Below are 72,089 nucleotides of genomic sequence, written 5' to 3' on the forward strand. Positions count from 1 at the left end.
TGCATGAAGCTGGAAAGGGTTATAAAAGTGTCTCCAAAAGCCTTGCTGTTCATCAGTCCACGGTAAGACAAATTGTCTATAAATGGAGAAAGTTCAGCACTTCTGCTACTCTCCCTAGGTGTGGCCGTCCTGTAAAGATACTGCAAGAGCACAGCGCAGACTGCTCAATGAGGTGAAGAAGAATCCTAGAGTGTCAGCTAAAGACTTACAAAAGTCTCTGGCATATGCTAACATCCCTGTTAGCGAATCTACGATACATAAAACACTAAACAAGAATGGATTTTATGGGAGGATACCACAGAGGAAGCCACTGCTGTCCAAAAAAAACATTGCTGCATATTTGCAGTTTGCACAAGAGCACCTGGATGTTCCACAGCAGTACTGGCAAAATATTCTGTGAACAGATGAAACCAAAGTTGAGTTGTTTGGAAGAAACACACAACACTATGTGCGGAGAAAAAGAGGCACAGCACACCAACATCAAAACCTCATCCCAACTGTGAAGTATGGTGGGGGCATCATGGTTTAGGGCTGCTTTGCTGCGTCAGGGCCTGGACGGATTGCTATCATCGAAGGAAAAATGAATTCCCAAGTTTATCAAGACATTTTGCAGGAGAATTTAAGGCCATCTGTCCACCAGCTGAAGCTCAACAGAAGGTGGGTGTTGCAACAGGACAACGACCCAAAGCATAGAAGTAAATCGACAACAGAATGGCTTAAACAGAAGAAAATACGCCTTCTGGAGTGGCCCAGTCAGAGTCCTGACCTCAACCCGATTGAGATGCTGTGGCATGACCTCAAGAAAGCGATTCACACCAGACATCCCAAGAATATTGCTGAACTGAAACAGTTCTGTAAAGAGGAATGGTCAAGAATTACTCCTGACCGTTGTGCACGTTTGATCTGCAACTACAGAAAACGTTTGGTTGAAGTTATTGCTGCCAAAGGAGGTTCAACCAGTTATTAAATCCAAGGGTTCACATACTTTTTCCACTTGCACTGTGAATGTTTACATGGTGTGTTCAATAAAAACATGGTAACATTTAATTCTTTGTGTGTTATTAGCTTAAGCAGACTGTGATTGTCTATTGTTGTGACTTAGATGAAGATCAGATCACATTTTATGACCAATTTGTGCAGAAATCCATATCATTCCAAAGGGTTCACATACTTTTTCTTGCAACTGTATATACTGTACACTGAAGAAATATATACTGTATGTACATTAAGTATATACAATAGACTTGTGTAAGGGTAAGTACAATGTAACAGAAAAGTTCTTTACAGCCTCCTTCAAATATTTACAGTATCACCTTCTCTGTAAAACTACAAAATATCTTTACTAAAGTGCTTTCTGCATTTCATTGCTTTATGACCCTTTCTCTCTGCTCAGCCTTCATATTCAACCAGGAGACCAATACAGCTGTCACCCAGAGCACAGGGCAGGGGCTGTGAAGGAGCTCAATGCAGATAGTTCTTCTCAGTGAACGCCTCCAGAGCATTTGTAGGAGCAGAGCTTGGCAGAATAAAACTTCATATTCTCACTACTCTTGATAATAAAAGCTCTGCAAAAATCATATTTGTCCTGCTTTCTCTGGCCAATACGTAGTGCTGTCAACCATCTTGCATGGTCAAAATTTCTTTCAGACTTTATTTTATGGTTGGACAGGTTTGTAGTCCACTACAATTATGATCCATATCAGAATGGCAGAATGTCAAAGTCATGCAACAAATGTAGTTTATGAGAGAGAAAGATTTTCACTCATATAAAGCTGAAAGGCTCTACTACAATAGGAATAGTGTTATGCCCAATGGTGCTATTTTGGACCCCATAGAAGATTCCAAATGCTAAGACGCTGCCAATGCTTACAATAGCATACAATAAAAGGTACATCTTGACTGGCTCACTCTGGTATAATTTTCCAGATTTGATTCTTTTGTCTATAATTACATGGTTTTATGAACAGAAGTGTGCTTCCAGTCTGTGTATTCCCTGGCTCCATGCATTTGCCAGTAGGAAGGTGTATCATCAATCCATCCTGTAAAAGAAAATATCATCATATCATGTACAGTATATAAAATGTAACTTATAAAGGCGTGTCATTCAAAACAACTTTATTAATGGACTTTTTGTTACTTATACCAATATTGTGTTTGTATTAGGCTACTTTCACACTAGCGTTCGGAGCGGATCCGTCTGATGTTTCATCAGACGGATCCGCTCTGATAATGCAGACGTTCGCATCCGTTCAGAACAGATGCGTCTGCATTAAAACTTAGAAAATTTTCTAAGTGTGAAAGTTGTCTGAGCGGATCCGTTCAGACTTTACATTGAAAGTCAATGGGGAACGGATCCGCTTGAAGATTGAGCCATATTGTGTCATCTTCAAGCGGATCCGTCCCCATTGACTTCCATTATAAGTCTGGACGGATCCGCCAGCAGCGTTCAGGTGTCCGCTAACTGAGCGGAGCGGAGGCTGAACGCTGGCAGGCGGATGCATTCTCAGTGGATCCGCCTCCACTGAGAATGCATTGGGGCCAGACGGATGCGTTCGGGGCCGCTCGTGAGCCCCTTCAAACGGTGCGCACGAGCGGACACCCGAACGCTAGTGTGAAAGTAGCCTAAGATAGTCAATGATATATAGCATAAAGAAAACATTTGTGATAATAATAAAGTGCTAAACAGAAAATATGGCCAAAAACTTATGGTTACCAACATAATCCAATAAAAAGGAAGTTGATGCTTCATGTAATGACCAGACAGTAGAGTAAAATGTTTGAAATGTTGGGTATGCTCATTTAGTGAAGATGGGAAGGAAAAAGTAGAAAAGGAAAACAGATGGAGAACAATGGCAGGGCAGCCTGGTCATAAAATAAGGGGAAGAAGATTGTCATGGCTTAAAAAACTACTTCTAGAGGCTTTTAAAAAATGTGATCTGCCCTTCTACATTGGATACCCTGATTTTATAAGCAGGTCAACAAGTGGTCGGAATGCTACCTCATCCACCTGGTGAGATCGGGGAGAAACTGAAGCAAGTTACCAGGAGTTTTCCCAGTATAAATAGCTGTGCTGGGAGGATAGCCATGCCAACAGTCAAGCCCCTGCTGCGACCTATCAGTGAGGCTGGAAGCCAAGCCAGTTAGGTCCCTGGATCAGTCTCCCATCCTAGAGCTAGGGTATTCACCATTGCATTGCTGGTTATTGTGTATGGATCCTACTGTAGCTCTGTGCTTTACCTTAGCTCTAGATCTGATAGTTTATTCTCTGTGTACTGACTGTGACTAGTTTCTGGATTAACCTCTCATCTGCTGAATTGGCTTCTCCTGGTCCTCCTGGTATATTAACCATGGATAGTTTCTGGATTAACCTCTTGTTTGCTGAATAGGCTTCTTCTTATCCTCCTGGTTTTCTAACTATGGCCAGTTGCTTGATTCTCATTGACTCTGTTTGACAATTACTCTTTTTGTCCCCAGTCATCCTGGTTGGTGTGTTTCTGGTAAATTTGCACCAGGTTTCTGCTATCTTAGTCCGCAGACGTATCCTGGGTCCCTAGCAGCCATGTCCATCTGTCCTCATGGCAATCTCTGGTGAAGAACCTAGGGGTAACCATAGCTTCCTACCACCCAGAGTTCATGAGGCGAGACCCCAGATGCAGTATTGTAGACTGCAGGGTTTTAAAGTTTTTTTTTCTGGTACTTAAATATTATATGGTAAATATTGAGTGCCTTCTCTCAGGATAGGCCATCAATATCCATATAGTGGGGGTCTGACACCCCACACTCCCGCCAATCAGCTGTTCTGCAGTAGCTTCAAAAGCTTCAGAGGTAAAAGTTGGTGCCAGAATACACAGCTCCATCTATTTTGGTAGTGGACCGAGCTGGTTATTGCATTGCTGCTCCCAATGAAGTGAATACTGCTGTAAAGCTGATCAGCGATGATGTGGGTGCTGAGGATAGCAACAAAGGTCATCAATATTAAAGAACTTGAAAACCCCTTTTAACCACTTCAGCCCCCAGTGCTTAAACACCCTGAAAGACCAGGCCACTTTTTACACTTCTGACCTACACTACTTTCACCATTTATTGCTCGGTCATGCAACTTACCACCCAAATGAATTTTACCTCCTTTTCTTCTCACTAATAGAGCTTTCATTTGGTGGTATTTCTTTGCTGCTGACATTTTTACTTTTTTTGTTATTAATCGAAATTTAACGATTTATTTGCAAAAAAATGACATTTTTCACTTTCAGTTGTCAAATTTTGCAAAAAAAACTACATCCATATATAAATTTTGCTCTAAATTTATTGTTCTACATGTCTTTGATAAAAAAAAATGTTTGGGTAAAAAAAAAATGGTTTGGGTAAAAGTTATAGCGTTTACAAACTATGGTACAAAAATGTGAATTTCCGCTTTTTGAAGCAGCTCTGACTTTCTGAGCACCTGTCATGTTTCCTGAGGTTCTACAATGGCCAGACAGTACAAACACCCCACAAATGACCCCATTTCGGAAAGTACACACCCTAAGGTATTCGCTGATGGGCATAGTGAGTTCATAGAACTTTTTATTTTTTGTCACAAGTTAGCGGAAAATTATGATTTTTTTTTTTTCTTACAAAGTCTCATATTCCACTAACTTGTGACAAAAAATAAAAACTTCCATGAACTCACTATGCCCATCAGCGAATACCTTGGGGTCTCTTCTTTCCAAAATGGGGTCACTTGTGGGGTAGTTATACTGCCCTGGCATTCTAGGGGCCCAAATGTGTGGTAAGGAGTTTGAAATCAAATTCAGTAAAAAATGACCTGTGAAATCCGAAAGGTGCTCTTTGGAATGTGGGCCCCTTTGCCCACCTAGGCTGCAAAAAAGTGTCACACATCTGGTATCCCCGTACTCAGGAGAAGTTGAGGAATGTGTTTTGGGGTGTCTTTTTACATATACCCATGCTGGGTGAGATAAATATCTTGGTCAAATGCCAACTTTGTATAAAAAAATGGGAAAAGTTGTCTTTTGCCAAGATATTTCTCTCACCCAGTATGGGTATATATAAAATGACACCCCAAAACACATTCCCCACCTTCTCCTGAGTACGGAGATACCAGATGTGTGGCACTTTTTTGCAGCCTAGGTGGGCAAAGGGGCCCATATTCCAAAGAGCACCTTTCGGATTTCACAGGTCATTTTTTACAGAATTTGATTTCAAACTCCTTACCACACATTTGGGCCCCTAGAATGCCAGGGCAGTATAACTACCCCACAAGTGACCCCATTTTGGAAAGAAGAGACCCCAAGGTATTCGCTGATGGGCATAGTGAGTTCATGGAAATTTTTATTTTTTGTCAGAAGTTAGTGGAATATGAGACTTTGTATGAAAAAAAAAAAAAAAAAATCATCATTTTCCACTAACTTGTGACAAAAAATAAAAAATTCGAGGAACTCGCCATGCCCCTCACGGAATACCTTGGGGTGTCTTCTTTCCAAAATGGGGTCACTTGTGGGGTAGTTATACTGCCCTGGCATTTTCCAGGGGCCCTAATGTCTGGTAAGTAGGTAAATGACCTGTGAAATCTGAAAGGTGCTCTTTGGAATGTGGGCTCCTTTGCCCACCTAGGCTGCAAAAAAGTGTCACACATCTGGTATCTCCGTACTCAGGAGAAGGTGGGGAATGTGTTTTGGGGTGTCATTTTACATATACCCATGCTGGGTGAGAGAAATATCTTGGCAAAAGACAACTTTTCCCATTTTTTTTATACTAAGTTGGCATTTGACCAAGATATTTATCTCACCCAGCATGGGTATATGTAAAATGACACCCCAAAACATATTCCCCAACTTCTGCTGAATACGGAGATACCACATGTGTGACACTTTTTTGCAGCCTAGGTGGGCAAAGGTGCCCAAATTCCTTTTAGGAGGGCATTTTTAGACATTTGGATACCAGACTTCTTCTCACGCTTTGGGGCCTCTAAAATGCCAGGGCAGTATAAATACCCCACATGTGACCCCATTTTGGAAAGAAGACACCCCAAGGTATTCAATGAGGGGCATGGCGAGTTCATTGAAAAAAAAAATTTTTGGCACAAGTTAGCGGAAATTGATTTTTTTGATTTTTTTCTCACAAAGTCTCCCTTTCCGCTAACTTGGGACAAAAATTTCAATCTTTCATGGACTCAATAAGCCCCTCAGCGAATACCTTGGGGTGTCTTCTTTCCAAAATGGTGTTATTTGTGGGGTGTTTGTACTGCCCTGGCATTTGAGGGTCTCCGCAATCATTACATGTATGCCCAGCATTAGGAGTTTCTGCTATTCTCCTTATATTGAGCATACGGGTAATGAGATTTTTTTTTTCCGTTCAGCCTCTGGGCTGAAAGAAAAAAATGAACGGCACAGATTTCTTCATTCGCATCGATCAATGTGGATGAAAAAATCTCTGCCAAAAAAAGAAAAAGGAGGGGAAAGGCGTCTGCCAGGACATAGGAGCTCCGCCCAACATCCATACCCACTTCAGCTCGTATGCCCTGGCAAACCAGATTTCTCCATTCACATCAATCGATGTGGATGAATAAATCATTGCCGGGATTTTTTTTTTTATATATACAAAGTGTTTGCCAAAGTATATGAACACCGCCACCTCCTCAGCTCATATGCCTCGGCAAACGTATCTTTTACTGCAGAGGAGAAATCTCGTCTTGCAGCGCCGCATACACCGACTTGCGTGTAATCTGACAGCAGCGCAATGCTTCTGTCCGAATGCACATCAGTGCTGCAGCTGGTCGATCGGTTGGTCCACCTGAAAGGTAAAAAAAACAAAACAAAAAAGAAAAAACCAGGCCGCAAAGCAATAACTTTATTAACTGTTGAACAGAACATAGAAACTTTTTTTTAAACTTTTTTAACTGAACGTTTAACTTTTTTACTTACCGGCATTTTTTTTTTTGTTTAGTTTTTTTTACCTTTATAGAACAAACCTCTCCTTCCCCATGGGACAATGTGCAAAGCGCAAATCGCCCAAAGATGTGGCGAAGTACGTTATGCACTTTATCCCAGGTGAAAGGAGAGGTTTGCAGCAGCTGTGAGTGAATGGGCCCTAATAGCCCTGTGTGCCTGTCCTGGTGAGATGTGATCCCTATGCTAGGTGTACCTGTGTGTGGTACTTCCGGAAACACTCTCCATAGCATAGGGCAGGGTGGTCAGCACAGTCAGGACAGAAATAGCGGGTGTCACGCCTTATTCCACTCCTGCTACAGACACGACATCTTTTTCGGGGTGACGGTTGGGTTGAGGTACCAGGAACGACACTGGGGAAATGTCGCTCGTGTAGACGGCTAACTACACTGGTGGATGGGGCCACGGAACCTCCTGGAGCGCCAATTGAATTAAATATACAGACACCTTCTTATACCAGCGTCTGGTTCTGCGGGAAACTAAATACGGAGACAACATCTGGTCATTGAAGTCCACCCCTCCCATGAGCGCATTATAGTCGTGGACACAGAGGGGCTTTTCAATGACACGGGTTGCTCGCTCAATTTGGATTGTCGTGTCTGCGTGAATGGAGGAGAGCATGTAAACGTCACGCTTGTCTCTCCATTTCACCGCGAGCAGTTCTTCGTTACACAAGGCAGCCCTCTGCCCCCTTGCAAGACGGGTGGTTACAAGCCGTTGGGGGAAGCCCACGCGACTAGTTCGCGCGGTGCCACAGGCGCAAATCCGTTCTAGAAACAAATGCCTAAAGAGGGCCACACTTGTGTAGAAATTGTCCACATAAAGATGGTACCCCTTGCCGAATAAGGGTGACACCAAGTCCCAGACTGTCTTCCCACTGCTCCCCAGGTAGTCAGGGCAACCGACCGGCTCCAGGGTCTGATCTTTTCCCTCATAGATCCGAAATTTGTGGGTATAGCCTGTGGCCCTTTCACAGAGCTTATACAATTTGACCCCATACCGGGCACGCTTGCTTGGGATGTATTGTTTGAAGCCAAGGCGCCCGGTAAAATGTATTAGGGACTCGTCTACGCAGATGTTTTGCTCAGGGGTATACAAATCTGCAAATTTCAGGTTGAAATGGTCTATGAGGGGCCGAATTTTGTGGAGCCGGTCAAAAGCAGGGTGGCCTCTGGGACGGGAGGTGGTGTTGTCGCTAAAGTGCAGGAAACGCAGGATGGTCTCAAATCGTGTCCTGGACATAGCAGCAGAGAACATGGGCATGTGATGAATTGGGTGCGTTGACCAATATGACCGCAATTCATGCTTTTTTGTCAGGCCCATGTTGAGGAGAAGGCCCAAAAAAAATTTAAGTTCGGAAACTTGGACTGGTTTCCACCGGAAAGGCTGGGCATAATAGCTTCCCGGGTTAGCGGTTATAAATTGTGTGGCATACTGGTTGGTCTCTGCCACGACTAAGTCCAAGAGCTCCGCAGTCAAGAACAGCTCAAAAAATCCCAGGGCCGAACCGATTTGAGCCGTCTCAACCCGAACTCCAGACTGGGCGGTGAAAGGGGGAACTACTGGTGCGGCTGAAGTTGGTGACTGCCAATCAGGATTTGCCAGCACCTCAGGGACTCTAGGGGCTCTACGGGCCTGTCTGTGCGGTGGCTGCGACGGGGTAACTATTGCACGTGCCACCGTACCAGCTTCAACTGCCCTTCTGGTGCTCGCTACTTCACCAGGTTGTACGGCAGTGCTGGTACTAGGTCCAGGAAGGGCTGCGCTGCTGGTGTATGCCTCACCACGTGATCCGGCAGCGACAGCCCCACTCTGCTGCTCTTGAAGCGGATCCTGCGTAACCTGTGGTCTAGCGACATGGGGCCGGGTACGCCTGGTGCTGCCAGGGACCTCCACCTCCTCGTCCGAACTTTGGGTCAGAGAGCCACTGCTTTCCACAGGTTCATATTCTGACCCGCTAGATTCGTCAGATGAGGGTTCCCACTCCTCATCCGACTGGGTCAGAATCCTGTAGGCCTCTTCAGAAGAATACCCCCTGTTTGACATTTTGGACTACTAAATTTAGGGGTATTCCCTGAGACTACCCAAGAAAAAAAGCAAACCTGTCTTACAAAGGGGAGGCTAGCGAAGTACCGGAGGCCGCTGCGGTTGATAAAAAATATCAAAACTGATTTTTTTATCGCCGCAGTGCGTGTAAAATGAATGTGCAGTGATCAAAAAATATATATTTTTTGTCACTGCGGTGGGGCGGGCGTGGGTGAACGCACGTGTGGGCGACCGATCAGGCCTGATCGGGCAAACACTGCGTTTTGGGTGGAGGGCGAACTAAAGTGACACTAATACTATTATAGATCTGACCGTGATCAGTTTTGATCACTTACAGATACTATAAAAGTACAAATGCTGATTAGCGATACGCTAAACAGCGAATAAAAGTGACTGCGGTGCGGTGGGGTGGGCGCTAACTGACGCTAACTACCTAACCAAGGGGCCTAAACTATCCCTAAAACCTAACAGCCAATACCAGTGAAAAAAAAAAAGTGACAGTTTACACTGATCACTTTTTTTCCTTTCACTAGTGATTGACAGGGGCGATCAAAGGGGTGATCAAAGGGTTAATTGGGGTGCAGGTGGGTGATCTGGGGCTAAGGTGTAGTGTTGGTGCTACTCACAGTTCAGTCTGCTCCTGTGCTGGATCCAACCGACGAAAAGGACCAGCAGAGGAGCAGACAAGTGTCATGGTCTTACCTGCTTGCTGCTCTCCTTCGTTTGACATGTGCTGGCGGCCATCTTGGGTCCTGGGTTTCTTGTAGCCTTCCACCCTGCGGCTCCTCCTTCCCCTGGGAGGAGCTGGATGCCTAGCTCATATATATAGGAGGTCTGTGGCTTCAGTTCCTTGCTTGGTCCTCTTGTGTTCACATGCTTCTAAGACTGCTGCTGCTTCTGGTTCCTGATCCTGGCTTCGTCTGACTACCCTGCTGGTTCCTGATCCTGGCTTCGTCTGACTACCCTGCTGGTTCCTGATCCTGGCTTCGTCTGACTACCCTGCTGGTTCCTGATCCTGGCTTCGTCTGACTACCCTTCTGGTTCCTGACCTCTGGCTTCGCAAAGACTCTGCTCGGTTTCACCATCCGTTTGGACTTTTGCTTTACAGCTTTATTTTCAATAAAGCCTTCTATTTTCACTTATCTCTTGTTGTACGTCTGGTTCATGGTTCCGTGACATTAGGACCAAGCCATGAATTCTGACGGTACAGGGCCATCCTCGCTACCCACGCTGGTTGCCAGACTTGATCAGCAGGATCACCTGTTGGGTCAGTTCGCTGTGGCGTTGCAAACCCTGCTTGAACGCACGGCTCATTTCGCTCCCGTTGCCGATGGGTCGGTTGTCGCTCCTGGGCTCGCTCCTACTGCCGCTCCGGTTGTTGCGCCAGAGTCTACCCCGACACCTGTTGTTGCGCCTGCGGTGTTTCGGGGTATGACCGGTTCTGCCCCTCTTCCACAGCGCTTTGGGGGAGAGCCAACTCAGTGCCGAGGTTTCCTTAACCAGGTGGGCATTTATTTCGAGTTGCTGCCACATGCCTTTCCTACTGAGAGATCAAAGGTGGGCTTCTTGATCTCGCTGCTCTCGGACAAGGCCTTGGCCTGGGCCAGCCCTTTATGGGAGAACAACAATCCGGTGGTTGCCGAGTTTTCCGGTTTTGTTGCTTCTCTTCGGAAGGTATTCGATGTGCCGGCTCGTGCTGCCTCTGCTGCGAAGCTCCTTATGTCCATCAGACAGGGTTCACGATCCGTAGCTGAATACGCCATTGAGTTTCGTACCCTGGCAGCAGAGGTGGGCTGGAATAATGAGGCTCTGGTCGCTGCTTTCTCTCATGGTCTCTCGGATGCCTTGAAGGATGAGGTTGCAGCTAAGGACCTACCAGTTGAGCTCGAGTCTCTTATTTCTTTCCTGATTTTGATTGACACCAGACTCAGGGAGAGACCTTCCTTTAAGGAGAACCTGCGGAGGTCTTCTAACAGATTGGTGCCTACGTTTGCTGTCCCACCCGTGCCTCCCTCTCCTCCCACGCCTCCTGGGGATGACTTGTCCGGGGGTGAACCCATGCAGCTGGGGTTTGCTCGCCTGTCCGAGGGGGAGAGGGCACTCCGGAGACGCGAGGGCCGATGCATGTACTGTGGTCTCGGTGGGCATTTTCGGTTGGCATGTCCGAACCGTCCGGGAAACGCTCGTACCCTGAGATCCTGTCGGGGGCAGATCTTGGGTGGAGTCTCCTCGTCCCCGGTTTCCCGTGTTGACAAACCACTGATCACTGTTGTCCTCTCCTGGGTCGGGGGCTCGGTGACGACCCAGGCGTTGGTGGACTCTGGTGCTGGTGGTTTGTTCATTGATAGTGTGTTCGCTGCCGCCAATTCCATTCCTCTGCAGGCTCGAGGTTCCCCACTGGCTCTTGAGGCGATAGACGGCAGACCCCTTCTGCCGCCACACGTGACTCATGAGACCCTTCCAGTGGGGATAGCCATTGGTGCCGTTCACAGAGAGTCGGTCTGCCTCCAGGTTATTTCGTCTCCACACTACTCGGTGGTCTTGGGGTACCCCTGGCTCCAGAAGCATAATCCGACTTTCGATTGGAGATCGGTCGAGATCCTCTCGTGGTCACCGCAGTGTGGGGCTAGTTGCATCCATGGGTCTGTCAAGTTGCTGTGTACTTCCTCGGACTCTCTGTTGCCTCCTGAATACGAGGAGTACCGGGATGTATTCGATAAGGTGCGCGCGGTTGCCCTACCTCCGCACCGCCCATACGATTGTGCCATAGAGTTACAATCTGGTGCCGTTCCTCCTCGTGGCAAAGTCTATCCACTGTCGGTAGCGGAGAATGAGGCCATGGAGGAGTACGTGAGGGAGGCGCTTTCACGCGGACACATTCGCAAATCTTCGTCCCCGGCAGGGGCTGGATTTTTCTTTGTGAAAAAGAAGGGCGGTGAGTTGAGGCCTTGCATCGATTACAGGGGTCTCAATCGCATCACGATCAAGAACGCTTACCCGATACCCTTGATTTCCGAGCTGTTCGATCGCCTTAAAGGGGCCACGGTCTTTACCAAACTCGACCTGAGGGCGGCATATAACCTGGTAAGGATCAAGGCGGGCGATGAGTGGAAGACCGCGTTTAACACCAGGACCGGTCATTACGAATCCTTGGTTATGCCCTTTGGGTTGTGCAATGCGCCCGCAGTCTTTCAGGAATTCATCAACGATGTTTTCCGTGACCTGTTGCAGCAGTGTGTGGTAGTCTATTTGGATGACATCTTGGTATATTCTGAATCCATGGAGGCCCACATTCTGGATGTCAGACGAGTGTTGCAACGGTTACGAGAGAACAAGCTGTTCGGTAAGCTTGAGAAATGCGAATTTCACCGATCCCAGGTAACCTTCTTAGGTTACATCATTTCCGCTGAGGGGTTCTCCATGGATCCTGAGAAGGTTTCGGCTGTCTTACAGTGGCCCCAGCCCAGTGGTCTTCGTTCCCTGCAGCGCTTTTTGGGCTTCGCCAATTATTATCGGAAGTTCATCAGGGACTTTTCCATGCTGGCCAAGCCTCTCACGGATCTGACCAGGAAGGGCAGTAATTCCCAGGTCTGGCCGCTCGAGGCCATCCGAGCTTTTGAGGCCCTAAAGTCCGCCTTTGTGTCGGCTCCGATTCTGTCGCATCCCAACCCTGGGTTGCCCTTTGTCCTCGAGGTGGACGCGTCTGAGACGGGAGTAGGCGCCCTTCTGTCTCAGCGTAGAACACCAGAGGGTCCTCTGCTTCCTTGTGGGTTTTACTCCCGGAAACTGTCTTCCGCGGAGTGCAACTATCAGATTGGTGACAGGGAGTTATTGGCCATCGTGCAGGCCCTTAAAGAATGGAGGCACTTGCTCGAGGGTTCGGTGGTTCCGGTTCTCATCCTGACGGACCACAAGAATCTGACCTACCTTTCTGAGGCCAAGAGATTGACACCACGTCAGGCCAGATGGGCTCTGTTCTTGTCACGTTTTAATTACGTGGTCTCCTACCTACCCGGTTCCAAGAACATCAGGGCGGATGCCTTATCACGGCAGTACTCCGAGCTGTCCAGGGAGGAGTCGATTCCGACTTCGGTCATACCTCCGAATCAGATCCTGGCCGCCATTCGCACCAGCCTGACCTCTCCCCTGGGTGAGCAGATTTTGGCGGCTCAATCTGGTGCTCCCTCTGGGAGACCCAACGGCAGATGTTTTGTGCCTGAGGAGTTGCGCACTCGGTTGTTGCGAACCTACCATAACTCCAAGACCGCGGGGCATCCTGGAAGGAATCAGCTGTCCTGGGCTGTTTCACGTCTGTTCTGGTGGCCTTCCCTACGTTCCGACATCGCCGCATATGTAGCGGCATGCTCCGTTTGTGCCCAGAGTAAGTCCCCTCGGCACCTTCCGTTGGGCCTTCTGCAACCCATAGCCACCGGGGAGCGCCCATGGTCACACCTGGGGATGGATTTCATTGTGGACCTCCCTGCATCCCGAGGCCATACGGTCATTCTCATGATTGTGGATCGGTTTTCCAAAATGTGCCACTGTGTTCCTCTCAAGAAGTTACCCTCTGCACAAGAGTTGGCCACGATTTTTGCCAGGGAGGTCTTCCGGTTGCACGGTTTGCCTAAGGAGATTGTGTCGGATCGGGGGAGTCAGTTTGTGTCCAGGTTCTGGCGCGCCTTTTGCTCCCAGTTGGGGATTCATCTCTCCTTCTCCTCGGCCTACCACCCTCAGTCCAATGGGGCCGCAGAACGATCCAATCAGGCTTTGGAGCAATTCCTTCGTTGCTATGTCTCCGATCACCAAGACAATTGGGTTGACCTCCTGCCTTGGGCTGAGTTTGCCAGGAACACGGCGGTGAACTCTTCCTCTGGGACGTCTCCCTTCATGGCCAATTATGGGTTCCAACCTGCCGTGTTACCGGAGGTATTCTCTCCCCAGGATATTCCGGCTGTGGAGGATCACCTTTCCGTCCTACGTGCTTCTTGGGTACAGATCCAGAAGTCCCTTGAGGTCTCTGCGCAGCGCCAGAGATTCCAGGCTGATCGCAGACGAGCGCCTGCTCCTTCCTACCAGGTCGGAGACCGTGTATGGTTGTCCACCCGCAACCTCAACCTTCGAGTGCCCACTCCCAAGCTGGCGCCTCGCTTTGTTGGTCCCTTCCGAGTGCTTCGCAGGGTAAACCCGGTAGCCTATGCCCTTGCGCTTCCTCCTGTCATGCGGATCTCCAACGTGTTTCATGTCTCCCTGTTGAAGCCACTGGTGTGTAATCGTTTCACTTCCTCGGTTCCTCGGCCTCGTCCGGTCCAAGTGGGCAATCGTGAGGAATATGAGGTGAGCAATATCCTGGACTCACGCCTGGTCCGCGGTCGGTTGCAGTTTTTGGTCCATTGGCGTGGTTATGGTCCAGAGGAGCGTTCCTGGGTTCCCTCCGCAGATGTCCATGCTCCTGCCTTGCTCCGAGCCTTCCACGCACGCTTCCCTCAGAAACCGTTTTGTGCTCCGCGGAGGAGGGGCCCTTGAGGGGGAGGTACTGTCATGGTCTTACCTGCTTGCTGCTCTCCTTCGTTTGACATGTGCTGGCGGCCATCTTGGGTCCTGGGTTTCTTGTAGCCTTCCACCCTGCGGCTCCTCCTTCCCCTGGGAGGAGCTGGATGCCTAGCTCATATATATAGGAGGTCTGTGGCTTCAGTTCCTTGCTTGGTCCTCTTGTGTTCACATGCTTCTAAGACTGCTGCTGCTTCTGGTTCCTGATCCTGGCTTCGTCTGACTACCCTGCTGGTTCCTGATCCTGGCTTCGTCTGACTACCCTGCTGGTTCCTGATCCTGGCTTCGTCTGACTACCCTGCTGGTTCCTGATCCTGGCTTCGTCTGACTACCCTTCTGGTTCCTGACCTCTGGCTTCGCAAAGACTCTGCTCGGTTTCACCATCCGTTTGGACTTTTGCTTTACAGCTTTATTTTCAATAAAGCCTTCTATTTTCACTTATCTCTTGTTGTACGTCTGGTTCATGGTTCCGTGACAACAAGCCATATAACAGATCATATTTACTAATATGATCTGTTATATGACTTTGGATTGGATTTTTTGAAAATCGCCAGCCTGCCAGCCAATGATCGTTGCTGGCAGGCTGGTGACGAAATACTTCTTTTAATTTTGCCGGCCCGCGATGCGCATGCGCGGGCCGGCTTTGAGCGAAATCTCGCGTCTCCGGAACGCAATCCTGCGTTAGGCGGTCCGGAGGTGGTTAAAGAGGACCTTTTACCGCTTCTGACATGTCTGTTTTAATAGCTTCATGCATTCCCCATGTAATAACAATTCTGGAGCATCTATTCTTATGTCTCTATGTTGTACTATTCCTTTATTATTTCTACTAGAAGTTATGAATGAATTGCTAGCAGTCTGCAGTAAGGGTACAGAGGGGAGGTAACCAGTTGGGGGTGTGTACCTGCACAGTCTCAATCTCTCCAGTCATTGCTGCCATTGTCAGTCTGTGCAGGTAACCCCCCCCCCCCCCCCAACTGGTTATCACCTCTCTGTACCCTTACTGAAGGCTAATAGCAATTCATCCAAATAATAAAGGAATAGCACAACATACAGACATAAGAATAGATGTTCCAGAATTGTTATTACATGGGGATTGCATGAAGTTATTACAACAGACATGTCAGGAGCGGTGAAAGGTCCTCTTTAATCTCGGTGCCATCTATGCTTATTCCTGTCTGAGAATCATCCTGTTAGTTATGCCCTAAGATTTTAAATCTGCGTAATAAATATACCGGTACCCATAACTGGAAACTGAAAAAAGGTAGGAAACAACTTCTGTTTCCGCCTAGACATACCGTATGTTCTGTCCGAATATTTTTTTTTTATATCTCCCATAACAAATCTTGTGGTACGCATACAGTGTGTTTAAATGTTTCAGTTTATTAATATTGTCTTCCCTATTCTGTGAATGCATTATGTGAATTAGACCAGTCTTCCAGGTCATAATTTTTCTTTTGGTTGCAAGACAGTTGGAAATAAAATGACAATGTATATATCTCTGTGAAATAGCTGTGTAAGTTATCATTTTGTGTACACTTTGTGAGTAATGCATTTAGTAATAGGCTCCATAATGTAGAACACTTGTCTGAGATCATAATCTATAACATTTAAAGTGCACAGATTTGGAAAGCAGTTTTATTACGTTTTATAAGGGTTTACAAGTCTATAAACCTCTCAACATTATATTTACGTTCAGATACTTTAATGTGAAATTCTGGAAAAAAAATTAAGAATTATATATTGAGAGTATATTTCTTTTACTGAAATGTAAACAATTTAAACATCTAATGCAGCTTCAAATACATAAGATATTCACCCAAAGTATGTGTAGTGCTGATAATAGATAAAATGTAACATTTTACCTTGGGTATAATCTCTTTTAATCTACAGATCTCTTTTACATGGACTGAGAGTCTGAACAGCCATAACCAGTAATTGCCCTGTGTAACTGTCCCGCCAATGAGCAAGCAAACGCATATTTTTTGCCTGCGCACATTGTCCTGTTTAAATATGGATGTGCTGCCTGCAAACAGTCAGTCTGTATGAGATCAAACGACCGCAGTAGTAGGAGCAGATTGGCCATAGACCTTATAAAGAAATTTCCTGGTGGGCCAATGCCCAGGGGGCCGCCTGGGCCTTTCTCACGGTCATCTACAATACACAATGGAAAAATATGAAGAACATCTTTTCCAGATTTTGGCCCATTTTACGCTCTGACCCCGATCTAAAACGGGTGCTTACCCCTACTCCAGCATTTGTGGCAAATTGAAGTAAGAATTTGAATGATATTTTGGGACGTAGCCATTATGCTTCTTCAAAATCATTCTAAAGGCCCAAAACGGGGTTCTTAGCCATGTGGACAATGCTCAGTTTGCAAGGTTATGGTCAAATCTGACGTATTTACAAGTTCCTCGGGAGATGGGATGTGCAATATTGTACATGTTATCAATTGCAGTACTTCTGGAGTTATTTATTATGCCACATGTCCTTGTGGCCTTATTTACATTGGAATGACCACATGTGAACTACGAGTACAGATTCAAGAGCACCAAAAAGACATCCGGGCAGCAGCACGAATTGATGCTTTAGATAGAGAAAACATCATCAAGTTAAAACCTATACCTCGACATTTTCATGACAAACATCAGAACATGTGGCAGGATTTGAAGTTTTGTGGCATTGACAAGATCTAGTTGGGATCCAGAGGTGGAGATCTATTTAGAATATTGGAACGTATCGAATGCAAATGGATAGTCAAGTTGAGAACACAGGTACCAAGAGGCCTTAACGATAAGATCCCTTTTGCATCATATTTAACATAGTGTCTTTGTTTTTTTTATCCTTTTTTTATTTTTATTTTCTGTTTGATTGGTGGCTAATGGTAGTGGATTTGAAATATGGGCTTATAACTATTATTGTAAGTATTAATGCATTTTCTTCTTTTCTTTTTTAGATTTCTTTACAACTAATATGTGAAAGGATTTAAAAGCCAGTACTCTGTGGATTGCTTCATGTTTTTATAAAAACAAACATTTTTTTTGTTTCAGTTCACACTTCACTTCATCACTTTTTTCTTTTCACACTTTGCTTTTTTCACATTATTGTGTTATTTATTCATACATTTTCCATTTTGGCACTATTCACATCTAATTCAAAACAAAAATATAAAAATATTTTATATATCTGCATAATTTTATTATGCAATTATATAACACTATAATGCATTCTTCTCCCTTTCCCCCCCCCCCCCCCCCCCCCCCCCTCATACTTATTTGCTTCATGAATTGTCTACTTTAATATATTTATTTCATGCACTTTTTATTAACTAACTATTATGCATATTTATTACATACTAGCAGAACGACCCGGCTTCACATGGGTATATTTAATCTATTTCATTTAATGTTTCTGTGTGTTAAAATATATCGACAGTATCCTCCATAACAGTGACCTTTACAGCACCCCACCCCACTGTCTGCTGAGCTGTGTATCTAATTCTATCCTATGTGATACTATCTGCTGAGCTTTGTATCTAATCATATCCTGTGTGATACTGTCTGCTGAGTTGTGTAACTAATCATATCCTGTGTGATACTATCTGCTGAGCTGTGTATCTAATCCTATCCTGTGTGATACTGTCTGCTGAGCTGTGTATCTAATCCTATCCTGTGTGATACTGTCTGCTGAGCTGTGTAACTAATCCCATCCTGTGTGATACTGTCTGCTGAGCTGTGTATCTAATCCTATCCTGTGTGATAGTGTCTGCTGAGCTGTGTATCTAATCCTATCCTGTGTGATACTGTCTGCTGAACTGTGTATCTAATATCCTATCCTGTGTGATAGTGTCTGCTGAGCTGTGTATCTAATCCTATCCTGTGTGATACTGTCTGCTGAGCTGTGTATCTCATCCTATCATGTGTGATACTGTCTGCTGAGCTGTGTATCTCATCCTATCATGTGTGATACTGTCTGCTGTGTATCTAAGTCTATTGTGTGATGCTGTCTGCTGAGCTGTGCATGTCATTGTGTAGCCCTAGCCTAAAGCTGACTTACAGCAGTGAAGAAAAATGGCTGGGTTGTTATGGAAACCTGGAGTAAAACTGTGTGTATGTGGAGACTAAGGGTCTGCGAGATTCTATTGGCTGATAAGGGACATGTGACCGTGTGCATGGCAGTTGGGGGCTTGTATTGGATAATGCAGGTCATTTTTTTGAAATATCTCAGGAACGGTACGTCATAGAGAGCTGAGACCCTGGACACCTGATGTATGTGTCTGCCAAATTTGGTGAAGATCGGTCCAGTCGTTTGGTCGGGCATAAAGAACAAACAGACAGACAGACATTTTGATGTCCAGACAGACAGAAACTCATTTTTATATATATAAGAGATATTTATAACCACATATACATGCTGTATAACAATTGTTGCTATCTGTCCTCTCGCTAGTCATCTACAATGGTGTTAGCATACTTCTTGCTTATCTAATATGCAATGCCCTTAGTTTGTTACATTTTTAAATATGGCCGCTGCGGTGCGCACCTGTTTCTGCGTGTGCACCTGCCGAGACGCTCCCCGGCCCAAGATTTGGCGGACTGCGCAATTACTTGTGCGCTCCGTCTCTTACGGGTGCGGCGGCGGCGTCTCGAGGCCGACGTCGCGCTGGGAACAATGGCGTGCCATATAGTGGGCAGAGCCTCATCTAATAGTTAAATCACCCAGGTAACTGGGGCTTCCTCTTTGATGGGATGTCTGATTCTGGGAGGTCTTATTTAATTAAGTCATGCAGGGCATTGGCACATTGCTAATTAATGGTTTGTGCTCCCATGTGAATGCATTATTGTTAGCACTATATAAATCCACCAACCACTACCCCTTGAGAAAGCTGACTGCGAAACGCGCGTCGGGGCATGGTGGTGGTCTGACCTGAGGCTGGACACAATTCTTTGGTTGGTACTATATAGATATCTGCCTATATACTTTGTCGTCTATATACTTTATCTGCCTATATACTTTGTCGCCTTTTTTTTTACATGTTATTTGATCCGTATTATTTATAGCCGTACCATTAGGCCTCATACACATGAACATATTTTCTTTTTCCGTGTCCATTCCATTTTTTTTGCGGACCGTATAGGGAACCATTTATTTAAATGGGTCAAAAAAAACCACAGTGTACATTCTGTTTCCTTATGTCTGTATTTCCGTCCCACAAAAAAATATAACATGTCCTATTATTGTCCACATTACGGACAAGCATAGTACAGTTCTATTAGGGGGAATGCTGTTCCATTCCGCAAAATACGGAATGCAAACGGACATCATCCATATTTGTTTGCAGATCCGTTTTCTGCGGCCCGCAAAATGCATACGGTTGTGTGCATGAGGTCTTAGGCTGTGTGTATAATACTTATTTATGTACTCTTGAATCTGCACTTTATAGTACCTCCCTAAAAATACTTTTTGCACTTGCATTTTATTGTGTTTATCCTGCCATGTGATCACCACCACTGTGTTGGTGTTTTTAACCTTTTTTTTTAATTTATTTGTGTATGCCAATCATGTCTGTAATATATGTTTAATAAAAATTTGATACTATAATCATGATGGATGTGTGATTAGCTTGTTATTTATCATTGAACCACATAAACTTCTATTGGTGTTCTCTTCCTCACAGCCGGCCAGTGGAAGTTATTGAGGATGTATTTTGTGCTGCTGGCAGTATTTTATGATCGACTGTGGGATTTGGCTTGGTTGGGGTGGTATAATGTGCCACAATATGGTATTGCTGGCTCTGCCTTCCATCAATTTGGACCGCGTTCAGGCAGAGACCAAGAAATGGAGAGGAACAGGTTCCAGCACTAACATATTGCATGGCACTCTACAGACATTATCATCACGTGTTGTCTCCTGTGAGGTGCACACTCTAAATGCCCTTTTAGTATGGAAGAAACCCACGCAAACACAGGGTGAAATACAAACTCCATACAGATATTGTCCTTTGTCAGATTCATACCTGGGACCCCAGTTCTGCAAGGCCCCTGTCCTAACCACTGAGATATATGCTTATCAAAATAAACAGCTACAGAAAAAGGTCTTGCGTTTTCCATTCGTAGCCATCGATGGCTAGCCACAATCCAATTGGGGCTCATCGACTTGCAACAAATAATAAGACCTCATTCACGAAGCCATATTGTGAATAAAATTCAGTCCATACTGTAACTTTTTGTAAATTATTATTTAATTTGTACCTCATTAAAATCCCATGTGGATACGCCATTGAAGGTGCAGTTTCTGAGGAGCACCTTTTCCTCTGTTACATCTAGACATAGAGACCCCGTCGCTCTTAATTGGATCTTCTTGTCATAATAGACAAATACCTAGAAATGTAAAACATTTATGTATTGCTAAGAGTAGTTTCACATCTCTGGTAATTAACTGCATGAGTCTGTTCCAGCAGAAGAACAGACTACCGGACTAGCCGGATACCGCCGCACACCACTGAATCCCATTGACTATAATGGGATCCAACTGAGAAACAACAGCTTTCCGGCATAAATGCCCACACGGATGGACAAATGCAGCTGCAGCAGGAATCTGTCTGGCCAAAAGCAAGCATAGTGAATGGGGATCAGACAGTGTGCGGTGGTATCTGGCTACACCAGATATGGTAACCCCAGTAGTCTGTTCCTCTGCCAAAAGAGACTACCCGAGATAATTGCAGGAGATGTGAATCTACCCTGAGGATAGGTCCTCAATACTGTAGCACGATACAACCCCTTTAATTATACAGAGGCATAAATAAAGAGCGAGTGTGGTATACTAAAGCCCAGCAAAATGGACATCAGAGGCAGTTTAGCTTTCGTCCAGATTCAAATGCTAAATGTTAGGGGGGAAAAAGTAAATGGATGGGTTTAGTAGTTTGGGTCTAGGTTGTCTCACCAAGCTCATGCAATGGCACTAGCACAGATTATATTACACACTAAAAAAATTGTTCAAAATGTAATATCTGTGGAGCAGATAATATCCACCATTTGTGGAGATAACATTATATGTTACTGGTTTGAAGTACATACGTACATATGGGACAGATCTCCTTTGGATCCACCAATCTAAAATTCTAGATCAAAAATGAATATTTATGGCATATCCTGTGGATATGCCATAAATGTGCATATGGACAATCATTTTAATTATATTACAGGACAACTAGGTATCTTTGAGTAAAAAAAGCATTCTGCCGTTGGGTGCTTGGGAGGGACAGTATACACTTTTCAGAACTGAGACTTATTCTAATGATTTTTTCTTGTATGGCAAATAAAATGAAAATATAAAAAGTAAAAACTACCTGATTCACTTTGTCATCACAAATGGAAAGCTCAACCAGCTGAATTCCTCTGTTATATGAACACTGCACGCATTGTCCAGCACCTGAATTAAAGAGCTGTAAAAGTAATAAAATGTGGAGTAAATATCAGCAACACAAATATATTGTGTATTTTTGCATGATTGTAAATATTTAAGTTTTTCAGTGGAAAATAATAAATTAAAGAAATTGTCCGAGACTTACTTATCCATAGTCTGTCCTTAGGATAGGCCCACCAGATTATTGGAGGAGGCTCTGGTGGGCTCAAGCTCTGACACAAAAATGGACCTTCAATAAAATTGGACACCTAAGGTTGAGCACGGGGATTCTTAAAGGGGTTGTACCATGAAAAATATTCTACATTTCAAACCAGCAATATTCAACGGATCTGAATATTTTTGTAATTGCATATCATAAAAAATTTAGCATAGCCACTGACCTATCCAATAATATATATCTATATAGTGCCACCTGCTGTTTGTATTTTCCTTATTTCTCTGTCCACTTCTCTGATGCGGTCACACAAGCTCGGTTTACATCTTCAACTGCTACCAGCCATATCTTTATTTAGAAGCTGTGGCAATTACAGGGAGAAAGGACATGCCCCCTAAGCTGCAACAGAAAAGACACCTCCCCTAAGCTGCCAGTCTGATATAAATCTAGCAGAACATTTGGAGCAATGAATGTGGAGATCTCTGGATCCATGTGAGGTACAGGGCTGGTTCTAGCTTTGTTAGAAAGAGACTATAATGTACTATGTGATATCTGATTTTAATTTTGTACATCAATTATGGCATAACCCCTTAAACTGTTGGACCATTTCCAAATCCGGGCAGTGAATGCCAGCTATCCGGACCCCTGCACCTCTTAATATCCTGATTTCAACTGCATCCTCAAGACACAGATTATAGTTAAATACAATGGTGAAAAAGGGGTTCAACTTAAAGGGAACCTGTCACCAGTTTTATGGTGTCCTAACTAAGGGCAACATAAATAAGTGACTGATTCTCTTAGCACAATGCTGGGTCACTTTCTTTAATTGACCCAGTCAATCTGCCAACATCTTGTATTGAAAAGCTCCAGCTGATAATGATGAGTCATGAATATTCATGAGCTCCTGACTCTCCCCGCCTACCTGCTGCTGAATGACAGTTGGTTTCCATATGAACCAGCAGCAGGTGGGCAGGGGAGTGGCTATAGCTCTGAATTAAATATACGCTGGACTCAATGACATCACGCCGGACTCCAATCAGCTCATTAGCATGTGGCATCTTTGTGTGTATATTGAGATAACCATCTGTCACACCAGTAAGTGAATACATCTAAGGTACTTTTTAGTAGTTAATGATTGTATATAATTAGTTAGATTATAATCAAATATCCACATGACAGGTTCCCTTTAAAGGATAAATGTCATATTTTCATTAAAAAAAAAATCTATTTTAGCATATGTTACTGCTGCAGCAGCATTATGCATAAAGCAATCTTTAGTTTCTTCACTTACTACAGTTTTCCTTGAGTTTTCCCCTTAGTTACGGCTGTTTTGAATTCGACATTATCAGGATCTTCTCAAGATGGCTCCTCTGCCAGTTCTCTGATTCCAAAACTGCTTTCCCTCAGGTCACATGCACACTTGCTGTAGCCAGCAGCTTCCTGCCAGCCAATCAGATTGGATTACTGAGAGACACGCCTCCTCACTCTGAAGCCTAATGCAGGCATGCAGTGTAAAGGACCGCCCCTCTGTCTTCCTAGCTGGAGACAGATGAGCCATAGCAACGGTCTTTTAACCTGTTACAGACACAGGTACGCCCTGATGTCCTGGTACTTAAGGACACAGGGTGTACCTGTACGCCCTGTGTATTTCCGTTCACCGCTGTGTGGTGGGCGGTGATCGGAACAAGGTCCCTGGGTGATCGGAACAAGGTGCCTGCTGAAATCATTGAGCAGACACCTTGGCTAAATGCGAGGGGGGGTCCCGTACAGAAGTATTGGAATGCATTGTAAAAGGGATTAGACCCCCAAAAGTTGAAATCCCAAAGTGGGACAAAAAATTTTGTAAAAATTAAGTTTCCCCCCAAAAAATTACAAGTTTCAAGTAAAAATAAACAAAAACGTAATTTTCCCCAAATAAAGTAAAAAAAAAAATTTGGTAAAAAATAGGGAAATCACAAAAAGTATAACAGTAAGCGATCAAAAAATGAGACCCTACCTAAGACAATCGCCCAAAAAATAAAAAAAACTATGGCTCAGAATATGGAGACACTAAAACATCATTTTTTTTGTTTTAAAAAAGCTGTTATTGTGTAAATAAAAAAAAGTATACATATTAGGTATCGCCGCGTCCGTATCAATCGGCTCTATAAAAATATCACATGACCTAACCCCTCAGGTGAACACCGTAAAAAAAAAAAAAAAAACGGTGTAAAAAAAGCCATTTTTTGTCATCTTACATCACAAAAAGTGTAATGGCAAGCGATCAAAATGTCATATGCACCCCAAAATAGTGCCAATCAAACCTTCATCTCATCCCGCAAAAAATTAGACCCTACCTAAGATAATCGCCCAAAAACTGAAAAAACTTTGGCTCTCAGACTATGGAGACACTAAAACATGATATTTTTTTTGTTTCAAAAATGATATTATTGTGTAATAACCTGCTCTATAAAAATACCACATGATCTAACCTGTTAGATGAATGTTGTAAATAACAAAAAAAAAAAAAACGGTGCCAAATCAGCTATTTCTTGTTACCTTGCCTCACAAAAAGTGTAATATAGAGCAACCAAAAATCATATGTACCCTAAACTAGTACCACCAAAACCTCCACCCTATCCCGTAGTTTCTAAAATCGGGTCACTTTTTTGGAGTTTCTACTCTTGGGGTGCATAAGGGGGGCTTCAAATGGGACATGGTGTCAAAAAAACTGTCCAGCAAAATCTGCCTTCCAAAAACCGTATGGCATTCCTTTCCTTCTGCGCCCTGCTGTGTGCCTGTACAGCAGTTTACGACCACATATGGGGTGTTTCTGTAAACTACAGAATCAGGGCCATAAATATTGAGTTTTGTTTGGCTGTTAACCCTTGTTTTGTAACTGGAAAAAAAATATTAAATTGGAAAACCTGCCAAAAAAGTGAAATTTTGAAATTGTATCTATATTTTCCATTAATTCTTGTGGAACACCTAAAGGGTTAACGACGTTTGTAAAATCAGTTTTGAATACCTTGAGGGGTGTAGTTTCTAGAATGGGGTCATTTTTGGGTGGTTTCTATTATGTAAGCCTCACAAAGTGACTTCAGACCTGAACTGGTCCTTAAAAAGTTGGTTTTTGAAAATTTCTGAGAAATTTTAAGATTTACTTCTAAACTTCTAAGCCTTGTAACGTCCCCCAAAAATAAAATGTCATTCCCAAAATGATCTAAACATGAAGTAGACATATGGAGAATGTAAAGTAATAACTATTTTTGTAGGTATTACTATGTATTCTAGAAGTAGAGAAATTGAAACATGGAAATTTGCAAATTTTTTCCAAATGTTTGGCAAATTTGGTATTTTTTTATAAATAAAAAATAATTTTTTTGACTTCATTTTACCAGTGTCATGAAGTACAATATGTGATGAAAAAATAACTTCAGAATGGCCTAGATAAGTTAAAGCGTTTTAAAGTTATCACCACTTAAAGTGACACTCGTCAGATTTGCAAAAAATGGCCTGGTCCTTAAGGTGAAAATGAGCCCGGTCCCTAAGGGGTTAAGGGAGCAGTGGAAAGGGACAGGAGACATTAATGAAAGCTGTTATTATAAGGCAATTACAGATCTTTTGGCAATCATTGACAGACTAACTCAGGTATACAGTCGTGGCCAAAAGTTTTGAGAATGACACAAATATTAGTTTTCACAAAGTTTGCTGCTAAACTGCTTTTAGATCTTTGTTTCAGTTGTTTCTGTGATGTAGTGAAATATAATTACACGCACTTCATACGTTTCAAAGGCTTTTATCGACAATTACATGACATTTATGCAAAGAGTCAGTATTTGCAGTGTTGGCCCTTCTTTTTCAAGACCTCTGCAATTCGACTGGGCATGCTCTCAATCAACTTCTGGGCCAATTCCTGACTGATAGCAACCCATTCTTTCATAATCACTTCTTGGAGTTTGTCAGAATTAGTGGGTTTTTGTTTGTCCACCCGCCTCTTGAGGATTGACCACAAATTCTCAGTGGGATTAAGATCTGGGGAGTTTCCAGGCCATGGACCCAAAATGTCAACGTTTTGGTCCCGAAGCCACTTAGTTATCACTTTTGCCTTATGGCACGGCGCTCCATCGTGCTGGAAAATGCATTGTTCTTCACCAAACTGTTGTTAGATTGTTGGAAGAAGTTGCTGTTGGAGGGTGGTTTGGTACCATTCTTTATTCATGGCTGTGTTTTTGGGCAAAATTGTGAGTGAGCCCACTCCCTTGGATTTGAAGCAACCCCACACATGAATGGTCTCAGGATGCTTTACTGTTGGCATGACACAGGACTGATGGTAGCGCTCACCTTTTCTTCTCCGGACAAGCCTTTTTCCAGATGCCCCAAACAATCGGAAAGAGGCTTCATTGGAGAATATGACTTTGCCCCAGTCCTCAGCAGTCCATTCACCATACTTTTTTGCAGAAAATCAATCTGTCCCTGATGTTTTTTTTGGAGAGAAGTGGCTTCTTTGCTGCCCTTCATGACACCAGGCCATCTTCCAAAAGTCTTCACCTCACTGTGCGTGCAGATGCGCTCACACCTGCCTCCATTCCTGAGCAAGCTCTGCACTGGTGGCACTCCGATCCCGCAGCTGAATCCTCTTTAGGAGACGATCCTGGCGCTTGCTGGACTTTCTTGGACGCCCTGAAGCCTTCTTAACAAGAATTGAACCTCTTTCCTTGAAGTTCTTGATGATCCTATAAATTGTTGATTGAGGTGCAATCTTAGTAGCCACAATATCCTTGCCTGTGAAGCCATTTTTATGCAACGCAATGATGGCTGCACGCATTTCTTTGCAGGTCACCATGGTTAACAATGGAAGAACAATGATTTCAAGCATCACCCTCCTCTTAACATGTCAAGTCTGCGATTTTAACCCAATCAGCCTGACATAATGATCTCCAGCCTTGTGCTCGTCAATATTCTCACCTGAGCTAACAAGACGATTACTGAAATGATCTCAGCAGGTCCTTTAATGACAGCAAAGAAATGCAGTGGAAAGGTTTTTTTGGGATTAAGTTAATTTTCATGGCAAAGAAGGACTATGCAATTCATCTGATCACTCTTCATAACATTCTGGAGTATATGCAAATTGCTATTATAAAAACTTAAGCAGCAACTTTTCCAATTTCCAATATTTATGTAATTCTCAAAACTTTTGGCCACAACTGTACATGCCTAGCTCTAATAAGGCTACTTTCACACTAGCGTTCAGAGAGGATCCGTCTGGTGTCTGCACAGACGGATCCTCTCCTATAATGCAGACGTTTGGATCCGTTCAGAATGGATCCGTCTGCATTATAGTTTAGAAACAATTCTAAGTCTGAAAGTTGTTCAGACGGATCCGTCCAGACTTTACATTGAAAGTCAATGGGGGACGGATCCGTTTGAAAATTGAGCCATATTGTGTCAACTTCAAATGGATCCGTCCCCATTGACTTACATTGTTAGTCTGGACGGAACCGTTTGCCTCCGCACAGCCAGGCGGACACCCGAACGCTGCAAGCTGCGTTCGGGTGTCCGCCTGCTGAGCGGAACGGAGGCCAAGCGGAGCCAAACGGAGGCATTCTGAGAGGATCCGCATACACTCAGAATGCATTGGAGCTGGACGGATGTGTTCGGGGCCGCTTGTGAGACCCTTCAAACGGAACTCACAAGCGGAGCCCCGGACGCTAGTGTGAAAATAGCCTAAACTAGCAAATAAATAAAAATATGACAGTTATCCTTTAAACGGACATCATACTGTTTGGGTTCAACTTAATGGGACATCATACTGTGTGGGAAGCTACATCCTGTTTGGCAGGCACTTAAGGCGGCATTTTGCTGTGTTGTGAGCACTTATGGGGACCTGATTGTGTGTGTGTGTGTGTGTGTGTGTGTATATGTGTGTGTGTAGGGCGGGTACTTAAGGGGGTATCATACTGTACAGTGACACCAAGGGGACTACTGAGAGAGTGGGGGCAGTTAGGTGCATCATACTGTGTGTGGAGCACCAAAGGGTCATCATACTGTATACTGTATGGGGGCACTAAGGGGGCATCATTAATGTCCAAGGGGCACTAAGAGCATTATTTCCACTGAAGGGACTTAGGGGCATCACTGTTGTGAAGTAGCACTAAGGGGACATTCTTACCGTGTGGTGAGGCACTAAGGGGGCACTATTACTTTGTGGGGGGCACATAGGAGATTGGGTGAGATTAAAGGTATGATTGAGTACTCCTGGTCTAGTAGAAGATAATTTGGAGCTGCCTTTGGAACCACTAAATAGATATCCTATTAAACCTGATGTATGATAATTCCGGCATGTGCCATAATAATTTATTAAAAAGAGACATCCATATGACGGGTGTACACAGAGGGTGGGTCCTCAGAATTATTTCCTCTGGTGAGCCCAATGAACTTCAGAGCAACACTGATGATAGATCATGCATAAGTAAGCTCCAGACCACCCCTTTAAAATTGATTATGCAGGAAATAATATTGCAGTTTTTACAGTAATAAAAACAACTATTCAGTTTAAAGGGAATCAGTCACCAGGAAATTCACTGGTAAACCAGGTACAATGCTTTGTAAATCTATCTCACCTGAATGGATTGATATCTTTCATTTGGAGATCCTGTGCATCAGTCTGGAGAAAAAATAATTTTATTCCATATGCAAATTAGGAATTAAGTGCACCAAGGGCGGGCTCAAGTCACTCTGCGTACCTTTGCTCCTCCTGCTTCCTCTGCCAGATCCTCCTTCTCCTTCTTGATGGACATGGGTAGATGAGATGACTATGCACTGGCACTGTCAATCAGGAGAAGGATGGGCTGGCAGCGGAAGCAGGAGAAACCAAGGTGCACAAAATGGCTTAGGCCTGCCCTCAGTGCACTTAACTACTCATTTGCATATGGACTCAAAGTACTTTTTCACCATAATGAAGCAATGAATTACTAAATCATTTGAGACCTAATACTTCAAGACATTGTGCTTTGTTTAGCCTTAAGTTTCTGGTGACAGGTTGCCTTTAAAGGCTTTAACCATACATAGAGAATATGTATTACTTGTCCTAATGAGTGCAGCACTGAATATGTCGTGTTCATTGCGGGATCAATATCAGATATAAACCATGTGAATCCTTTGCATCCCAGTCTCAGGCGCAGTTGCTTCAGCTCAGTAAAATCATTCATCCCTTTCTAAAGCAGAGGGAAAAAAAAAGTTGTAATTCCAGATAATGACACAAGGTGGAAGAACTGCACTATAATCTCTAGGCAGCATGTTCTAGCAGGAGGAGCTGAGCAGACTGATATATAGATTTGTGGGAAAATATTCAGTATAACTTGTAATGTATTCATTCATATCTCTCCTCTGACTTCATTGTTCACAGGGGAGATGTTATCAGTGGTTGATAGCATTAACTGTGTGGGTTTACAGAGATGTCAGTCGCTGGTAACACCTCCCCTATGTACAATGAAGTCTGAAATGTCAGGGATTTAAATGTATTCCTGCTCTATACGCTTCCTGCAAATCGCACTGCATTTCATGGTGACATGTCCTCTTTAAAGGGTTTATCCCATAAAAAAAGATTTATTTCCTCTTCACAGGACTCCCACCAATCACTAGAACCGGGTCTGAGCCACCTGTTCCTCTTCACTGCACGACACCAGTGAGGAAGTTTGGATGGTCACAGAGGCGCACTTATGCTTTATTCAGTATACGCTCATTGACAAAAAAATAACGCACCAAAAATAAGTTGTTGGAATAGAATGAAGCTCTCTGTGTGTGAATGTAATGATGAGATATGAAAGTGATTACAATATTAGAGCGAAAGGATAAGTTTATTGGGGAAAACAACAATAGAACGGAGGCTCTAGTCGATCCACTTCTAGCCTTGATACAAGATGAGATGCGGTTGGTCCTATTTGCTCTCAGATGTTACAGCTGAGCCTGTAGATCCTGCACAATCGTAGGTTACCAAAGCTGGTGTGCCAGCTGGTCCCATAAATGCTGAATTGTCTATAAATCTGGTGACCAGGCAGGCCAAGGAAGTGTTGCAATCTGTCAGAGGTATTCCTGGGAAACCCTTGCTGTGTGTGTGCGAGCATTATCCTGCAGAAAAATGCCAGTTGTAAGCCCTGCCATGACAGGCAACACTTGTGGCCACAGGATGTCCTGCGCTGTTGTTGTCCCTTGTATCCCTACTATCACCACCGACTGTTGCGACGGCTCACTAGCAGTCGATGTAGTGTGTCACTCCACAGTAAAGACAGGATTAAAGCCCTGACCACGACGTCTCCATCAAACCCAACCGTCATCAGATCCTAAACAAAACCTGGATTCATTACTAAAGACTATACGGTTCTGGTCTGTAGCAGTCCACATGTGTTATGATACCACTGCAAACGAAGGCAACGGTGTCAATGGCAGGACATATAATAGGCACCATCACACCAAATTTCCTTCTGCTACGTTCCTGGTAATGGTTGAGGCTGAGAAAGAGCTGAGTAATGAAGGTGCCACCTGTGTTTGCTTGTTGGTGGATCAAACAATCCTTTCTACTGGTGTGCATGCTCTCATGTAATCACTGCTCCCAACAACTCCTAACAGCTAGGTCGGCCTAGATGGTGGGCAATTAGTCAAAACAACTATCCTGCTTCTCTCAGTCCAAAGTTTGGCCGCTCTCAAAGTCTGTCAACATGCATGCCGATTATTGCAGCAATCCAACATTTCTATCTGGGTGTGCGATTATTTTTGTCAGAGTATATATAGGAATGATGCAAAGAGTGAAGTACACATGAAGACCGCATATATAGCAGAATGCCAAGACTTCAAAATAATAGATAGCCAAGTAATGAGATTAGAGGTGGGACGAATCAATTTTTTTTCGAATCCAAATCCAAATCCGAAAAGGTTCTCGAATCTATCGAATCTTTCGAATCTCGAATCCTACAAATCCTGTGCATAAGAAATGTGTGAACGTTGTAAGAAACAAAGTGATCCAAACACTTATGGGGGGGATCTGTGTATGACACTGCTATGGGGGGGATCTGTGGATGGCACTGTTATGGGGGGGGGATCTGTGGATGGCACTGTTATGGGGGGGATCTGTGGGTGGCACTGTTATGGGGGGATCTGTGGATGGCACTGTTATGGGGGGGGTGATCTGTGGATGCCACTATTATGGGGGGATCTGTGGATTCCACTGTTATGAGGGGATCTGTGGATGGCACTGTTATGGGGGTCTGTGGATGCCACTGTTATGGGTGGATCTCTGGATGGCACTGTTATGGGGATCTGTGAATGGGACTGTTATGGGGGATCTGTGGATGGCACTGTTATCGGGGATCTCTGGATGGCACTGTTATGGGGGATCTCTGGATGGCACTGTTATGGGGGATCTCTGGATGGCACTGTTATGGGGGATCTGTGGATGGCACTGTTATGGGGGATCTGTGGATGGCACTGTTATGGGGGATCTGTGGATGGCACTGTTAGGGGAGATTTGTGGATGGTGCTGTTATGGGGGATCTGTGGATGGCACTGTTATGGGGGATCTCTGGATGGCACTGTGATGGAGAGGATCTGTGGATGACACATATATATCCATCCACAGATACCCCCCCATAACAGTGTCCCTGCAATGTGAATGACCCCCAATACAGTGGCTGGGGGCCGGCATCTGGATTAGGAATGACAGCGGGGACCGGTGCAATCCCTGTATTCAAATGCACCGCTCACTGTAGTATAATCTTATGATCTAACCTGCATTGTTAAGATATAATAATCTATCTGTATTACTTACATTACAACATTAAGTTCCGTAGCAGAGAGGAGGGAGGAGGCAGGCCGGGAGGACGAGCGGGCGGCGCGTTACTCACTACGTCACGCTCCCGTGCCGCCTGCTTCATTCTTAAAGTGGGCGGCGCAGGCACGTGACGTAGTGAGTGATGCGCCGCCCGCCTGTCCTCCCTCCTCTCTGCTACGGAACTTAATGTTGTAACGTAAGTAATACAGATAGATTATTATATCTTAACAATGCAGGTTAGATCATAAGATTATACTACAGTGAGCGGGGCCGGTGCATTAGAATACAGGGACTGCACCGGTCCCCGCTGTCATGGATTTGTCAGATTCGAATTTAGTAAATGAGGTCAGGATTCGAGTCCACGAATCCCTCAAGATTCGAGGGATTCGTGGATTTGACTGATTCGTCGTCCCACCTCTAAATGTGATGTTCATAGGCGTATTTATTTTCTTAGTTATTTTACTTGGGTAGCACCGATATATTCCACAGCACATTATTATAATTCGCTGTCCCCAGTGGTGCATCAGATGTTGTCCTTGGTCATATTCAAACCAAGGACCCCAGGTCTGCAAGGCACCAGTACTAACCACTGAGCCACCGTGCTGCCCAATGTAGATTATAGAAACACTGCATATGCAGCTCTCTTGTATGACAGCGTAAGAAAGCGTAACTACTAAACTGATCGTGAAGGCAAAAGTTTAACCTGAACAAAAATGGAACTCCGTTTTGAGGGTTTTGAGGGTATTAAGAAGCAATGCGCAGTCAGTTCTTACCAGCTTGGCTACAAATTCCTTTCCAATATTATGGTAGAAGTTCTCTTTGTAAGCGTCCATCCAAACCTCTGCTATTCGAATTTTATTTCTCAATGTTGTTTCATTTTGAAATGCATTGTATGTTTTATTTTCAAGCAAATGACCAACTCTCGAACATGGCACAATTTCTACAGATCCACCACAAAGCCAAACCTGTAATGGAAATATATTGCAAGAAAAATGCTGAAAACACGAATTTGAAACTATATTAATTATAAAATCATACAAACAGGGGCCCACTGGGAACTTAAAGGTTGGCCCTGGAAAAAAAGTAAAAGTGGCACCGTGTTGTAGGTGGGTCCAAGAGGGCAGGGCCAACATAAGAAGGTGAGGCCAGCAAACCTGACGTGCAGCACAAAATATCACCCCAACAGGACCAAATATCACAGTCCAACATGAAATACTGCCGCTCCAGCTGCAGTATTCAACTGAATCGCCATCCTGAGGACAGTAATACAGTTGAATGCAGGAGGGCACTTTACACTGCAGGCCAGTACTTGATGCGCAGAGCATCAGATCTCTATGTACTCAGAAGTGGGTTTGGGCAAATTTTCCTGTTGGGTTTATGTCCAGTCCGCCCCTGCATACAAATACTCAAATAAGTTTGATTCTCAATCTAACATTTATTGCGTACTATAACTTAAGATCCTACATTTGATGAGGCTGGTGTACCAACTGTATTTTGAACATCCATATCAGAAAGAGTATCTGTATAATTTTAAAGTGGACTTGTCACTGCCCCTGACTTGCATTCCCCATGTAATAACATCTATTCTTATGACCCTATGTTGTGCCACTCTTCTACTATTCTTGCTAAGTTTATGGATATAGGTACAGATGTGTGTTACCAGCTGGGGTGTGTCCCTGCACAGTCTGACACTATCCTATCAGTGCTGCCAGTGTCAGACTGTGCAGGGACCCACCCCCAGTCGGTAACTCCCATCTTTACCTTTATCCATAAACTTCTAACAAGAATAAGAGAAGAATGGCCCAACATAGAGTCCAGGGGCATAACTGCCATAGCGGCAGACAATGCGACTGCTATGGGGCCCAGTCTTAGTTGGGATTACCTTCTCTTCTACTGGAGGTGAAAATTTGGTCGGGACACTACTCTCTAATGGAACAACTTTTAGCAAATGAGGCAGGGTCATTAAAAAGGGTTTAGGCAGAAAACCTTCTGTCCTGTGTATGGGGCATGGTTTGATCCTTGCTATGGGGCCCTTACTTCTCTATGTACGCCACTGATAGTCATAAGAATAGATGACCCAGAATTGTTATTACACGGGGAATGCAACTAGCTACTAAAACGGACATATGTTACGTGTGCATGCATAGCAGTTCTTGCTGGGCGTTGTAGTTTCACAACAGCTGGAGTTCTGAAGGCTGCTGATCCCTGCAGTAGATACTAGTTCAAGATTGCAGTGACAGATTCCCTTTAAGAGTTTTCCCGCTTAATACTTAAATGAGCATTAGACAGAGAGCTCATGAGTCCAGTGTATTCATAAGATAAACCAATTTCAGTGTAAGTTGTCCTGAGTAGTGTGTGATTTCACCATGTAGTAAGTGAAAGGAGCTTGTGAGAAAGGTTAGGTGGGGAGAGATTGAGCTTGCCTCATGAACACGCTGGAGTCACGAGCTCTCTCACCTTCTGATGTGAAAATGTACAAAGAGGATTAAACAGTCATTTAGACGTGGATTTTCAAAGTAAGTGCATCAGCCTCATCAGGTCTAAGATCTATTTATTTTATTTTATACAGTTTCTCTTGTGAAATTCCAAGACACTAACAAAATGATTTTGTAGTAGTGCCCACAGAGTAGTAACTGATACAGTTGTCCATGTACAAATGTACCAGCCACTATCATTTAAAGGGCATCTGTCAGCAGATTTGTACCTATGAAACTGGCTGACCTGTTACTTGTGCGCTTGCCAACTGAAGGCGTCTGAGAAAAATGAAGTTTTAATATATGCAATTGAGCCTCTAGGAACAATGGAGGTGTTGTCATTACTCCTAGGAAGGGATGGCCAACCTGAGGCTCTCCAGCTGTTGCAAAACTACAACTCCCAGCATTCCCAGTCTGCCTACAGCTATCAGCCTACAGCAGGGCATGGTGGGAGTTGTAGTTTTACAACAGCTGGAGAGCCACAGGTTGGCCAGCCCTGTCCTAGAGGCTCTGCTCTGTCTGCAACTGCTGTGCCTTCTTCACTTTGATTGACAAGGTTGGGTGTGATGACATCTTCGCTGCCTGGCCCTGCCAATCAAAGTGCAGAGGGTGCGGCAGTTGCAGAGAGAGAGAGAGAGAGCACCTCTAGATGTAATGGTAATGCCCCCATTGCTCTTAGAGTCTCATTTCCATATATTAAAACATCATTTTTCTCAGCAATGCGGGCACATATGAACATGGGACCAACACAGATGCCTTCAGCTGCCAAGACCACATGTAACAGGTCAGCCAGTTTCATAGGTACAAATCTGCTGACAGATGCCCTTTAAGACATTTACCTCCTCCACAGCACTCATTGCCTTCCTATTAAGTAAATTAAATTTGATCAGCAGACACTGAATGTAGCTTTCAGATTCTGTACCAACATCTAACCTCAGAAATGGAATTCAATCAAGCGTAGGGAATCTGTGATTATTGGCTTGTTTGTTATGGGGTTGGGAAGTCAGAAAGAGCAAAAGGACTTTCAAGCCTCATGTGGCCTGTTTGGACGCACAGGGGGAATTTATTAAGACCAGCATTTTATATGCTGGTCTTAATCGCTGTCCCGCTGGTATCAGATGCACCACAGTTAACCGCCTCACGTCCGCCCATAGGATATAAACGTCCTATGGGTGGACGTCTATTTCTGACAGCACGTTTTAAAACGTCCTGTCAGAAATAGCAGCTGCACGCTAATCGTGCAGCTGCTGATCGGGTTGCCCGCTGTCAGTGACAGCAGGGCAACCCTAAGACAAGGCAGGGACAGTGCCCAGGTGTCCCTGCCTTCTAGATCGCTGCAGACACAGCGCTCACCGAGCGCTGTGTCTGCAGAGCAGGAGTGTGCAGGGGCTGTGTGAGGTCTCTCAGAGACCTCGATCAGCCCTGCTGTGAGGCTGTACAGCGCAGGATTGCTGCTGTACAGCCTCTATAGGGGTGCATTTGTCCTGTAACTGGGGCTACTATGTCAGCCCCAGTTACAGGAGAAATCAACAGTGAAAAAAAAAAAAAAAAGTGAAGTAAATGTCCCCCAGAGGTCTTGTATGACCTTATGGGGGACGAAAAGTGTAAAATAAAATAAAAATAAAATAAAGGGTTGAAAAAATAAAATAAAAAAAAGTTTCACATGTAAAAAAAAAAAAAATCCCAAGTAAGGAATAAAAAAAAAAATTAAAAATAGAAAAAATAAAATAAAATAGACATATTTAGTATTGCCGCGTCCGTAAAAAACAGCTCTATAAAAATATCATATGACCTAACCCCTCGGGTGAACACCGTAAAAAAAAATAAAAAAAACTGTGTCAAAACAAGCAATTTTTGTCACCTTGCATCACAAAAGGTGCAACACCAAGTGATCAAAAACGCGTATGTCCCACAAAATAGTACCAATAAAACCGTCACCTCATCCCGCAAAAAATGAGCCCCTACATAAGAAAATCTCTCAAAAAATAAAAAAACTATAGCTCTCAGAACGTGGACACATTAAAACATAATTTTTTGGTTTCAAAAATGCTATTATTGTGTAAAACTTTAATAAATGAGAAAAAGTATACATATTAGGTATCGCCACGTCCGTAACAATCTGCTCTATAAAAATGTCACTTGACTGAACCCCTCAGGTGAACGCTGTAAAAATAAATAAATAGAAACTGTGCTAAAACAACCAATTTTTTGGTCACCTTGCACCATAAAGTGTTATAATGAATGATCAAAAAATCATATGTACCCAAAAATAGTACTAATAAAACTGGCACCTTATCCCCTAGTTTCCAAAATGGGGTCACTTCTTGGGAGTTTCTACTGTAAGGGTGCATCAGGGGGCTTCAAATGGGACATGGCATCTAAAAACCATGTGGAGTTCCTTATCTTCTGCGCCCTGCCGTGTGCCCATACAGCAGTTTACGACCACATGTGGGGTGTTTCTGTAAACCGCAGAATCTGGGTAATAAATATTGAGTTTTGTTTGGCTGTTAACCATCGATGTGTTAAAGAAAAAAATTGATTAAAATGGAAAATCTGCCAAAAAAGTGAAATTTAAAAATTTGATCTCCATTTTTCTTTAATTCTTGTGGAACGCCTAAAGGGTTAACAAAGTTTGTAAAATCGGTTTTGAATACCTTGAGGGGTGTAGTTTCTACAATGGGGTCATTTATGGGGGTATCCACTATGTAGGCCCCACAAAGTGACTTCAGACCTGAACTGGTCCTTATAAAGTGGGTTTTGGCAATTTTCTTAAAAATTTGAAGAATTGCTTCTAAAATTCTAAGCCTTCTAACGTCCTAAAAAAATAAAATGACATTTCCAAAATGATGCCAACATAAAGTAGACATATGGGGAATGTTAAATAATAAATATTTTATGAGGTATCACTTTCTGTTTTAAAAGCAGAGAAATTGAAATTTAGAAAATTGCGAATTTTTCAAATTTTTGGGTAAATTTGGGATTTTTTCATAAATAAAGGTGAAATATTTTGACTCAAATTTATGACTATCATGAAGTACAATGTGTCACGAGAAAACAATCTCTGAATGACTTGGATAAATAAAGGCGTTCCAAAGTTATTACCACATAAAGTGAGATATGTCAGTTTTGCAAAATTTGGCCTGGTCAGGAAGGGGGCAAAGGGCCCAGATGGGAAGTGGTTAAGCCTTATTCACACGTCAGTGTTCTCCACGGACAGCTCACGTCCCCATTCATTTGAATGTGTGTATTCAGACATCAGTGTTTTAGCACGGTCTGTGGGTCCGTGTTTTTAGAACAGACGAATGCTCTACTTTGTCTGCGTTCACGTATCCATCACGCCCATTATAGTCTATGGGTTCGTGAAAACCACGGATGCAACAAGGATGCCACCTGTGTTGCATCCATGTTTCACAGATCATTAGGAAGAGATGCTTTGAAAATTAATTTTCAGCTCTTCAGTGTCAGTGAAACACAGATGGCACACGAACATCAAAAAACGGACACACAGACCCAACACAGATCCTTCACGGACAGGTTCACGGATGCATCACTGACCACCTTCTCACGGATTTGAGCACAGACACGGATGTGTGAATGAGGCTTTATTAATAGGTCAATGCCAAGACTAAACTCTACGGCAGCTAGGTGATGACATAGATTTCACGTATAAATTACGCCAGTTTTATGGTGTAAGTTATAATAAATGTGCTGGGCCTCCTGTTCACTGCCCAGCTCTGCCCACTATTTACAAAGTGGTGAGTGAGGCACATAACCACCAAAAATTACCAAGTGGGGCTAGCTTCAAAACTCCTAGGACTTTTTAATCCCAGAAAAATGGTGTAGGGGGATTGAGTCCTCCCAAATGTCTTCTGCTTAGTTTCTTGGCGGTTCATGGCCCAAAGTCATATATATGCCTGTTCGTGCCCTGGCCTTGGCCGAATGTGGTGAAAGGTCTTGTGACTGGGCCTTGGGTAAATGTGATGTGCAGCAGTTTGAATGGTCTTGAGCTACATTTCAGGCCCTTGCAATAGGTTGAGTTGATCACCACTTACTTACAGCTGTGAAATTTGGCTAGACATGAGCTTTAAATAGGACTTCTCCTGACACATCTGTTTTAGTAACATTCCTCAATGTAACAACAATTCTGGAGCATCTATTCTAACGCTAAGTTGTACTATTCCTCTATTAACCCTGTTAGAAGTTATGCATAAATTGCTAGAACTTTACTGTGAAGGTAGCGCTGATTGGATATTAAACCAGAATACAATGCTTGACTTGAATATTGTACAAATTAGTTCATTTACGTTTTGATCGTTTCTACCTTACATATAATCTTGATTTATGGTCTGGATTCTATTTTAGTTGCATAAATAAAACACAGGTTAATGCAATTTACTTACTCGGACGGAAAGCTCAATATTTTCAACTCCTGAAACATTCATGAAAGTATCAAATGCCCCAATGTTTTGGAAGTAATGGCGATCAACAGCGATAACACATCCGGGTATTACTGGAGTCCTGGATTAATATAACATAACAACATCTACACAAATGTAAAACATTTCCATGCTTATCTATAAAAAATAACATGCATTTTGAAACTTTAAGTAAGGCATAAATGCAGAATTTCAATCAAATCAATGTATTTTGTAATACATTTGCTAGAAAGCCTTTTCTGGGTGATAAAATTATTTCAAGTGTAAGGTCACCTTTAAGGAACTTACATTCTAAGGAAATAGGTAGCTATGTTGCTTACTTGCAACACATGGACAGGCCATGTCCACCAGAGCGAGAGCTGTTTTTTTGTTAGTAGCTCTTCGGTCTGTCTGGTTAATAGAAGGTTGTCCTCAACATTGGTCTCCCCTCTGTGACTTCCATATTCCCAAATAGAGCATATTTAATTGGTTATCTTGAGACATCCACTAGGAGTACAGGTAGCCACATATAAAGTAGTTCTATCACAGCAGCATATACATCAACATATGTGTTTACAGCCATGTGAGTACCAAACCCTCCTGAGCTGTGCATGTATTACCTGAATGGAACGATGGGAGATTGCCGTACCTTCTGGTCACTTTCTGACAGAGTAACCCAGTGAAAATCAAGGTTCCAGTCAAAGACTCCTTGTCTCAAGTCAGTAGAGTGATAATACTTAAACGTTCTCCCGTCAATTACATCTAAAACCGGCGACACTATACAGTTCCTTAAAAAGAATAAGAATAATAATTATCAGATTTTTTTGTGTGCTCAACAATATAGAATGTCTGTTATTAGTCACAGGTCATATAACTCTAAATTTTTTCTTCTTGGGCTCATTTACATAGTTATAAATGTTATTTTTATATTTTTTATCCCACTTGGATTTCAACGGAAATCTATTCCTACTGCTGTCTGATAATATCTGCTGCCATTGTCACCAGTAAATATGTGCAGAATGAATCTACAACCATGTGAATGTGCCTATAAATGACATCTCCCTTAAGATTTCAGGATTTAACAACCAAGGTACAGTTGTGAGTTTATTTACGGGTTTCCTATCCTAACAAGTGTTCCGTCTACTAGAACTAAAGCTCAAGATGTGATGACGAAAAATAAATAAAACGTACATCTAGTGAAAATGAACACTAAGAACCTTGTGCAGTAAGCTATGTGGAGCTTTCCTTTGAAATCTCAGTTGTTGTGCTGCAGATCTCTTTCCCACCATATTCATTTTAGCAAGACGTTATAATTCTCTACCATGTTACAGTGAAGTTGCAACTTGGCTCCAGTCACTTCTTAAAAGTCCGTTTTTTTCAAATTATATTTCCTCCTCCTCCTCCCCTTATTCACACTGTACAGAATGTCACTTGAATCAGTGCTGATGCTGCTGTGATCACAAGATTTTTTTAGCTAGCAAGTTACAGACACACATCTTGCAATTCCCTGCTTAGGTAAAATATTCACGTTATTTTAGCTCTAGCTTTCTCATTCTGTACTTACTTTAGCTATCTCTCTCTGAAAAGGAGGAACGAATGTCATGCAGTGATCAAAGTCTCCTCCTTCTTCTTTACCCCATGTTAAAATAAATGTGAAATAAGTGAATAAACAATGTAGATTAATATTTTTAATTCTAGAAAAGGTTGATGTATGGCTGAGATCTGGTAAAAACGGCAAACAGAGGCAGATTGGGGATTTAAGGTGGCCTGGAAAAAAACTAAAAGTGGATCCATGTTGTTAGTGGGACCAAAATGACAGAAGGTGCGGCCAACACAAGTAGGTGGGGGTCAACTCAACTAGGCTGGACCAGCAAAACCAAAGAGGGGCAGTATAATGTACTATACTTTGGCGCCAAATCGTTACGTATCCAGCTGGATGGGGGAAGGGCTTGAATGGCCCACTGGGCATTGGCCTAACAGGGATTGTCCTTGTGAGGTCTATGACCAGTCCGGCCCTAAAGTCAGAAGCAGCAAAACAACAAGTAGGGTCTGAATGAGTCTAGTAGACAGAGACACTCTTTAGTGACTATCTGCTCTGAGTAATGAAGATTCTCAGAGCAGGATCCCCCATCGTGATGTCCATGTGACCTAACAAACACCCATTTCACTGACTTCTTTTTTTTTTAATAGTGTTTATTTAACATTTTGCATAAAAAATACAACACTCCCATGGGGAGAACAAGGAAGAGAACAAACTTCCATGATACAACACTCACATCAGCAAGTCCGTTATTCACGTATATCTTGACCATAAAAGACATATAAATGGCTATAGTACAAAGTGTCACTGTTGTCTCTAAGAGGCTTCTAGAACTTGCTCCACCCATACACTCACACATACATACAGTGGGTGATACATTTGCCACCGTTAATGACTCAAGTCGTGCCTTCAGCTTGGACCCAAAGGCCCCAAATATCATCAAATCGGTCAGACAATCCCCTCGCCTCATATGTCAATTTATACATTTGCAGGTCGTTATTTATAAGGAGTACCCATTGGGCCACTGTAGGACACTTGGGCGGTTTCCAGTTCAAAAGTATATTTTTCCTCCCATAAAACATCAACAGTCTTAACAGTATTCTATTGTATTTAGAAGGGGTGGCTTCAGAAACTAACCCTAGTAGGCATATTACAGGATTACAAATCCCTGGGAGCCCTAACCTAACATTGATAAAATTACAAATTCCCTTCCAGTATGTCTTTATCACCGGGCATAACCACACCATATGGAAGAAAGAGCCCCTCGCCTCTCCACATCTATCACATCCCGGACTCGGTAATTGTCGCATCTGATAGAGACGCAGTGGGGTAAAGTACACTCTGTGCATCCATTTCACTTGGATGAGCTGATCTCTCGCACTTATAACCGACGTCCTCCATCTCAGACGCCACTCCTCCAAATGAGAATCCTCCAATTCTGGAATATCCTCAGCCCATTTAGCAAAGGAACGCTTAATAGGAGATTCTTGCATTTTAACAATTTCAACATAAAAGGAGGAGATAGGTTTGCAAGGGATTTTCCTCCTAGCTATTGACTCTAATGGGCCGCATTCTAAATTTAGGGATAGGGCTCTAAATTGTTTCTCGCAGGCATGTCTCAGTTGGAGGAAGCGATAAAAACTCGTCTGGGGTAACTGGAACTCAGCTCGCAGGCTCTCAAAGGAACGGAAGGTTCCTTCCTGAAACAATTGTGTTAGATATTTAAGACCCTTCCTAGGCCAGAACTCAAAGTCAGGAAGATGCAAGAGCTCTGGGAGAAGCCTGTTACGCCATAGTGGGATATAAGGGGACCAGGTGCCACCCTCCAGGCTTTCCGTATGTATCTCCACAAACCTCACCCAGGCCTCGCTAACTGTTGCCATAGAGTCCGTATACGTCCCCAGTCCTACGGGTTTCCCCCCCCTGTATACCAGATTAGTTAGCGCTTCATATGAACCAGCCAGCGCCGCCTCTAGTACCACCGCAGGGTTATTGGCATCCGCCCTAATCCACCAAGATGCATACATTAGGCGCGTGGCTATATAATAAATATACATATCTGGTAGCTGCAAACCCCCCTGAGTGTAGGAGGCCTTCAGCGTCTTTCTCGCTAGTCTGGGGGACCGATGGAGCCACAAGAAACGGGAAAAGGATCTATCTAAAATATCAAAATGTGACTTAGGGATCCTCACTGGGGCTGCTCTATAAATATACAGAAGTTTGGGTAGTAGCACCATCTTGATAATATTAATTCTCCCCACCAAGGTCAGCGGAAGATTCTCCCAGGCTTCCAGCTTACGCGTGATGTATTCCATGGTGGGCCTCAAATTCAATTGACAGAACTGTCTAGGGTCCCTATGGATATATATCCCTAAGTAGAGAAATTTATCTACCACTCTCAGGGGAGATATCGGGGAAATATCCACATCTTCATCTGCATCTATTATACATAAACTAGACTTGGCCCAATTAACCCGTAAACCCGAGTATTTCCCATATCCATCCACTACATCTAGCAGGGTTTCTAAGGAGGGGCCAGGGTCCGCCAAGTAGACTAACAGGTCATCTGCGTATAATGATACCTTCTCCTGAATCCCCGCCACCGTCCACCCCTCTATCAAAGAGCTGTTATTGATTAATTGTGTCAAGGGTTCCATTATAAGGGCGAACAACAATGGGGACAAAGGGCACCCTTGTCTAGTGCCTCTATACAACCTGAAGGGACGGGATATAACTCCATTCACTCTAATCCTTGCTATAGGTGCCTGGTATAACAATTGAACCCACTTGACAAAGGAGGGAGGAAAACCAAGACGGAACATTGTTTCCCAAATAAAATGCCACTCCACAGAGTCAAAGGCCTTCTCGTTATCCAGGGACGCCAAGACTCTTGAACCCGCATTATCATGCCTGACCTGTAAATTGGTAAATAATCTCCTAAGATTTATATCAGTCGTCTTCCCGGGCATAAAGCCAGATTGATCAGGGTCAATAACGGACAGTATCACCTCGCCAAGACGCCTAGCCAGGACTTTAGCCAAGATTTTCGCGTCCGTGTTTAGGAGGGAAATCGGCCTGTATGATGCACACTGATCCGGAGGCTTCCCGACTTTGTGAATTACAACGACAGTCGCTTCCCCAAAGGAAGAAGGCAACTTCCCGGATTCACATGCATACTCAAAAAGTCTGAGTAAACGTGTAGATTGTAAATTAACGTCTAACCTGTACCATTCAATCGGGAAGCCGTCCGGTCCAGGTGACTTCCCAGGAGCCATGTCCTCGATTGCTGCCCTCACCTCTCCAACATCAATAGGTCTCCCTAGATATCTATTATCAGTCGCAGCCAAAGGAGAAAGTGGGATGGATTGAAGGAATGAACGGATCCCATCTGGGGAGGAGGTGGATTTAGAACTGTATAAGTCAGTATAAAACTGAACAAACTGTTCACAAATGTCCTCGGGTCTATAAACCTTCAAGCCATCCCCGCAGGTAATGTGTGGGACTACCGTCTGCTGCGTCTCAGTCTTAGCCAGGAAAGCCAAGGCTCTCCCATTTTTGTCGCCGTCTGCAAAGACCAGGCGCCTCTGGAATAGCAATCTCTTCTGGGTGTACTCTGTGAGATGCAAGGTAAGTTTCCTTTGTGCCTCATCCCATGAAGTACGGTTCTCATCATTAGGGTCAGCGATGAAGGTCTGCTCCTTATCTACTACCTCGTTTTCTAATTTAACTCTGGTGGCGCTTAGCTCTTTTCTGTAAGAAGCAATTGCCTGAATCAACGTACCACGCAGGACAACTTTAAATGCCTCCCACTCCACCAGAGGGTTGGTAGAGCCCTCATTGAGTTCCCAATAATCTTTCATCCCCTGCTGCACCGCCCAAACCACCGGCTGCACCTCAAGCCATTTGCTATTCAGTCTCCATTGCCTTTCGGCAGGTGTAAGCGGCTGTCTCAGAACCACCAACAGGGGGGCATGGTCAGAAATGCCTCTTGGCAAGTATTCCGTGGCTACTAGCGAGGGTAGCAGCTCCCTACTGAGAAACGCCAAATCAATCCGGGAGAGTGCTGCATAGGAAGCCGAATAGCAAGAGTATTGTCGAATATCAGGGTGCATATATCTCCAACCCTCTGTTAGGGCAAACACCTCTGCCCAGGAATTCAACGCATCAGTATGTGACCCCCCAGGACGAAGCCTATCCATTGTCCGGTCCAACACCGCATTATAATCCCCAAGTACAATCAGAGGCACCGGAGGCAGCGCTGCCACTCGTTTCATAATTTCATCCAACACATCCCTCTGAAAAGGGGGGGGGACATATACTCCTATCACCACATACTCGATGCCCCTGATTGCAGCATGAAGGATCACAAAACGTCCCATCATATCAGTCTGAACAGAGCAGGAACGAAAGGGAAGGGATTTCGCCACCAGAATTGACACACCTCTCGCTCTGGAAGTGAATACCGCATGGTAGGCTGCTCCCACCCAAGGCTTTTTCAATGCTAGGAGCTTCCTCCCCTGCAGATGTGTCTCCTGCAATATCAACATATCGGGGTTATTTTTCTTTATAAAATTAAAGACCAGTGATCTCTTAATTTTATCATTTAGTCCCCTGACATTCCAGGAGACAAACCGACAGATAGCCATTACGGCGGAGTGTCGAAGTTATACCATCCGAGGAAAATGCACCACCCAAGCCATACGAACACACAATCACACCCATACATCAAGAATACAGTGAGAACAACCCAACATGCCCAGAACAGCGGACAAATCCCCCCACCCTGCCCAGATAACCCCAACCTATCCAAGCTTGAGTATCCCATGAACAATTTCTTCTCTAATAGATCAGGACGGGGAGGCCCGTGCTGCCACCCACCACTCTAGGTAAACCCAAGAACTGAACCTAGGCAGTAGGGCAATACAATTTTAGCACAAACAGCTCCCCATATAAGGTGACCATCCGCAACATAAAATAAGACTCTCAGAACATAAGTCCCATTATACTCAGCCCCTGCGATCGAGCCAGTCAGACGCTTCCTCTGGGGAGGTGAAGAATTTCACCACTTCACCATCCTGGATTCTGAGACGTGCTGGATACATCATGGCATAAACCAGGCCTTTCTCCCGCAGCCGAACTCTCACAGCCGTGAACTGTCTGCGTTGTTTCTGCACCTCTGTAGAAAAGTCCGGGTAGAAGGAAATCCGGACGTTGTCCAAATGAATGTCCTTCATACGACGGGCCGTAGCCAGGATAGCGTCCCTGTCTCTATAATTTAACACCTTAAAGATAAAAGGACGTGGCGGGGCTCCAGGGGGCAGAGGACGGGTAGGGATCCTGTGCGCCCTCTCCACTGCAAAAGTCCCTGATAGGGTAATTGGGTTCAGGAGTTGCTTGATGAGACGCTCCGCAAATTCCTCAGGGGAAGGGCCCTCTGCTCTCTCCGGTAAGCCCATAATCCTAATATTATTTCTCCTGTTTCGGTTTTCAGCGTCCTCCACTTTTGCCGCCAGGGTTTTAACTTGGTTTTGCAAATCACGGATCACCGAATCCTCACGTTGGACCGTATCCTCCACCTCTCCCAGCCTCCTCTCCACCTCAGTTGTCCTCTCACGGATCTTGTCAATATCATGTCTGAGGAGAGTTAAGTCAGCCTGTACATGGTCAATTTTGACCGTGAGTGTCGTTTGGCAGCTGGTAATGGCCGCCATGATTTTGGCAAGGTCTACCTCCGGACGCTCAGCAGAAGTTCCAGAGTTGTGGCCATCTGTCTGGCTCATATTGTCAAGCATCAATTTGGGAGGGATAGCAGGCCCAGAGGTACCCGTTTTTCGGCCCATAAAAGCTTCAGCAACCAGCTTGTGGCTTAATATAAGTGTCAAGTCTCTCTCTGCTGAGGATAACGCAGACACAGTGACCCCAACTAGTGTCACACCGCCCCAGGTGAATCCCTATAACGGCAGAGTAGATGAAAAAGTTCTCTACCTGGGTAACGGCCTATAAGGGGAGAGGTATAGCCCCCTGCAGCTCCGCAGCCAATATGGCGCCCGCAGCGTCTAATGTCCCGGGGTCACAGGTTCGCCGTCCGGTCAAGGATAGAGTGAAATGAACCCACCGGAGTAACGTTCCAGATCCCGCTTGGCCTCTGAAGTAGGTAGGTATGGCAGGGAACCTCCTCTCACCAGTTCCCCCACCGATCGATCCGGCCAGCCGGCAGGAATGGCGTCAGGAAGTGCCGTCTGGTAAGTAGGCCCAGACCCAGGGCTCTTTATCCAGCGGTCACTGCAGGGCACCGGGACAGGTAAAACTTACTGGGGGCACTCACAGAGGTTCACTGAGGGTCTTTAGGCAGAAATTCACAGTTTATCCAAGCGGATGGTCAGGATTCAAACAGGATAGAATCGGAGCTGAAGCGATCAGCGTCTTCACTCCATGCCGGTCAGGCCACGCCCCCATTTCACTGACTTCTAATAATGTCCTCGCGCAGTTTCACATAAGCGTGTTGGGTCATTTGCCAGACTGACAGCTGCATTTTCTGGACTCACTGCTCCTTGTCTGATCCAAACTTGCTGCATCATAATTATCTATAATGCTGTGAGTTCCTTACTGACCAGCGGGTCTACTGTACTGTACAAACAGCAACATTTAAGTACAGGGCAGTATACCCGCTGTCAGTCCAGAACTTCTGAGAAACTGGCCTAAAATAAAAAATCTGCAAAACTTAGGTTGTCTTGGAGGAAAGAAACATAACAGTCCTCACTAATTTGGGCTCCACATCTATGCTAGATTGTCTTTCTGAACATGTGAAACTATATATAAAGCAAGAATGCAACATTTCAGCACCATCATACACAGTAAAAGTACTTTGCTTAATCTGAGTGATAGGATCTTTGGCATTTAAGGTATTCACATAGTGAACAGCAGATAAGAGACTAAGGCCTCATGCACATGACCGTGCTGTGTTTTGTGGTCCGCCCGTGTGCATTCCGCAATTTTCGCCCATGATAAAAATGCATGTACTTGTCCGCAAAACAAGAATAGGACATGGACTATTTTTTATTTTTTTTTGCGCGGCCATTGGACGGAGCAACGGATGCGGGCAGCACACGGAGTGCTGTCCGCATCTTTTGTGGCCCCATTAAAGTGAATGGGTCCGCATCCGAGCAGCAAATAATGCGGGTCAGATGCGGACCAAAACAACGTTGGGGTGCTTGAGGCCTAAGGGAGACATTTATCAAACCCTGAGTGGCAGAAAACTGGCATGAAAAAGTTGCAAAGTTTGGTGTATGCCAAGCTTGTGCAAAATCTTCTGAGTTTTGAGGGGTTTAGACTTGCACATACAAAAGACAACGGGCGGCACTCACCAATGCTTGCAGAAGGGTTTCCTTTATTCCTGGTAGAGAGAGTTAGGCCTAACCCATCTGGTGCACGCTTGTATGTTGTCCGCTCTCTACCAGGAATAAAGGAAACCCTTCTGCAAGCATTGGTGAGTGCCGCCTGTTGTCTTTTGTATGTGCAAGATTATTGAAGCAGTAACTGCCTGGTTACATGTTGGGCAGAGCACCATCGACAGCAGCGATGCCTGATATATACCCCCGCTAAGTACCCCGGTGACGATTCTGTTAATATAAAAGGGATTTGCTTTGACCAAGTGCAGTGCCACTCTTTCTACACTATAACCGCTTTTGTGGGGTTTAGAGCCCCACTCGCCCCTTTTGCAAATTGCGGGGAGTGAGCCATAGCTGGTCAGGCACATTTATTATAATTTAGGACAGGAAACTGGTGTAGGTATACCGGAAAGCTAATCCACCTCCCTTGCTGGCATACATTTCCGTATTGACGCATGAACATTTACAGGTGCGCCACAATTATTAACAGTCGTGTACCTCTTAATAATTCTGGTGCATCTGACGCCAGCGGTGAAGGCGGTTGATTAAGACTGACATGTATTACGCTGGTCTAAATAGATGTTCCCCTAAGTACTCAGGCATTGAACCAGGAATTCTTTGTCAATGACTGTGTTGGCATGAAACTGTAACATACTTTTTTCATGATGTTCTAGTAACAACAACAGTATCATGCTGTCATGTTGCTGATCCTCAGGAGTGGTACAGATTAGGAAAACTCATTGTAAGAGGTATTGTAGACACCAGGGTATCGGCCATAAATTGTTTTTCGAGTTGCAGTTCGTCTAATTAAGTTTAGAAGTGTATTTCTGCCATCCACACGATGTAACACATGAGCAGCCACTCCCCTGGGAAATTGTTCTGTTTGAAAGACTATTACATTATAACCAAGCCCATGTTCGCTATAGTACATTGTGTAAAAACCAGAGTTAGAAAACAAAGTTTAGCACTAACATCTGTTTTATGAAGCACATTGAAATGATCTTAAATGGCACTGAGCTCAAATTTCCTGTGTGAATAATAGTTAGGAGAAAATATTTTAAAAATAATAATTATACATTTATTTTTATTAAAAAAGAAAAAAGCCAGTTTTGCAGAACGTTTTTACTATTGACCTTATTAATGTGCATAAAATGTAAAATATCTTTGTAAATCTTTAACTGCTATTGTTGTTTTTGCTACGCTTTTGCTTTTTGCTAGGGGCCCTGACGCTTTGATAAAGCTGTCAGCCCACACAGTGGGTCACAGGCACTGGTGGTGAGTATTCAAAGTGGACACCTCTATATTTACATTCCCTAGATGCCATAATTGTGGTATCTAAGTGGTTAAACTGCCCTTATCAAAGATAGCTGTGGGCTGTCAATGACAGCCCTCCTTTGTCTACAACAGGGATGCCCAACCTGTGGCCCTCCAGTTATTGTAAAACTACAACTCCCACCATGCCCTGCTGAAGGGCATGCTGGGGGCTGTAGGTTTGCAACAGCTGGTGGGCCGCAGGTTGAGCATGCCTGGTCTACACCAACTCTGTCGCGTACATGTATGGCAATTGTCGTTAACGACATGCTTCTAATGCTGTATGTCTATGGGTCCATTCACACGTTCGTAGCGTGTTTTTCGGAATGAAATTGCGGACGTGTGAATGGGGCCTTAGAGAAACATATAGATTTAATTGACGTCTGATGTAGATTGTAACTGAGAATTGCTGTTCATAGATGGAGTTTTACATTTATGAAATGTCATTATACTGTGAAGTAACCACCTGCTGTGAGCTTTCGTTTTATATGGGACAAATGTTATTATGGCCTAAGAATGCAATAAGCAGAACAATTATGTTACAATAAATTGACCTGTTAGAAAATAACCGTATTACAAATCTATTGCCATCATCATATGGGGATTCTTTGGGTCCAACAGAGAAAATGATTCTGAGGGCCCACCCTGTCTATAAAGAAGCATTTTCATCATTATTATCATTGCCCACAGAAGCATCATTAGTAAAATGTGGATTACTGGTGATTCATCTCATGCTACTTTGTGGCAAGAAATTGGCTTCAGTCACCTCCAAATGGTTTTGTCTTCTGTTGGACTTCTGGGCCACGTGAGGATCCCCTGGGATACAGGTAGTTCATCGGTACCCTGCACTTCAATGTAACACTAAGCGAGTAATGTGACAGTAATGTGGAAGCATTCCAGAGTATAATTCTTACTACTTTTTGATGTACATCTTGGACACAGTGATCAGAATATTCTAGCAAAGCATATTTAATCTCTCACCTGTTATTCATTATTCTGCTCAAAAGTGGTTCTAGCCAGCCAGGGTGACACTCACAATGTGGGTCCATAAATACAAGAATCTCTCCAGTCGCCCTTGCTGCCCCAAGCATCCGCCCTCCAATGACTCCAAGTCTCTTGTTGCTTCTTATTAGCTTTACTCCACCAATTCTAGAGACATATTCACTTAGGGCTGTCTTCAGATGATCTGAGAACATATGAATATAAATATGTGGTGCCTATTACATGTAATGTCATTTCGGTTAGTTTTAGCAGTAACGTAAGTTCACCACATAAGCTGCCGTGATATACAGGCACATTATGGTGAATGGTCAGGAACAGGAGCTGTGTCCACAGCGAAACACAGCACTGACTGAAAGTTTGACTCCTGCTGTAACAGATGAGATTAGAAATAACATTGATCCAGACTGTTTAAGGGAACAGGCTCTCTTTTTTTTTAACAAAGACCCCCCCCCCCCCCCCCCCCCCCCCCGGCCTGCCATGAAGGTGCTTATTAGGCTGTGCCAGTCTTACACTGATAGGCTAAAATGCATTGGTTTACTGAGTATTCCAAAGCTTTATATCAACTAAATAAATTGTGATCAACAATCAACAGGAATTAAATGCATTCTAATAACGTTTTAATGGTACCTCAAAATCGTACCAGTGAAAACACATACAACTGTATTGGCAGAAAAACAAAAAAAAAGTTATGGTTCTTGCAATTCGGCCAATTCGGCACTTTATCTGTTTATTTGTTCACAATTTATTATTCAAAGTAGTAAAACACACACAAAAAACTATACATATTGGTGTTACTGTAATCATACAGACCCATAGAATAAGTGTCACGGATGATGTTGCAGAAAGCTGGAACTTATAAATAAACATCCGACTGGCTTGATCCCAAACTAAGGAGCATATGGGTGAGCCCTATAAAACCCCTAGAGCTCTCCCTGACTGCTATGCCCATGCAAGGGTCTCTATGGTAGACGACTGCATGCCCACGTACCTAATACTGTGTGACACCTGAAAACCCTATAATAGTGAGGGGACACGACCACCGGCTCCCTGCACTTAATATAGAGGGAGTCAGGGTCACCTAGAATCAAGCCAGCACGGAAACACAAATAAAGGAAAAAGACTTATCTGAGGAAACAGCAGCAGCAGCCTCCAGCAGTGAACACCTCATCCAGGAAGTAGTATAAACCGCAAAGTGAGGCAGTATGGGAGGGAATATAAAGGGAGACAATTAGTCTAAATAGGTGACACCTGGGAGAAGTAAAGGAGATGACAAAGTGAAACCAAAACAAAGAACGTCATGCAAGAGGTAGAGAAGAACGTCTGCCAGACCTTCTCACAGAACTGTTGGAAGACGGCCGGAGCATTCATCAAACCAAAGGGCATAACCAAATTCTCGAAATGACCCTCAGGGGTATTGAAGGCCGTCTTCCATTCGTCCCCTTCCCTGACCCTGACTAGGTTGTATGCCCCTCTTAAATCCAACTTAGAAAAAACTTTAGCCGTAACAATCTGGTTAAACAGGTCCGGGATCAGAGGAAGCGGATATGGGTCACGAATTGTAATATGGTTCAGCTCCCTGAAATCCAGACAAGGTCTTAAAGAACCATCTTTTTTCTTAACAAAAAAAAAAACAGCGGCAACAGGTGACTTTGAGGGTCGGATGTGTCCCTTTCTCAGCCTCTTAGAGATATAAGTAGGCATAGCGACTCTTTCAGGTTGGGAGAGATTGTATAAACGTGATTTTGGCAGCTTGGCGCCTGGGATGAGATTAATAGGGCAGTCGTACTCCCGGTGCGGGGGCAACTCCTGGACACCACTCTCGGAAAACACATCCGAAAATTCAGAGAGAAAAGATGGTACAGTCTTGGTAGAAACCTCTGAAAGAGACGCCGTGAGGCAATTCTCTCTTCAAAACTCACTCCAACCATTTATTTGCCTTGCTTGCCAATCAATGGTGGGGTTATGTTTAGTGAGCCAGGGTAGCCCCAACACTAGAGGAGTAGGTAATCCACTTAGGACGAAACATGACATATCCTCAACATGAGCGTCACCCACAGTCAAACGGATATTGTGAACTATGCCCTTTAACGATCTTTGAGAAAGTGGAGCGGAATCGATAGCAAAAACAGGTATATCCTTTTCCAAAGTGCATACCTGGAAACCATGCGTTATTGCAAATTGATTATCAATGAGATTGACAGCTGCTTCACTATCTACAAAAATCTCACAAACAATGTTCTTGCTGTCTAGCGCCACCCTGGCAGGTAGGAGAAAACGGGAACTACAAGTAAACGGCAAACCTTCAATTTCCGCATCAACCTTGCCAAAAGTAACGAATGGAAAGTTTTTAGAGGGTTTTTTCTTTTTCTTTTTCTTTTATTACCCTCAGAAAACTCCATGAATCTTCTAGAGGGGCAAACTTTAGCCAAATGATTTATACCCCCACAACAGAAACAAACCCTCCTCTGAGAGCTGAATCCTCTACTATCAGAGGCAAGCAAACCCAGCTGCATGGCCTCCTCCTCAGAGGGGATTGGGAGAGACTGAGACCCCTGCGCACTGAATGAGACAGCCCCACTGTCCTTGGGCTGAATATGACAGGAAAGAGTAGTCTCCTCTCTCTCTCTCTAAGAAGCTTGTCAATACGAACAGCTAGAGACATGGCAGACTCTAACGAGGCTGGTCTCTCATGAAAAGCAAATGCATCTTTCAATCTTTCCGAAAGACCATGGCAAAATTGACTTCGGAGTGCAGCATCATTCCAACCAGTATCAGCTGCCCATCTCTGAAATTCAGAACAATATATCTCTGCGGACTGTTTACCCTGGCATAAAAAACGCAGTTTAGATTCAGCCAGAGCAATACGATCCGGGTCATCATATATCTGCCCCAGGGCTACAAAAAATTCATCCACCGATCGGAGGGGCCGTGCCCCCATCGGCAGCAAAAGGGCCCAAGACTGAGCGTTATCCCTGAGCAGCGAGATGATGATCCCCACCCTCTGCTCCTCATCACCAGAGGAATGGGGAAGTAGGCGAAAATGGAGTTTGCAAGCCTCTCTAAAGCGAACAAAATTCTCACTACCCCGGAGAACGTATCCGGAAGCAAGATCTTAAGCTCGGAACAAACTCCATGAACGCCAGCAGAAGCAGTCACCTGAAACTGAGACACAGTTTTACGAAGATCTTCTACCTCCAGCGAAAGACCTTGCATGCGGTCAATCAAGGCTGAAACCGGATCCGTGCTTAAGACAGTTATAGCAGTTTATAATGTCACGGATGATGTTGCAGAAAGCTGGAACTTATAAATAAACATCCGACTGGCTTGATCCCAAACTAAGGAGCATATGGGTGAGCCCTATAAAACCCCTAAAGCTCTCCCTGACTGCTATGCCCATGCAAGGGTCTCTATGGTAGACGATTGCATGCCCACGTACCTAATACTGTGTGACACCTGAAAACCCCATAATAGTGAGGGGACACGACCACCCGCTCCCTGCACTTAATACGGACGGAGTCAGGGTCACCTAGAATCAAGCCAGCAAGGAAACACAAATAAAGGAAAAAGACTTATCTGAGGAAACAGCAGCAGCAGCCTCCAGCAGTGAACACCTCATCCAGGAAGTAGTATAAACCGCAAAGTGAGGCAGTATGGGAGGGAATATAAAGGGAGACAATTAGTCTAAATAGGTTACACCTGGGAGAAGGAAAGGAGATGACAAAGTGAAACCAAAACAAAGAACGTCATGCAAGAGGTAGAGAAGAACGTCTGCCAGACCTTCTCACAGAACTGGCGGTAACAATAAGGCTTTGTTCACATCTCCGTTTGGAGATCTGGCAGGCTGTTCCGGCACAGAGCAGCCTGCTGGATCTCATGGATCCAGTGTTTCTGGATCCTCTACTTCACTGCTGGATCCCCATTGACTGCAATAAGGCCTGGCAGTATTCCGGAAGATTTCCAGGCGTAAATAATGGGTTTCGGATGGACAAAAACCGTTGGATGCAACGTTGCATGCTCTCACTCACTCTTACTTTACAGTATGAATTAGTTCCAAGATGATCATTGTATGTTAAAGCTATTGTAATTTTAGACTATTAGCAGTATTCTGTAGAAAACTCGTAACTGATTTCAAAGCTTCAAAATGTCAGTCAACCCAAAATAGGTGATTAAGCAGATAACAAATACAGATAAAGAATGGGTCCTGTACAATACACACTGTGCACCAGAAAAATAACATGGTGCCTAAAAGCAGCTCATCCAGGTGTAAAGAGCAGTACAGTACGTGTAGCACCTCACTGTATTGTAGAGGGGCACTACTAGGCAGCCAATCACTGCATGCATCTTAGTAATACAGGTGTTTTTCCAGTGAAATGCTCATGCCGATTGGCTGAATCTTCCAATCAATCACTCATGCCATTGATCAGTAGTGTCAGTAGCATTGTATGTTAACTGTGGTATCAAGTTACAGTGTTTGTTGGAAATATTGTAACCTGAGGCCCTTGTAACTTGAGGCACCACTGTACTAAAGAGGGGCGGATATGGAGAACTGAGGAACCCTGTGCAAGAGCTCTCCAATCATAGAACATGCAACCAAGCAAGCTCTGAAATTCTTTAGCTTAGTCCCTTACATTCAACCTAATTGATAGTAAGAAGATACTTATGGATTTTAAGGTGACCGGGGGCTCCCTTACCTGCTGGACCCACTGTGCAATTGTAGAGTGTGGAACATATGGTGTGTCCACCTCCAAGACTAAACTAAGTAGTGCAGTTGCAGGGGGTGCAATCACGACTGGGCGTGGTGTAAAGGAGACTATCCAGATTCCTAGGTAAGCACCAGCTTCACTTGTATCCATATCCCCAGGATGCAGATCCAATTGAAAACCACGGTGGACAGCCATTGGATCCTTACCCTACTGCTTACTCTAGTAAGCCACAGGCTGCTTTATACTTATTGCCTGCTAGAAGCTCAGAAGCCACAAGGCGGGCAAGGATGTTGCTGCATCGTTTTGGCTGTGTTGGGCCAAGGACAGCAGGAAGGAGGAAGTGGACCAAGTCCAGCCACTCACCTAACAGGGTTAGGTGAGTTTCAGTTTATTTTAATTGCTTCAAAAGAGGTATGAAGAGGATAAAAAGAGGTATTAAGTGGACAATAAATAATATTGATAGGCACACCTCCACCCAGAAGTTCTCAGAATATAGTGTAACTGATCGACTGCGTAATAAATATGATATTGTCACTTTAGTTATGACACGTTCGATCATCGAATGATTCTGCGGTCTGCTAATTTTTCAACATGTTTTAAAGCATACATATTGGTATGTCAGTTGAAAAAAATCATTAACTGATATGGTGACTGTTGGTTAGTCACAACTCAATATACCAGGAGGTGGTCACTATGTAGCGGTCATTTGTGTTAATGGTTTAGCATTTTTTATTTTTTGGGGGACAAAAAAAACTAAAATATTGGGACAAGTAAGTACACATTACACATAGAGAACCTTTTATGACATCCCATTGTTAATCCATAGGCATTACTAATATTACTACTTTGGTCCCCCTTTTGCAGCTAAAACATCTTACACTCTAGTATAAAGACTTTCAGAATGATTTTGAAGTGTGTCTGTGGGAATATTTGTCCATTCATCCAGAAGAGCACTTGTGAGGTCAGGCACTCATATTGGACAAGAGGGTCTGGCTCCCAATCTCCATTCTAGTTCATTCCAAAGGTGTTGGATGGGGTTGAGGTCAGGGCTGTGTGGGCCAGTCAAGTTCTTCCACGCCAAACTCACCCAACAATGTCTTTATGGACCTTGCTCTGAGCTTTGGGGCACATTCATGCTGGGACACAGTTGGAGGCATACAATTGTCCCAACTGTCTTGGAATGCTGATTTCCCTTCACTAGAACTAAGGGTTCTAGACCAATCCCTGAAATAAAATCCCACAGTATTATCCCTCCTCTACCAAACTTTGCAGTCAGGCAGGTAACATACTTCTGCCATTCGCCAAACCCAGACTTATCCATCAGACAGCCAGATACAGGAGTGTGGTTTGTCACTCCACAGAACACATCACCACTGCTCCAGTGAAGGCATGCTTTACACCTCTCTATCTGAGAGTTGACATTTTGTTGGGTGATGTAAGGCTTGCAAATAATTGCTTAGTCATGGAAACTCATGCCGTAAGGCGTCTAGTGCACAATTTTTGTGCTGATGTTAAGGCCAGAGGAGGTTTGGACTCTGCAGTTACGGGGTCAGCAGAGTATTGATGACTTTTATGTACTATGTGATTTAGCACTCAGTGGCCACGCGTTGCAACTTTACGTGGTCTCCACTTTGTGGCTGAGTTGCTGTGGTTCCTAAACACTTCTGCTTTACAATAATACCACTCACAGCTGATCATGCAATATCTAGGAGAGAAGAAATTTCAGAAATGACTTGTTGCAGTGGTGACATCCTATTACAGTACCACACTGGAATTCAGTGAGCTCTTTAGAACACGCATTCATTCACACATTCGTACGGGCAGACTACCTGGCTAGGTGCTGAATTTTATATACTTGTTAAAATAGGACTGAATGAAACACCTGAATTCAATGATTAAGAGGTGTGTTCCAAAACGTTTGTCATATAGTATATATCTCTATAGATGCTAGCATCAACAATGGGTCACATCTGAGGAACATGGTGGTAGTGGGGGCTAAAATCAAAAATTTGCCTGGAACCCATAGGACTCTAGATAAGCCCCTGCGTTGCACCAACTTAACAGCTCCATGAGCGTTAGAGTAAAATATGCTACATGAGGGTATGTGTCCTTTTTTCTCTCTGATGCTCATATATCATTCTGATCCATTTAAGAGAAATGTACTGATTCTGCTGAGTCCTAGAGCAAGTCACATCTTCTCAGTCACATACGTATTCTCAGATATCTAACCCACCAGAATAACTTAAAGGGGTTATCCGATATCTAAAATATCTCCCCCACCCCAATGACTGGGCCTCTTGTATGGATTATACTTACCTGCTCTGGATCCCTCCACGGCCGCCGCTGCATCTCCCCGTTGCTAGGATCAAAACACTCGGCGACTGGGGGAACAGCCAATAGCAGGCCACGACAGTGACCAGCCTCAAGGGAGCTGCTATTGGCTGCTCCCCCCCCGTCGCCTGATGTTTTGACCCAAGCGACGGGGGGATGCAGCAGCGGCCGTGCAGGGATTCAGAGCGACGTGGGTGCAGGGAAGCAGGTAATTATTATCCGTACATGGGCCCCAGGCATTGGGGGGGTATTTTAGATATTGTATAATAACTCCTTTAATATCAAATGTGGCCTGCTTCATACCAGAACTTCTGCAAATAAGAATATTACACAAATCTGTACTCCTAGTCAGTTCTTGAAAACATACAGTACCTAAACTTTTATTTTTTTTATTTCATAATTCAATATTATAGGTGAAAATAGTGAACTCTATCATTTATTTTATTAAAGAAATGTGCCTGTTTCTGCATTTATTCCCCCCCGCCTCAACACTGTTTACTGTCTTTGAATTGACTGATGAAATCCGTATACAGAAGTCCACATACAGGCAGAGAGCAGAGAGAGAGATCAGATTCTGCGGCCGCATCTAGTGAGTGATTTATCTCTCCCCAGAGTTAGATGATATTTCACCTGATAATCGAGCTCTGGGTTTAGATAAATCACTCACTAGATGCTGCAGCTGCTTCTGATCTCCCTGCTTCAGTAGCTCGTCCTCCTCCTCCCCTTTCCATAGACTTCCATGGGCTGTGTACAGAGTTGATCTGTCAATTTACAGACAGTGATCAGTGCAGAGAGGAGAGAAATCATAGTTCACCATAGTTCACCATTTTCACTCTTGAATAACATATTGAATTATGAAATAAAAAAAGTTGTGGTACACTTTAGGAGTTTTGCTTGGTTCTAAAGATGTCATGCTAGTAAATGGCCGGGTCAGTGCGCAACATCAAAAACTATGTTTGACTCGAAGTTATAAATCTAGTAATAGTATTAGTGATGAGACTTCACAGAAGAATCTTGTGAATGAAAAAAAGGATCTTAATCACTGGTTTCAGGAATCATTTCATTGGTACCATGTTTAAGAAATGATTAAGCGGTAAGAATGTAGGCTTAACAGAACCTTTGGGGTTACCTTGGTGACTTAGGTCATCCACAAGGATTATTTCCTTCAGGATCTTTCTCGGAGAGTTGTCTAGCACGCTGTGAACAGTTCTTAGTAGTGTAGACCATGCTGCATTATGAAAAGTGATGATAACACTAGTGGTAGGAAGATTCTCATTGTAAATTTGCTTGAGACATCTGTTTAGGCAGAAAAGATTTTTTTAAAATAAATCATTTCTATGCTGACATCTACAATATATAAAAATTGCCAATATTAAAATATATGGACAGCACCCTTCCCCCTAATATTATAGATATAATAACACTTATGGAAACAAATCACAATACAAAGAAGACAAAAGGCGGCCATATAAAAAATTACAATAAATCTTTGTAGTATGATGATACTGGCAAATGCTTTTCTTACTACAGAATACCTGTTGTGTCGATTTGCAAAAGTATTTGCTATCTCAGCCTGAAATCAGGAATACTTACCTGCATCTAACACATTTTCGAAAACCTGTATTTCATCCTACTCTTGTATCAACAGTTTTGAAACACATCCCAAAGGCTCACAACAATATGAATGCAGTTACCATCCAGGTAAACAACCCTGAAATGCATACATTAGCTTTATAATGGGCAAGAGTTAATTTAAAGGGTATCTCCATCCATGTGGTTTATGTATTGATATTTGATAATTTACATATAAATACAGCATGTAAGCACTAAGGGGGCACTAAGGGGGCTATAGTATTATATGGTAGGCACTAAGGGTGCTACACTAATGTAAGGGGATGCCAATGGAGAAGCACAATTGTAATGGGCGGGGAAGTGAGCAACATTTTTGTGAGGAGTCACTAAAGGGGCATTCTGTTGTCTGAGGGCACAAAGAGGGCACTCTACTATGTGGTGGCACTATAGGGACTCGGCAGGATTGGCCATGTATAGATAGGCATGAGGCAGAGTTAGAGGTGTGGCTTAATGGAAAGAACATGTACATCCTTTGGCTTTTCAAAAGTTGGGAGGTATGGGTACGGTATGACCCCATTCAGAGCTTTTATGGAGTTCAAAACTTATGGAACCCATTATTATGTTTTTAGCATAAAAAGCCCTTGTTGTACAAAGAACATATACTAGTTGTAGGTTGAGGCAACCTGTCTCTAGCAGTTGTGATACTATAAGGGCCTGATCTATATAAAATGTCTTGATATTACCTCAAAATCTATTTTTCCAGTACTCACAGTGAATGTCGACCTTCAGGTATCGTCCTGCGTAAAGAGACTTTCTGACTGCCTTCCGCCTCAAACCCGTGCGTGTTCTTTGCTTGTTCAGTTTGCTCAATGTTAGTAAGTACATCATTTCCATTCTTCCTCTTGTGCTGCTTCACTATCCTGTACATGTTTTTCCTGACCTTGTCAAAGCTTCTTCTGCTTCCAGACATCCCAATAGCTATAAGTTCCTCATCCCTGAGAGAAGAAAGCGGAGACAAAACCTCCACCTTATTTGTTTCCTCAACAGGCTCCAGCAATGATCCAACACCTGCCCATCCTGGTCCCCCACCACCATGCTGGTTAAGGTAGATGGAATTGTCCTCACTCTGGACTTCTGGATCTAGCATAGCCACCATGACTAGCAGCAAAACTAATGCCAACATAAGAACCAGTATCTGCAACTGGCACAGCAGTGATCTGCACCTCTTCCTCAACATGTTTCTTGTTGTACAGTAAGGCACACACCGTCATGGTATTTGCAATTATCTTCATTCCAGATCTTTTTCCCTCACATGTATTTTCCCACACACAGGTCTGTCTTCCCCCTTTGCATTCCACTTGCACGTTCCTTCTTTGTATATTTTCTCTTCTTTTTTTCCCCCACTCTTTAGATAAATTCCTTCCAGTCAGTGTAAAAAAATATATAGGATCAACAAACAAGTAACAGTAGTCCCAGGGATTTCTTCAGGATTATACATCTACAGTGGAATTCCACATTAGCAAAATAGAATATTCCATATTCTCTCAATATCATCTTCTTAAAGGAAGTGAGCAATTCCATTCCCTAATGGTATTATCATTTTCTCCTAGCCTCTCATAGGGACAGCAGCCCAGATGTGTGATCTCCGCTCTGCTGTGATACTGCACTCAGCTCTGATGAACAGATGTAAATAGGCAGCCACTGCCTCCCTCCACACACAACTACTCCGCTTCCAGACACTCCTAGTCACTGCATTCTGGTCCTAACGCCCACTATGTTTCCTGGGTTCTGCCCTCCCGAGAACATACTCTGCAATAACATTCAGAACTTGTAGTAAACAGTGTGTAACCTCATGGACGGGATGTAGCTGCCAAAACGATAAAAACCCATATAACTCTACAACAGCTAGTACAGACAATAGTCCCAGCTAAAAATGCGGAAGTGAGATGCATTTAGACACAGTAGTATATATGTGCTCTGTTAATGCTGAACTAACAAAGCACATAGAGTACTCGCACTTTGTAATCTCTGATCCCAAATACAGGAACAGCGTACCCATAAACACATAGCAATCAAAGATATAGTAGTACCGTGTTTCCCCGAAAATAAGACACTGTCTTATATTTATTTTTCCTCAAAAAAAACACACTATGGCTTATTTATCAGGGATCCAGTGAGAACTGGGTCCAATCTGCACACTGATGCTGAGGAGACTTTTACTTTCACTTTCTCCCTCAGCTTGCTGCGCACAGAACGACCGGGACCTGACAGGGAGCCGACCGTGTTGATGGGACTGCCCGCAACTCTCCCGTCACCTACAGATGTGGGGCAGATGAGACAGCACCTGCAGCGGCTGTTACAATGAGAAGGGCTGCCCGCGTCTTCTTCTTTACCCCTCTGTGCCGGTACATAGCTACGCCCATCACTATGGCTTATTTTCGGGGTATGTCTTATATTGAGCATATAAGCCCCAACCCTGCTGCTACGGCTTATTTTATGGGTATGTCTTATTTTCGGGGAAACACGGGACATGTGAGAGATAAACAATATATAACAAGGACTGAGTCGGTAATTCAAACTTCCGACTCCCTAGTACTACATTTTTCACAGCTCCAACCAAGACCCCAACTCGTACATAAATGGCTCATGTATAATAATTAGCATTAACAAAATGGTGACATCAGTCTTCATCAGCATCATGTGAATAATCAAGCTACTTTTATAGAACATAAAATATATTTGTTGAAATATAATTTCTGAACAAAAAAAAGTTTCTAAAGGCTGGTTTCACATCACTTTTTTTGCCTCTGTTTGACCTATAAGTTACAAAAAAAAAAGGATACAAAAACGCAGCACACCACGTTCTTGTATCCTGCAAAGTCCGGTAAAAAACGTATACTTTTTTTTCCAATGGAACTCTATGGTGAACGGATACCGTTGTATGTCATCCGTCTGAGGCATCCGTTTAACGTATACATTTTTTGTATATGTTAAAAGGATGGGAAAAACGTGATGTGAACCCACCCTAAATTGTAAATATTCATCCTCTTTCCTCCTGTGGTCTTCAGAGGAGCAACTTCACTACTGAGCATGTGCAGCACAGATTCATTTTAACCTCCTTCTGTTCAGTGCTGTACTATTATGTTGCTCAGTGCAGAGAGTTAATGCTCAGCACCATAATAGTACAGAGCTGTGATGGCGTGGTCTCAGAAGTTGTGTCCGCATCATCACTTGTGGTTATACAGCTGGCACACTGCTCTCACTGCTGGGATCAGAGATAACTTTGATCCTGGCAGTTAAATCTCATGGCCAATACTGTCCCTAGAATCTAAGTGATGATAAGCGGGGCTTCCTCTCTCATTCCATCGGCCCCTCTCAATGCAATCTCAGGTTGCCGAGGGGTTGCTATGGCACTCAGATTTCCTAATAATGGCTCACAGGCACCTATATGGCCCTGTCTTTGGTAGGGCCAAATAATGCATCGTCAGTTTTCCAGTAACTGACAAAATATTCAATACTACAGTAGTATTGCTGTCTTTTAATATGAGCGGTCAGGGGATCACATGTTCAAGTCCCTGAGTGGGACATAGAAGAAAAGAAGGCCAATGTGCTCATGGGAACTTACTACTGGTTTATTCACAGGCAGAATATAAAGACACCAGTAATTTGTGTTAGCTTTCTGACCACAGAAAAAACATTCTTCTATTTGTAGAAATGCTATAGCTTAGTAATAAGTGCTCAGTCTTGGATGTAAACATCCTAAGTTCAAATCCCAGGAGAGATGTATTAAAATTATTTTTTCAGTTTTCAGGCCTTACTATATATTTGAAACCTATAATATCATTATATTACATACCTAAGACCTATTACGGGTTTATTCACAGGCACAATATATGATTATAAATAAACCAGCAATATTTATTAGCTTTTTAAGCATAAAAAACATTGGGACACATTTATTAAGACCAGGGTTTTAGACGCCGGTCCTATTAAACCCCTTTTCTGGCGGTGGATTGCCAAAGTTATGTAGAAGCTTCATTGCTGTCTTACATCTAGAACATTTTTCACGCCTAAAACAGGCGTAGAAAATGATGAATAAGACAGGTCTACCGTCCCGTCCCCTTCCTCGCCCACGCCACCCCCCCCTTTTTTAGACCTGGTGTGAGAAGGAAAGAAGTCTCAGATTCTGTCGCAACATGGCATGGGAAAGAATCTGTGCCAGATATGTGTCGCAAAAGTGGCGTATATCTGTTTGTAAATGACCCCAATTATTCTCAATATGATAAAGATGTAGGGGGTCCTTTATCAAACTGGTGTAAAGTAGAACTGGCTTAGTTGCCCATAGCAACCAATCAGATTCCTGCTTTCATTTTCCAAAGGAGCTGAAAGGTGGATTCTGATTGGTTGCTATGGCCAAATAAGCCAGTTCTACTTTACACTAGTTTTATAAATGACCCCCATAGACTTTTATTATGGGTTAAATGTAGAAGAAAAAATATATCTGAAGAAAAAAAAAAGTCTCTCCTAAGATTTAAAGAGGACCTTTCACCGATTATTACACTATGAACTAACTATACAGACATGTAGAGCGGCGCCCGGGGATCTCACTGCACTTACTATTACCCCTGGGCGCCGCTCCGTTCTCCTGCTATGTCCTCCGGTATCTCCGCTCACTAAGTTATAGTAGGCGGAGATTCCAGTCACTAAGTTATGGTAGGCGGAGTCTGCCCTTGTTCTGCTCTAGCGCTGGCCAATCGCAGCGCAGAGCTCACAGCCTGGGAGGTTATTTTCTCCCAGGCTGTGAGCTCTGCAATGCGATTGGCCAGCGCTACAGAAGAACAAGGGCAGACTCCGCCTACCATAACTTAGTGAACGGAGATACCGGAGGACATAGCAGGAGAACGGAGCGGCGCCCAGGGATAATAGTAAGTGCAGTGAGATCCCCGGGCGCCGCTCTCCATGTCTGTATAGTCAGTTCATAGTGTAATAATCGGTGAACGGTCCTCTTTAAATCTGAGATCGCTACATGCAAAACTGTGCACTTATCACTAAGCTATAGCCCTTTCACATAGAGAAAGGGCTTTTCTACGCTTAGAAGCTAACTCATATTACTGGTGTCTTTATAATCATATGATCTGCCTGTGAATAAAGCAGTCATATGTACTGTATATTAGCTAGGCTTGAGCGAATCGAGTTGATTCGTTCAAACACTTCGTTTAAAATGCTGTTTCCATACAGCATTAAATTGTATTGGCTCCGTGGAGAAAAACTTTGTCTCGGCTGAAGTTGTGCGAGACTTTAGTAAATACGAATCCGAAGTGGGCTTTGTTACCAAGGTACCAGCCAGTACCGAACCTGACTTTGGATTCCTATTTTAAAATGTTATTAAATAAGCAGATAGCAATACTGAAGTCATTTACCGAAGTCTTGCTCAACATCGGCCGAGACAAAGTTTTCCTAAGAGGAGCCAATACATTTTATTTGTATGGAAACAGCATTTCAATTGAAGTTTTTGAGTGAATTGACTTAGAATCTATGATCCGAAGCTCGATTTGCTCAAGCCTAAAATTAGCTTTCTGAGCAGATCTCAATGTGGTAAAGCTATAGTACAGTGCATATCATACAGTCAAATCCATAAATATTGGGACATCGACACAATTGTAACATTTCTGGCTCTATACACCACCACAATGGATTTGAAATGAAACGAACAAGATGTGATTTAATTGCAGACTGTCAGCTTTAATTTGAGGGTATTTACATCCAAATCAGGTGAATGGTGTAGGAATTACAACAGTTTGCATATGTGCCTCCCACTTGTTAAGAGACCAAAAGTAATGGGACAGAACAATAATCATAAATCAAACTTTCACTTTTTAATACTTGGTTGCAAATCCTTTGCAGTCAATTACAGCCTGAAGTCTGGAATGCATAGACATCACTAGACGCTGGGTTTCATCCCTGGTGATGCTCTGCCAGGCCTCTACTGCAACTGTCTTTAGTTCCTGCTTGTTCTTGGGGCATTTTCCCTTCAGTTTTGTCTTCAGCAAGTGAAATGCATGCTCAATCGGATTCAGGTCAGGTGATTGACTTGGCAATTGCATAACATTCCACTTCTTTCCCTTAAAAAACTCTTTGGTTGCTTTTGCAGTATGCTTTGGGTTATTGTCCATCTGCACTGTGAGGCGCCGTCCAATCAGTTCTGAAGCATTTGGCTGAATATGAGCAGATAATATTGCCCAAAACACTTCAGAATTCATCCTGCTGCTTTTGTCAGCAGTCACATCATCAATAAATACAAGAGAACCAGTTCCATTGGCAGCCATACATGCCCACGCATGCAGGGCCGCTGATAGAAATCATGGGGCCCCGTACAGCATACATGACGGGGCCCCCTTCAGCTCCACCCCCTGATCCCTCCTTCAGCCACACCCCTGGCCCCGCCCTTGGCCCCTCCCCAGACGCCGCCTTCTGTAAGCCCTGTAAGGCTTCATTCAGACGTCCGGATGCGTTTTGCGGATCCGATCCATCTATCAGTGGATCCGTAAAAATCATGCGGACGTCTGAATGGAGCTTTACAGGGGGTTGATCAATGACAGGGGGGTAATCAATGACAGGGGGGTGATCAGGGAGTCTATATGGGGTGATCACCACAGTCATTGATCACGCCCCTGTAAGGCTTCATTCAGACGTCCGGATGCGTTTTGCGGATCCGATCCATCTATCAGTGGATCCGTAAAAATCATGCGGACGTCTGAATGGAGCTTTACAGGGGGTTGATCAATGACAGGGGGGTAATCAATGACAGGGGGGTGATCAGGGAGTCTATATGGGGTGATCACCACAGTCATTGATCACGCCCCTGTAAGGCTTCATTCAGACGTCCGGATGCGTTTTGCGGATCCGATCCATCTATCAGTGGATCCGTAAAAATCATGCGGACATCTGAATGGAGCTTTACAGGGGGGTGATCAATGACAGGGGGGTAATCAATGACAGGGGGGTGATCAGGGAGTCTATATGGGGTGATCAGGGGCTAATAAGGGGTTAATAAGTGACGGGGGGGGGTGTAGTGTAGTGGTGCTTGGTGCTACTTTACAGAGCTACCTGTGTCCTCTGGTGGTCGATCCAAACAAAGGGGACCACCAGAGGACCAGGTAGCAGGTATATTAGACGCTGTTATCAAAACAGCGTCTAATATACCTGTTAGGGGTTAAAAAAAACACATCTCCAGCCTGCCAGCGAACGATCGCCGCTGGCAGGCTGGAGATCAACTCTCTTACCTTCCGTTCCTGTGAGCGCGCGCGCCTGTGTGCGCGCGTTCACAGGAAATCCCGGCTCACGCGAGATGACGCGTATATGCGTCGCTGAGCGCAGGGCTGCCACCTCCGGAATGCGAATCTGCGTACAGCGGTCCGGAGGTGGTTAATTGGTTATGTCGAGGCTGCCCGGGCCCCCCTGCCAGCCGGGCCCGGTACAACTGGGCCAGCTGTACTGGCCTATCAGCGGCCCTGCACGCATGACACTACCACCACCATGCTTCACTGATGAGGTGGTATGCTTAGGATCATGAGCAGTTCCTTTCCTTCTCCATACTCTTCTCTTCCCATCACTCTGGTACAAGTTGATCTTGGTCTCATCTGTCCATAGGATGTTGTTCCAGAACTGTGAAGGCTTTTTTAGATGTCGTTTGGCAAACTCTAATCTGGCCTTCCTGTTTTTGAGGCTCACCAATGGTTTACATCTTGTGGTGAACCCTCTGTATTCACTCTGGTGAAGTCTTCTCTTGATTGTTGACTTTGACACACATACACGTACCTCCTGGAGAGTGTTCTTGATCTGGCCAACTGTTGTGAAGGGTCTTTTCTTCACCAGGGAAATAATTCTTTGGTCATCCACCACAGTTGTTTTCCGTGGGTCTTTTAGTGTTGCTGAGCTCACCTTCTTTTTAAGAATGTTCCAAACAGTTGTTTTGGCCACGCCTAATATTTTTGCTATCTCTCTGATGGGTTTGTTTAGTTTTTTCAGCCTAATGATGGCTTGCTTCACTGATAGTGACAGCTCTTTGGATCTCATCTTGAGAGTTGACAGCAACAGATTACAAATGCAAATAGCACACTTGAAATGAACTCTGGACCTTTTATCTGCTCATTGTAATTGGGATAATGAGGGAATAACACACACCTGGCCATGGAACAGCTGAGAAACCAATTGTCCCAATACTTTTGATCCCTTAACAAGTGGGAGACAAATATGCAAACTGTTGTAATTCCTACACCGTTCACCTGATTTGGATGTAAATACCCTCAAATTGAAGCTGACAGTCTTCAGTTAAATCACATCTTGTTCGTTTCATTTCAAATACATTGTGGTGGTGTATAGAGTCAAAAATGTTAGAATTGTGTCGATGTCCCAATATTTATGGACCTGACTGTATGTAGATTCTAGAGCACAGCTCTTCCCTCAGTATGCTGATGTCTAGCCCTGTCAATCAAGGGGAGGTTGGAGTGTGTAGAGCATAGGAGGTGTTACAAAGAAGTGTTCCAAGGATTCAGCCCACCCCTTGGTGCTCAAACTTGCTTGTTTGCATATGAATAAAAACGCAAATATCTCAGCAGCTGTATAGCATACAGACATACATGCTTTAATAGAGCTGATCATTCTGACAGTTCACCACTCCTGACATGCCTGTTTTAATAGCTTCATGCATTCCCCATGTAATAACAATTCTGGAGCATCTATTCTTATGACTGTATGTTCTGCCATTCCTGTATTATTTCTACTAGAAGTTATTAATGAAGTACTAGCAGTCTGCAGTAAGGGTACAGAGGGGCGGTAACAAGTTGGGGGTGTGTACCTGCACAGTCTGAAAATGGCAGCATTGATTGGATAGATTGAGACTGTGCAGGTATACGCCCCCAACTGGTTACCACCCCTCTGTACCCTTACTGCAGACTGCTAGTAATTCATTTATAACTTCTAGTAGAAATAATAAAGGAATGGCACAACATAGAGACATACGAATAGATGTTCCAGAATTCTTATTACATGAGGAATGCATGTAGCTATTTAAACAGGCATGTCAGGAGTGGTGTAATGTCCTCTTTAAGCTGGCCATAGACATTAGATGTGTATTGGCCATCCCACAAATTTCGTCAGGTGTGGATAAATATCTAATGTGAATGGTGGCCTCCCTACACATGATATCAGGGAAAATAAGGACCAAGCAATAAGGACCAGTGAAATAGGTTGTTGCCAACTTGCCAGGAGAGCCTGGCAATGTCTTTCTCCCCTCTCCTATCAATTATGTACACACCCAGCGGAGCAATCATATGTGTGGGTGGACGGGAGAGACAGCCATCCTATGTGCATGGCCAACCTTAGCCTAAGGTACAGTAGAGAACAAAGGAGAGGCGATAACTGATTTTCTATTTCTGATTTAACATCCTAGCTATCACTAGGTATTTTTTCATAAACAGGCGCCTTAGACTTGTAGAATATAACATATATTTATATCATTAAAACCTCTAAACTTTCCTAAATTCCTATAAAAGTAAACATGCAACTAATTATGCATTTAATAAATCATTTATACAATATTAATAATATATAAGATTATATAAGATTTGAAATTTTATTTTGAAGCTGGAGTTGAAGTTAGTGCATTTCTGCTGTCTCTGATTCTATCTCCATGACTCCACAGCCCTATATATAACCCAGTTGTGATCATTATCAAATTAGCAGCTAAAATAGCTGCATATACTTCTGACACTGAGAAATATTTATCTCTGTTTGTCTATCTCCATATCTAACTTTCTAAAAAGGTCAAAATATTTGTTGGGATCACAAAATTCTGATTAGAAATTTAAAACTGCTGCCTAAGGGTACAATCCCATAGGGTGGAAGCCCATGAACTCGCCAACAAATCTGCCAGAATAGTTAAAATTGATTGTTAATGGTCACATGGTTTTGCAGTTAAGGCTACATTTACACAATCGTGTTTTGTGGTCCACAAATTGCGGATTCCACAAAACACGGATGCCGCCGTTGAGCGTTCTGCATTTTTACGGACTGCACAGGGCCACCGCTATATAGAAAATGCCTATTCTTGTTCGCGATTGCGAACAAGAATAGGACATACTCTATATTTTTGCAGGCCCACGGAACTAAAGATGCGGAAATATTTTTCGTCCCCATTGAAATTAATGAGGCCGCACCCGTTCCGGAAAATTGCGGAACGGATGCAGACCCATTTATACAGATGTGTGAATGTACCCTAACTCTGCAAGCATTAACAATCAACAATCAATGAACATTTTATAACATTTCAATTAAAAAACATACCAGACTTGCAATTTTCCACCACTGGCTTCCACTACGTGAGACTATCCTAAGTATCCCTAGTGCTATAGAAGGTCTAAGTTAACACAGCTGAAATGTATTGCCCTAACAATCATCCTCTACTTGTGAATCATTATCCCCTTCCCGACTAGCACCATACATGGACTTTAAACATGTCACCCACTCAGCGCATCCAGCGGGTGCCATAGCCACCCTGTGCCTGCTGTTTCATACAGCAGACACTCGCTGGTAAAGTCCACAACCGGCGGTAATGCAGATCATTGATTTTTAATCTTTCAGATGCTGTAACCACGTCATCTGAATATGCTAAGGTCGGGGTGGGGGGGCGAATGCAGTGTGTGGCAGCCTTAGTCCTCCAGAGTGAACTGAAGCGGCTGCACATTAGTTCCTTTGGAGCCCCTGCCTGTGGTAGGGCTTCATAGAAATACATTGTAATGCATTGGATTGGATTGGTGTGCATTGGAGTGTATTGAAAATGCATTGGAGTGTATGAGAGAAGCAATCTGATGATTCATAGTTCCGGGAACTATAAAATAGTGTAAAAAAAATAAAAAATAAAAAGTTGAAAAAATATAAAAATTAAATCACCCCATTTTCTCCATGTAAATAAAAAATGTAAGCAATAAAAAATACACATCATGGGTATCACTGCATGTGAAAACACACGTACTATTAAAATATAAAAATATTTTCCCATATGGCAAACAGTCATGTCAACTGCCACAAAATGTTTTTAAAAAGTTATCAAAAAGTCATACACATTCCAGAATGGTATCAATCGTACAGATCGTCCCACAAAAAATTAGCCATCACAAAGCTCCATACACATAACTACAAAAAAGTTAAAGGGGTCAGAATATGGCAATGAAAAGAAAAAAATATGCAATTTTTATTTTTTTCAGTATTGAAATGCAAAAAAAACCTATATATATGTGGTATCGCCCTAACTGTAATAAAAGAATAAAAGTAACAGGTCAGTTTTACCATGTAGGGAGCGCCGTAAAAACAAAACCTATAAAACAATTGCGGAATTTTTTCCAATTTTACCCCATTTGGAATTTTTTTTCCTGCTCCCTACTACAGGGAGTGCAGAATTATTAGGCAAGTTGTATTTTTGAGGATTAATTTTATTATTGAACAACAACCATGTTCTCAATGAACCCAAAAAACTCATTAATATCAAAGCTGAATATTTTTGGAAGTAGTTTTTAGTTTGTTTTTAGTTTTAGCTATTTTAGGGGGATATCTGTGTGTGCAGGTGACTATTACTGTGCATAATTATTAGGTAACTTAACAAAAAACAAATATATACCCATTTAAATTATTTATTTTTACCAGTGAAACCAATATAACATCTCAACATTCACAAATATACATTTCTGACATTCAAAAACAAAACAAAAACAAATCAGTGACCAATATAGCCACCTTTCTTTGCAAGGACACTCAAAAGCCTGCCATCCATGGATTCTGTCAGTGTTTTGATCTGTTCACCATCAACATTGCGTGCAGCAGCAACCACAGCCTCCCAGACACTGTTCAGAGAGGTGTACTGTTTTCCCTCCTTGTAAATCTCACATTTGATGATGGACCACAGGTTCTCAATGGGGTTCAGATCAGGTGAACAAGGAGGCCATGTCATTAGATTTTCTTCTTTTATACCCTTTCTTGCCAGCCACGCTGTGGAGTACTTGGACGCGTGTGATGGAGCATTGTCCTGCATGAAAATCATGTTTTTCTTGAAGGATGCAGACTTCTTCCTGTACCACTGCTTGAAGAAGGTGTCTTCCAGAAACTGGCAGTAGGACTGGGAGTTGAGCTTGACTCCATCCTCAACCCGAAAAGGCCCCACAAGGTCATCTTTGATGATACCAGCCCAAACCAGTACTCCACCTCCACCTTGCTGGCGTCTGAGTCGGACTGGAGCTCTCTGCCCTTTACCAATCCAGCCACTGGCCCATCCATCTGTCCCATCAAGACTCACTCATTTCATCAGTCCATAAAACCTTAGAAAAATCAGTCTTGAGATATTTCTTGGCCCAGTCTTGACGTTTCAGCTTGTGTGTCTTGTTCAGCGGTGGTCGTCTTTCAGCCTTTCTTACCTTGGCCATGTCTCTGAGTATTGCACACCTTGTGCTTTTGGGCACTCCAGTGATGTTGCAGCTCTGAAATATGGCCAAACTGGTGGCAAGTGGCATCTTGGCAGCTGCACGCTTGACTTTTCTCAGTTCATGGGCAGTTATTTTGCGCCTTGGTTTTTCCACACGCTTCTTGCGACCCTGTTGACTATTTTGAATGAAACGCTTGATTGTTCGATGATCACGCTTCAGAAGCTTTGCAATTTTAAGAGTGCTGCATCCCTCTGCAAGATATCTCACTATTTTTGACTTTTCTGAGCCTGTCAAGTCCTTCTTTTGACCCATTTTGCCAAAGGGAAGGAAGTTGCCTAATAATTATGCACACCTAATATAGGGTGTTGATGTCATTAGACCACACCCCTTCTCATTACAGAGATGCACATCCCCTAATATGCCTAATTGGTAGTAGGCTTTCGAGCCTATACAGCTTGGAGTAAGACAACATGCATAAAGAGGATGATGTGGTCAAAATACTCATTTGCCTAATAATTCTGCACTCCCTGTACATCCTATGCAATATTAAATGGTGGAATTAGAAAGTGCAAATTGTCCTGCAAAAACAAGTACAGTCGTGGCCAAAAGTTTTGAGAATGACACAAATATTAGTTTTCACAAAGTTTGCTGCTAAACTGCTTTTAGATCTTTGTTTCAGTTGTTTCTGTGATGTAGTGAAATATAATTACACGCACTTTATACGTTTCAAAGGCTTTTATGACAATTACATGACATTTATGCAAAGAGTCAGTAATTGCAGTGTTGGCCCTTCTTTTTCAGGACCTCTGTAATTCGACTGGGCATGCTCTCAATCAACTTCTGGGCCAATTCCTGACTGATAGCAACCCATTCTTTCATAATCACTTCTTGGAGTTTGTCAGAATTAGTGGGTTTTTGTTTGTCCACCCGCCTCTTGAGGATTGACCACAAGTTCTCAATGG

At 43.6% G+C, this 72,089-nt stretch overlaps 1 protein-coding gene across 1 annotated transcript; it reads right to left on the reverse strand.

Annotated features, from left to right (window-relative positions):
- Positions 1 to 1,116: 1,116 nt before the first annotated feature.
- GALNT15 (polypeptide N-acetylgalactosaminyltransferase 15) lies at positions 1,117 to 60,354 on the reverse strand. Its single transcript, XM_040433545.1, has 10 exons — positions 59,425 to 60,354; positions 58,212 to 58,378; positions 50,028 to 50,232; positions 39,428 to 39,595; positions 38,793 to 38,910; positions 32,692 to 32,883; positions 29,178 to 29,309; positions 21,883 to 21,978; positions 20,786 to 20,914; positions 1,117 to 2,039 (listed from the first exon to the last, which is right to left on the reverse strand). The coding sequence occupies exons 1-10, from the start codon at positions 59,889 to 59,891 to the stop codon at positions 1,905 to 1,907; spliced, it is 1,809 nt and encodes a 602-aa protein (XP_040289479.1). The 5' UTR covers positions 59,892 to 60,354; the 3' UTR covers positions 1,117 to 1,904.
- Between the last annotated feature and the right edge of the window lie 11,735 nt (positions 60,355 to 72,089).

The sequence above is a fragment of the Bufo bufo genome, chromosome 5 (assembly GCF_905171765.1).
Source record: "Bufo bufo chromosome 5, aBufBuf1.1, whole genome shotgun sequence".
Lineage (NCBI taxonomy): Eukaryota > Metazoa > Chordata > Amphibia > Anura > Bufonidae > Bufo > Bufo bufo.

Bases quoted from the DNA above. Each gene is read 5' to 3' on its own strand.
- GALNT15 (XM_040433545.1), bottom strand. From the start codon at position 59,891: ATGTTGAGGAAGAGGTGCAGATCACTGCTGTGCCAGTTGCAGATACTG. The intron at 29,310-32,691 runs GTAAGAACTGAC...CCTCTGCTTTAG, and splicing joins AGGAATTTGTAGCCAAGCTG to AAAGGGATGAATGATTTTAC. The intron at 20,915-21,882 runs GTAGTTTTTACT...TTACATTTCTAG, and splicing joins GTGATGACAAAGTGAATCAG to GTATTTGTCTATTATGACAA.